Source organism: Manihot esculenta, chromosome 9 (assembly GCF_001659605.2).
Source record: "Manihot esculenta cultivar AM560-2 chromosome 9, M.esculenta_v8, whole genome shotgun sequence".
In the NCBI taxonomy this organism is placed as follows: domain Eukaryota; kingdom Viridiplantae; phylum Streptophyta; class Magnoliopsida; order Malpighiales; family Euphorbiaceae; genus Manihot; species Manihot esculenta.
In genome coordinates this window covers 24,705,091-24,777,179 of record NC_035169.2, presented here as the reverse complement: position 1 = coordinate 24,777,179, position 72,089 = coordinate 24,705,091, and the positions used below count along the sequence as shown (strand labels likewise).

The 72,089-nt window shown below is 39.8% G+C and overlaps 2 protein-coding genes across 14 annotated transcripts; one reads left to right on the top strand and one right to left on the bottom strand.

Moving 5' to 3' along the window:
- Positions 1-28,494: 28,494 nt before the first annotated feature.
- On the top strand, positions 28,495-30,091 carry LOC110622073 (protein CANDIDATE G-PROTEIN COUPLED RECEPTOR 7). Its single transcript, XM_021766444.2, has one exon. The coding sequence runs from the start codon at positions 28,634-28,636 to the stop codon at positions 29,954-29,956; it is 1,323 nt and encodes a 440-aa protein (XP_021622136.1). The 5' UTR covers positions 28,495-28,633; the 3' UTR covers positions 29,957-30,091.
- Positions 30,092-34,037: 3,946 nt separating this feature from the next.
- LOC110622074 (primase homolog protein) lies at positions 34,038-53,432 on the bottom strand. 13 transcript variants are annotated; one of them, XM_043959994.1, is made up of 16 exons: positions 53,124-53,432; positions 52,880-53,007; positions 52,065-52,180; positions 51,647-51,801; positions 51,451-51,554; positions 51,109-51,164; positions 50,953-51,025; positions 50,745-50,855; positions 49,047-49,127; positions 47,529-47,609; positions 37,428-37,493; positions 37,195-37,311; positions 36,787-36,834; positions 36,608-36,693; positions 35,805-35,865; positions 34,038-34,332 (listed from the first exon to the last, which is right to left on the bottom strand). In XM_043959994.1, the coding sequence occupies exons 2-16, from the start codon at positions 52,925-52,927 to the stop codon at positions 34,243-34,245; spliced, it is 1,293 nt and encodes a 430-aa protein (XP_043815929.1). In that variant the 5' UTR covers positions 52,928-53,007; positions 53,124-53,432; the 3' UTR covers positions 34,038-34,242. The 13 variants fall into 13 exon arrangements, 12 of the variants coding, with proteins under 12 accessions (XP_043815929.1, XP_043815935.1, XP_043815937.1 ...); XM_043960000.1 differs by having other exon boundaries at positions 51,647-51,720; positions 53,124-53,431; XM_043960002.1 differs by having other exon boundaries at positions 51,647-51,720; positions 52,113-52,180; positions 53,124-53,430.
- Between the last annotated feature and the right edge of the window lie 18,657 nt (positions 53,433-72,089).

The window sequence follows — 72,089 nt, the reverse complement described above, 5'->3', positions numbered from 1 at the left end:
TGAAGATCGAGAGAGAGACGACCTAAACTCGAAGTTGGGAGAGATTGGGTTCTTGATCCTCCAAGCTCCAAAACTTTGCTCAAAAGCTCAAATCTTCAAAACAAAGTTAAAACAAATGAAAATCTTGAAAGATCTAGAGGAAAAACATCAAAGATTGGTGAGGGACGGTGGAGAGCTCACCTTGGCCGAAAATGGGGAAAAAGCTCGCCCGTTTTCGGCTAAGGGACCCTTTTATAGTGGCTGGCCAGGCCACGTTCGGGGGCCGAACGTGCCTTCGCATGCATGCCATGTTCGGCGGCCGACCTGGACTTCCCTCACTTATGCCTTCGGGGGCCTAAGGCACACCCGAAATGCAAGCATGTTCGGCGGCCGAACCTGAGTTTTCCTCCAAAGTTCTTTTCATGCAAAAACCCATTTTCTTTCATGCTTAAAACATAAAACACATTAAAACATTTTATAAAAACATGGTTCTACCCTTCTAGAGGTCTCCGACACCCGAAATTCCACCGGACGGTAGGAATTCCGATACCGGAGTCTAGCCGGGTATTACATTCTCCCCCCCTTAAGAACATTCATCCCCGAATGTTCCTCAACTAGTACATGCATAGAATCATCACATCATACACATAAAACACATAGAGACTAACCTTAAAAGAGATGAGGATATTGCCGGAGCATAGACTCCCGTGTCTCCCAAGTGCACTCTTCCAGATTGTGGTGGTTCCAAAGGACCTTCACCATCGGGATTTCCTTGTTCCTTAGCTTTCTGATCTGGGTGTCTAGGATCCATACCGGCTGCTCAACATAGGTGAGATCCTCTTGGATCTCCAAATCAAGCTCACTAAGAACCTTGCCCGGATCTGACACGAACTTTCTCAACATAGAAACATGGAAAACCGGATGGATTCTCTCCATTGAAGCAGGTAAATCCAGCTTGTACGATACATTCCCAATCTTTTGCAAGACTTCAAAGGGTCCGATGTACCGCGGAGCCAGCTTACCTTTCTTCCCAAACCGATCCACTCCTTTCATTGGAGACACCTTGAGTGACAGGAGCGGTTGTCGAAGCCGGTCAAAAATAACCTTCTTGGTTACCTACAAATACAACTGTAGATAGTGGTGAAGGATCGTATCCACAGAGAATTGATTACCTATTTATTTATCTTAATCAAGACCAATCAAACCAATTGAAAGCACAAGTGAAAGCAAGTGATTGCAAATACAACAAAAGTAAAGTGCAAGGAAAGTAAAAAGGGGGGTTTTGAGATGATTTGATTAACAACTAATGAAAGTAATTAAAACAGCAAGTAATAAAAATAAAAGAGGAAATCAATAAGAGAAAGGTCTAGTTGAAGATATGGATCCACTTTGGTTGTTCGGGTTGATCATTGAAATATGGAAATCTTGATTAACTCAATAGGTTGGTTACGGGGGTGGAAGACGCTTCTCACCACCATGTCTTTCCTTATGAATAAACTGATTAGGGAACGACCTCTAACCAATTACTAATCAACAAATTGCCAAGGAACGTCCTTGGGCCATAGGCATCAAAACAATTGCCAATTGCATGAAGAACAAGAAAGATCCAAACCCTAACTACTCAAACGCATGAGATGATGTTAGATCATGCAATTTCTTGGGTTTTTACACCAAGTGTTCTAAGATCAGAATATTTCCAGCAATTACGGACTAACAAATATCCTAATCAACAATCAATTAACTTTGCAATCAAGAATCAAGTGGCCAATTTGATCAAAACAACAAAGCAATCTTTATAATTAAGCACAATTGCATGAATATTGAATAAATCAAAAGCAAACACTTTATGTTCAGATCTCACAACCTTTTAAACAACCTTAGTTTCAACCAAACTTCAACTAGAAATAAGGTTTCAGCCACTCATGGCTGAACCAAAACAAAAAATAAAAGAAAAGAAGAAGAAAAGATGAAGAACTAAGGTGGAGGAGCCTTTGGAGAGCCTTGATCAATCCCTTGATGGAAGATTCTGATTCTTGGTCTTCTTGAGGCCTTTAAATAGATCTTGAGAGGCTGCCTTTTTCCTTTTTAGTGTCCATGTATCTTTGAGTGATTGCCCCATAGTGCCCTTGAGTTTTCTTTGTGCATATGTGGAGTTGCAAGCCCTTTTTGGTCTTTTAATTGACATCCAAGGTGTGTCCAAGAAGATTTATGCACTAAAGAGGAAGGTGGAGCCTTGATTTGAATTTTGAATGAGCATGGCACTATGTAGGAAACATGTGATCTTCAAGATTTGGCTGATTAAATAGGGAAGAGCATGTTCGGGGGCAAGTTCGGCCGCCTAAGTTAAGTTTCGGGGGCAGGACTTTCGTCTCTGGAGCCAAGGTTCGGCGGCCGAAGGTGCCTCCGAAGGTGGGTGACTTTCGCCTCTGGACTGGACTTTAGGCCGCCGAAAGTGCCCCCAAAAGTGGGTGACTTTCGGCTTCCGAAAGTGCTTCCGAAGGTGCCCCCGAAAGTGCTTCCGAAGGTGCCCCCGAAAGTGGTTGAGTTTTGGCTTCCGAAAGTGCTTCCGAAGATGCTTCCGAAAGTGGCTGTTTTTGGGCATTCTTTGGCACTTTTAAGAGCATTTTATTCAAATTGTTTCTTCACACCTAATATTTGCAAAACATGATTAAAACTACAAAATTAGGTAGAATAGGTGTAAATAAACATCAATAAGATCATGAAAATATGGACTAAAATATGCTCTATCAAATACCCCCACACTTAAGCTTTTGCTTGTCCTCAAGTAAACAAACATAGTCAAATAAGTTTTCTTTGCTCTAGATCCTTATTTCCACTTAAACTCATACTCTAGACACTTATTTTGAAGCATTGCAGTGAAGAATATATGCATGAAGATTACTTACCCCCTTTCCTTGTTTCCTTTTGCTTACCATGGCTAGGATTTGTTTTCCTCAAGAGAGACATGCACATTAATTTGTTAAGACTTTTTCTAGCTTTTGGATTGACTTGCCCTTACCTTGAAGTACTTTATTCAGGCTTTTGCACTTTAGATCTTGCTTGGAAAGGTCACCAACCTATTTTAGATGTAACACTTTTAAATTTTTCAGTTGGTCCCCTATCCAAGTGGCTACTAGCCTTGTTCATAGTCTTTTGACCATTAGAACAATTTTCAATTTGTGCTTTTGAGGTCTTTGCCTTTGCTGAATTTTCTTTCTCTCAATGATTTGGGCAAATCAACACCAGTTGCTAAATCAAGTCACATTAAGTTCATTCATACAACTTTAATTTATTCTCAATCAATTGAGGGTCATCAATATATTTTTCACCATGTAAAGCTCAAAGATTCAATTCAAAAGGCAATTCTCAAATATGAATATAACTCACTGCAATTGATTCAACATAAGTTTAAAGAGTCATAACATCAATGGGGTCATAGAAAGAAAGACTCATCCAACATGTTCATCAATTTGAGTAGAGCAAAACAAAAAGAAGAAGAAGGTTGTGGTTGTGTGTGTTTTATTGAAAGCATAAATAAATTAAAATTTAACTGTGGCTAATTAACTTAAAGGAACTTAAAACAGAAAGGAAAAATTTTTTTTTTTTTTTTTTTTTTTTTGCGTCTGAAAGCATGAGAAAGAAGAAGGAAGAATGAAGAAAGAGAGAAGAAAAAGAAGCTATATGCACCCCCACACTTAAATCATGCATTGTCCTCAATGTATAAGAAACATAAAAGAACAAAGGAAACTGAGTACTCCCCTGGGTGTGGTGTGCATGGTGCGATCCTCTTAATCAAGGCTCAAGTAATTGGAGAAGGGAAAAGAGTCCCAATTGCATTGAGCAAAAAGTGTAGCGCTACTTTTGATTTGGTCATGAACCATCCTACTTTTTCCATGTACTCATGAAGTAACATGATTAGCTTTTCCTCTTTCAGATGAGGTGTGCCTCTAGCCCTCATGTTTGCATTTTTGAGCACTTCCAACTTCAATTGATATTTCTCCATGGGTGGCTACAATTTGGCATCAAGTTCAAGCAAAACAAATTCTACCTTATCTGGAGGTTTGGGAAGGCATTGATCTACATGCTCCTTTGGTTTTGGCTCTTGGACCTCCACTTGTTCCTTGTGCACATGGGCTGTTTGTATTGGATCTATGGTATAATTGGGTTTAGTATCTTTCTTTTGCATAGGACCTATCTGAAGTGGAAGACTGATCTGTGTTGGAATCTGTGGAACAAGGTTCGGCGGCCGAAAAGTGTCTGAGTTCGGCAGCCCAAGGTCTTCAGTTTGAGGAGTGGACTGCGGTGATGGATTCGACGTCTGAAGATCGCTTGGGTTCGGCGGCCGAAAGATGTTCGGCGGCCAAAGGACGTCTTGCTCAATGTGTTCCTGAGGTGGTGCAACAGAATTTGGTGTTTGAAGGGCAGTAGGGTTCGGCGGCCGAAAGTTGTCCATGTTCGGCTGCCGAATGTCTTCTGTCTGCACAACCTCAATCTGTTGGATGCTGCATGAATCATTGGTTAGAATATCATCTTTTATATCAAAATTATCTTTGCTCAAACAATCAATGATATTTGAATTATGAATGAGTTCTGTTTGATCCGTTTGTTTGGACAAACAGTATTCTGGTTGTGTCTCTTCAGCAACTTGTTCTTGAATTTGCCAACTTTCATCTTCATCCTCCACATCTTGAAGTTCTTGCTTTCTTCTTAACACGAGTGCTTCCATTGAGGTGGCCAATTGTCCTATGTCCTGTCGCAGGCTTTGCATGGAACTTACCATTGTTTCCATCATTGTTTCCATCATCTTTTCAAAGTGTTGATCTGGATTTGAAGGTTCTGGTTGGGCTTGATATCCTTGATAATCTTGGTAGTTGTTAGCCTCAGCATAGCCATAGTTCGGTTGGTCTCCCCAATATGGATTGTATGTGTCATGGTAGGGATCATGTCTTGGCTGTTCATAGAATCCTCCATATGCATAAACTGGTTGGTCTCTTGCATAGCCATAATTCTGAGGGTCTCCCCAATATGGATTGTATGAGCCATGGTGGGGATCATGTCTTTGCTGTTCATAGAATCCTCCATATGGTTGAGATTGCTGAAGTCGTCGAGCCTTATCCATGAATCAGATCTGGTCATGAAAGAAAATAAACAAACAAGTGAAATCAATTCCCCGGCAACGGCGCCAATTTTTGATAGGAGCGGTTGTCGAAGCCGGTCAAAAATAACCTTCTTGGTTACCTACAAATACAACTGTAGACAGTGGTGAAGGATCGTATCCACAGAGAATTGATTACCTATTTATTTATCTTAATCAAGACCAATCAAACCAATTGAAAGCACAAGTGAAAGCAAGTGATTGCAAATACAACAAAAGTAAAGTGCAAGGAAAGTAAAAAGGGGGGTTTTGAGATGATTTGATTAACAACTAATGAAAGTAATTAAAACAGCAAGTAATAAAAATAAAAGAGGAAATCAATAAGAGAAAGGTCTAGTTGAAGATATGGATCCACTTTGGTTGTTCGGGTTGATCATTGAAACATGGAAATCTTGATTAACTCAATAGGTTGGTTATGGGGGTGGAAGACGCTTCTCACCACCATGTCTTTCCTTATGAATAAACTGATTAGGGAACGACCTCTAACCAATTACTAATCAACAAATTGCCAAGGAACGTCCTTGGGCCATAGGCATCAAAACAATTGCCAATTGCATGAAGAACAAGAAAGATCCAAACCCTAACTACTCAAACGCATGAGATGATGTTAGATCATGCAATTTCTTGGGTTTTTACACCAAGTGTTCTAAGATCAGAATATTTTCAGCAATTACGGACTAACAAATATCCTAATCAACAATCAATTAACTTTGCAATCAAGAATCAAGTGGCCAATTTGATCAAAACAACAAAGCAATCTTTATAATTAAGCACAATTGCATGAATATTGAATAAATCAAAAGCAAACACTTTATGTTCAGATCTCACAACCTTTTAAACAACCTTAGTTTCAACCAAACTTCAACTAGAAATAAGGTTTCAGCCACTCATGGCTGAACTAAAACAGAAAATAAAAGAAAAGAAGAAGAAAAGATGAAGAACTAAGGTGGAGGAGCCTTTGGAGAGCCTTGATCAATCCCTTGATGGAAGATTCTGATTCTTGGTCTTCTTGAGGCCTTTAAATAGATCTTGAGAGGCTGCCTTTTTCCTTTTTAGTGTCCATGTATCTTTGAGTGATTGCCCCATAGTGCCCTTGAGTTTTCTTTGTGCATATGTGGAGTTGCAAGCCCTTTTTGGTCTTTTAATTGACATCCAAGGTGTGTCCAAGAAGATTTATGCACTAAAGAGGAAGGTGGAGCCTTGATTTGAATTTTGAATGAGCATGGCACTATGTAGGAAACATGTGATCTTCAAGATTTGGCTCATTAAATAGGGAAGAGCATGTTCGGGGGCAAGTTTGGCCGCCTAAGTTAAGTTTCGGGGGCAGGACTTTCGTCTCTGGAGCCAAGGTTCGGCGGCCGAAGGTGCCTCCGAAGGTGGGTGACTTTCGCCTCTGGACTGGACTTTAGGCCGCCGAAAGTGCCCCAGAAAGTGGGTGACTTTCGGCTTCCGAAAGTGCTTCCGAAGGTGCCCCCGAAAGTGGTTGAGTTTTGGCTTCCGAAAGTGCTTCCGAAGGTGCTTCCGAAAGTGTCTGTTTTTGGGCATTCTTTGGCACTTTTAAGAGCATTTTCTTCAAATTGTTTCTTCACACCTAATATTTGCAAAACATGATTAAAACCACAAAATTAGGTAGAATAGGTGTATATAAACATCAATAAGATCATGAAAATATGGACTAAAATATGCTCTATCATTGAGCAATACCAGATCCCCCTCCTGAAACTCTACTTGCCTTCTGCGGATGTCTGCATAACTCTTCTGTCTGCTTACAGCAGTCTTGATTCTTTCTCTGATTAAGGGTACCACCCTGCTGGTGATCTCTACTAGCTCAGGCCCTGCCAAGGCCTTTTCCCCAACTTCTTCCCAGCAAACAGGTGACCTGCACTTCCTCCCATATAAAGCTTCATATGGAGCCATCCCGATGCTAGCATGATGGCTGTTATTGTAGGCAAACTCCACCAAAGGTAGATGCTGCCTCCAAGAACCGCCAAAGTCCAGCACACACATTCTTAGCATATCTTCTATGGTCTGGATGGTCCTCTCTGACTGTCCGTCTGTCTGTGGATGGAAGGCAGTACTGAAATCCAACCTGGTACCCATGGCATCCTGCAGACTCCGCCAAAACCTGGAGGTGAACTGGGGTCCTCTATCTGACACTATAGAAACAGGAACCCCATGCAGTCTGACTATCTCATCAACATACACCTGCGCCAACTTGTCCACAGAATAGCCACTCCTGACAGGGATGAAGTGAGCAGATTTGGTGAGTCTGTCCACAATCACCCATATGGAGTCCAATCTGTTGGACGTCGCCGGTAATCCCACTACGAAGTCCATAGCTATATTCTCCCATTTCCACTCTGGAATAGGTAGCGGGTTAAGCATTCCAGCCGGCTTCTGATGTTCCAGCTTCACCCTCTGACACACTTCGCAGGCTGACACAAACTGTGCCACTTCTCTCTTCATAGATGGCCACCAATAAACTTTCTTCAAATCTTGATACATCTTGGTGGCTCCGGGATGAATGCTGTATCTTGCATTATGAGCCTCTCTCATAATGTCTCCTTTCAGCCCTATGTCATCTGGTACACACAAACGACTCCCATAGCGGAGGATCCCCTTGTTGTCGAATCTGAACTCGCTGTCTTTGCCTGACTGAACAGTCTTGGCAATCTTCACTAACTCTGGGTCCTCATGCTGTTTCTGAGCCACTTGCTCCAGAAACACAGGTGTCACTCTCATCTGGGCCACTAAAGCACCTGTACCAGACAACTCCAACTGTAGACCTTCCTCAATGAGCTTGTAAAACTCCTTCACCACTGGTCTCCTCTCTGCCGTGATGTGGAATAGACTGCCTAGTGACTTCCGGCTTAGGGCGTCTGCCACGACATTCGCCTTACCCGGATGATACTGAATTTTGCAATCATAGTCACTCAGCAGCTCTACCCATCTCCTCTGTCTCAAGTTCAAATCTCTTTGACTCAGGATGTACTGCAGGCTTTTATGATCTGTGAAGATCTCACATTTTACCCCATAGAGGTAATGCCTCCACATCTTGAGTGCAAAGATTACTGCTGTCATCTCAAGGTCATGTGTGGGGTAATTCAACTCATGCTTCTTTAGCTGTCTAGAAGCATAAGCAATCACCCTCTCATTCTGCATTAGTACACAACCCAGTCCCACACGGGACGCATCACAAAAGACTGTAAAGTCTGCATCACTAGATGGCAGAGCTAACACTGGTGCTGAAGTCAACCTCTTCTTAAGCTCTTCAAAACTCTCTTCGCACTGGTCAGTCCATATGAACTTCTGATTCTTCCTGGTCAGTCTGGTCAGAGGAGCTGCTATTATCGAGAAGTCCTGAACGAACCTCCTATAGTAACCTGCCAAACCCAAGAAACTTCTAATCTCTGTCACTGAAGTGGGTCTAGGCCAGTTAGCCACAGCTTCTACCTTCTTGGGGTCTACCTCTATACCATTTTCTGACACCACATGCCCCAAGAATGAAATGCTCCTCAGCCAGAACTCACACTTGGAGAACTTGGCATACAAGCCATATTCCCTCAAGGTCTGTAGAACCAACCTCAGATGATGGGCATGCTCCTCTGCATTCCTGGAATACACTAAGATATCATCTATGAAGACAATAACGAAGTGATCCAGGTACTGGCTAAACACTCTGTTCATGAGATCCATGAATGCTGCAGGGGCGTTGGTTAACCCGAACGGCATTACAAGGAACTCAAAATGCCCATATCTGGTCCTAAAGGCTGTCTTCGGCACATCTTCTTCCCTGATCCTCAGCTGATGGTACCCCGATCTCAGATCTATTTTGGAGAAACAACCCGCTCCTGCTAGCTGGTCGAATAGATCGTCGATCCTTGGCAATAGGTACTTGTTCTTGGTAGTGACTTTGTTCAACTGCCTGTAGTCGATACAAAGTCTAAGGGATCCATCCTTCTTTCTCACAAACAAAACTGGAGCACCCCAGGGTGAGGTACTCGGTCGGATGAAGCCCTTGTCTACCAGCTCCTGTAACTGCTCCTTCAACTCTTTCAATTCTGCTGGCGCCATCCTGTAGGGAGGGATAGAGATCGGTCGGGTTCAAGGCATCAGTTCTATCTCGAACTCTATCCCCCTAGCAGGTGGTAAACCTGGCAGCTCGTCTGGGAACACATCTAAGAACTCTCTAACCACTGGCACCGAGGCGGGCTCTCTAACCTGACTGCTAAGCTCTCTCACATGAGCCAAATACCCCTGACATCCCCTCCTGAGCAACCTTCGAGCCTGAAGAGCTTATATTAGACCTCTAGGTGTACCCCTCCTGTCTCCTCTGAAGACAACCTCAGACCCATCCTGACCTCTGAACCTGACTACCTTGTCCCTGCAGTCCAAGGTAGCACCATGGGTAGATAACCAGTCCATCCCTAGAATGACGTCAAAATGTGTCAAATCTAGAACCACTAGGTCGGCGGACAAGCATCTTCCCTCAACAAACACAGGACTACACTGGCAGACTGACTCTGCCACTGATGGATCACACTTGGGTCCACTGACCCAGAGAGGACACTCTAACCCAGAAGTCATCAGACCCAACCTTCCCACGACTCTCGGAGCAATAAAAGAATGAGATGCACCAGGGTCCATCAAGGCATACACATCTGAACAACCAATGATTAAGTTACCTGCCACCACGGTGTTAGATGCATCTGCCTCCTGCTGTGTCATTGTGAAGATCCGTGCTGGAGCTGATGGACCTTCACCTCTGAAACCCGCTGAAGAAGAGGCTGCCCCTCTCTCTCTGCCTCTGCCACTGGCCTGAGTCATGGCTGGAGCTGCTGGCTGCGCTACACTGCCTGAGGCTGTCTGCTGGGACTGAGCCATCGGGACTGCTCTTGGACATTCTCGAGCCATATGCCCCTCCTGACCACATCTGAAGCAGGCGTTCATCCCAAACCGACATACTCCCTTGTGTGGCCTACCACACCTCGCACAAACTGCATTATCAACACCAGAGCTTGAGCCACTCCCAAATCCCAGACTGGACTTGACTTTGCTCTAGAACTTATTCTTCTTACCCTTGGGCTTACCCCATCTCTTGCTGCCTGAAGCTGCTGCACTCAGGGTAGAGGGATCTAACCTTCCCCCACCCGGAGTTTTAGAACCAGAAGACTGTGCCACTGTCTGCTTAACTGTCCCCTGAACGATGGCACTGGCCTCCATTTTCCTGGCCATATCTACTATGGCATGGAAGCTCTCCCTGTCCACGGACTGAATCAAGGAGGAATACCTGGAATGAAGTTTCATGACATACCTCCTTGACCTCTTCGAATCTGTATCCAGACTCTGCCCAGCAAAAGGCAACAGCTCCAAGAATTTGTCAGTGTACTCCTCTACACTCATTTCATCCGTCTGCCTCAACTGCTCGAACTCTATCATCTTCAGCTCTCTTGAACTATCGGGAAAAGCCCATCCTGCAAACTCGTTTGCAAACTCCTCCCAAGACATGCTGTCCACTCTCGGGTTCACATAATTCTTGAACCACTCTCGTGCCTTCTTGCACTTAAGCGTGAACCCAGCCATCTGTATGGCTCTACTGTCATCAGCCCCAATCTCATCTGTGATCACCTTAACCCTTTCAAGATACACAAACGGGTCATCCCCTTTTTCATACTGAGGAGCACCCAATTTCATGTAGTCAGTCATCTTAACCGTGCTCCCACTGGCTAAGCTACGTCTAGATGGCTGAGCAACGGGGCTGCTGGTTCTGGAGGTGGTGGAGAGGGTGCAACATTTTCTGAGGTAGGGTTTGCTGGATTTGGATAGTAAGGTAGAGGTGGATACATTGGGTATTGTGAGTATGGTGGGTAGTAAGGTGGGTATGGCATCTGTGTGGGATAAGGGGTGAAGCTAGGGTAATCCGATGTACCTCCCATCGAATACCCGGGATGTTGTGAGAAGTGTGGGTAGTGGGGTGGCTGAACAAATCCCGAGGCCTGAGTGCCTCCTTGGGACTCACCCATACCTTCCTCTGACATGCTAACTCCCAGACTGCCATCCCTCCTCTGCTCTACATCCATATCATCCCCCATGCCCTCTGACATTCCTCCCTGAACTGTTACCCTCACTGATCTGCTTCTACCCAGATCCAGAGACCTTCTAGGGTCTCTTGCTGCTCTTTCTCTGTTAGACCTACTCGACATTGCCCTAGGCAATGTAGGAGGATGGGCGCTTATGCCCTCATCCTCAGGTGGCACTCCAGTCAATCGTGCAGATCGACGAGTTCCTCTCATCCTGTTTTCTGAAAAGCAGTACACATCACAAGCAAACATTAGTATCATATGGTTCATGTGGGCACACATGAACCCGCATCACCTACATCACATATCATAGCATATCATTAATGCACATGCATATTATCATGGCATTTCACATCATCATACAAGACAGGACTCCACATCCTATCCTAGTGGACATGATCTTTCCTATTGTGCTTGACCTTCTATAACATCTATGAGCCCGACACTCTAGGTCCAACCATATGAACCTAGGGCTCTGATAGCACTCTGTAACGACCCGAAAATCGGACCGCTACCGGCGCTAGGATCCAGATCGGCTTAAGGCCGCCGGGACCCATAGCAAGCCTGACATATAACCTGTAAACCTGTATAATCCCATACATGATCAACAACATACATAAAAATTAAAACTTTTCTTTCCAAATACATCAACCAAACTCAACCTGTGCATATACATTAACATAACATTGATCCCTCTGTGGGATCTCATCAGTGTCCCCAATGGGTGACATAACATATGTTGAGTTGGATTACATAACATCATAAAAGCCTCTAAGATCATATAATAAAAGGGATAACAACAATCTATGGTCAAGCACACCTTTAACATCCATAAACATCATCTCATTACATATCTATACTGATTTAGACATTACATTACAAATTGATCATGTCCATTGCTAGCTATTACATAAACATGACTTCTTTACTATATCCGGACTCCTGCTATATCCTGTACCTGCAAGCCTGGGGGTAAAGGGAGAGGGGTGAGCTAAAAGCCCAGTGAGCAAAACTATAAAACATATTAACACTATGCTCTATGAAATGCATCATAACACAGACAATTCACATAAGGGTTGGGTGAACTTGTCACCAATTAGTCCAAGCTAACTCTGTGACAGGCCGTAGCATGGGGTCCTGGTCTTCCTGTCATAACATACATTACTTACCATTGCCCTAGGGCCTCCTCTTGGCTCCTGGTCTTCGAGTCCCATAACCATGCCAGGCCGTAGAATGGGGTCCTGGTCTTTCCTTACTCTGTGCCAGGCCGTAGAATGGGGTCCTGGTCTTCCTGTCATGGACTAATTGGGTCATCCAATATTCACCCACATCAACAACAATCGATGCAATGCGGCATATTCGTGAAAACTAATGCAATCATCCTATTGCATAATCATGATGCATGGAACATGATAAAACATTTAATTTCTCAGTTTAAAGTATTAAGTTTAGTTCCACTCACCTCTGGCTGACTCTGACAACACCGAAGCAGCTAAACTCACTGCTGGGGTCCTCGGTTCCTCGGGTCCGAACCTACACAGGTGGACTCAAATGAGGGACCAAACACACCTGAACATAACTATAAACTACTCCCCAAAAACCCCTAAAACATCATGAAACAACCATAGAAAAACATGCAAAGGAGGCCTGGACAGGGCACTTTCGGCGGCAGGTTCGGCGGCCGAAAGTCCCTCCAGAGTCGAAAGCCAGGCAGGTTCAACGGCACCTTCGGCGGCCGAAACTCCCAGACAGAGATGAAACTCATGCATGTTCGGCGGCACTTTCGGCGGCCGAAACTGCCAGACAGAGACGAAAGTCTCCTTTCGGGGGCAAGCTTCGGCAGCCGAAAGGCTGCCTCCCCAGCCATGTTCGGCGGCCGAAAGTCCTTCGGCTGTCGAACCTGGTTTCTGCCAAAGGGCAGAAACTTGGCTCCTTTTGCACATTTCGCCTCCCAACCTTCCAAACATGCATCAAACCTATTCTACAACATACATACACAAGCATACATGTTCCTAGGGGCCTCAAACCATTATAAACCCCATCTACAACACATCAAGCATCCACATTGTTCATGAACATACATTCATACCCATAAACATAACCATAACCTAAACATGCATTCTAACCCATAGATCTACTTAAAACTTACTTAAAACACGCAATGAGCTTAAGATCGGCTCTTACCTCTTGAAGATCGAGAGAGAGACGACCTAAACTCGAAGTTGGGAGAGATTGGGTTCTTGAACCTCCAAGCTCCAAAACTTTGCTCAAAAGCTCAAATCTTCAAAACAAAGTTAAAACAAATGAAAATCTTGAAAGATCTAGAGGAAAAACATCAAAGATTGGTGAGGGACGGCGGAGAGCTCACCTTGGCCGAAAATGGGGAAAAAGCCCGCCCGTTTTCGGCTAAGGGACCCTTTTATAGTGGCTGGCCAGGCCACGTTCGGGGGCCGAACGTACCTCCGCATGCATGCCATGTTCGGCGGCCGAACTTGAGGTTCGGCGGCCGAACCTGGACTTCCCTCACTTATGCCTTCGGGGGCCTAAGGCACACCCAAAATGCAAGCATGTTCGGCGGCCGAACTTGAGGTTCGGCGGCTGAACCTGAGTTTTCCTCCAAAGTTCTTTTCATGCAAAAACCCATTTTCTTTCATGCTTAAAACATAAAACACATTAAAACATTTTATAAAAACATGGTTCTACCCTTCTAGAGGTCTCCGACACCCGAAATTCCACCGGACGGTAGGAATTTCGATACCGGAGTCTAGCCGGGTATTACATCAAGCTTGGTTTACATTTCTTAATACATTAATAAAAACATTTCACAATGATCATGAACAAAAGGGATTAACCATAAACTCTAGGGTCAAGCACAATACTAATCCTCAATACAATTCTAAACAATATTTTACATTACATTTCAATACATTATCTTTCATGTCCACAACTAACTATTACATACTTAAAACTTTTACTCTTGCTGACTTCCTGATCTATCCCAAACCTGCAAACCTGGGGGTTAAGGGAAAGGGATGAGCTACTAGAGCCCAATGAGCAGAATAGTAAAACAATATATTAAAATTTATGCTTTCATGAAATGCATCACATCACCAACAAATCATATCAAGGATGGACTTGTCACCAATAGCCCTCTACACATTCCAATGGTGCCAGGGGCGTAGAATAGGCCTCACTGGTCTTTCTCTTAACATCGTGCCAGGGGCGTAGAATGAGCCTCACTGGACTTCCATACCGTATCATCGTCATCATATCACATCGAGGACTAATGAGTCATCCAACATCCATCCACATGAACATCATAGTATGCAATGCAACATATTCGTGAATTCTAATGCAAACAACCTAGTATATATCATGGCATTCGTGATGCATGAACATGCTCAAAATTTATTTGCTTTGAAACATAAAGATCCATTCTACACACCTCAGGCTGACTCTGGAAAGATCTGAAGCAGCTATCTCACTGCTGGGGTCCTCGGTTCCTCGGGTCCGAACCTATACAGGTGGACTCAAATGAGGGACCAAACATACACTAACATGACTCTAAACATCTCCCCAAAAACCCCCTAAAGCATCATAAAATAATCATAGAAAACATGCAAAGGAAGGCTAAACAGGGCACTTTGGGCGGCAGGTTCGGCGGCCGAAAGTCCCTCCAGAGCCGAAAGTCATACACTTTCGGGGGCAGGGTTCGGCGGCCGAAAGTCTGTCCAGAGCCAAAAGTCACCAACCTTCGGCGGCAGGTTCGACGGCCGAAACTCCACTCCAGAGCCGAAAGTCCAAACTTTCGGGGGCAAGTTTAGGCAGCCAAACCATGCCACCATAGGCAGGTTCGGCGGCCGAACATGGCTTCGGCAGCCGAACCTGAGTTCTTCCAGAATGGCAGAACTCAGCCTCACATGCACATTTTGCCTCCCAATCCTTCCAAACTCAAACCAAATCATGCAAAAACATGCATAAATACATTCTTAAGCATTTAGAGGCTTAAAACTAGCCTATACCCCAACAACATCACATTTTAACATACAATAACATACATTCCATCATTTAACTCACATAAACCCTAACATTTATAACTAGCCTAATCATGCATTAAAACTCTCTAAAACCCCTCAAAACTTACATAAAGCACAAAAGAAGGATAGGATCCCCACTTACCTCTTGAAAAACGAGAGGAGAGGCGATCCAAACTCGGAGATGGAAGAAATCAAGCTCCGGGGTCTCCAAGCTTCAAAACTTCGTTCTTAGCTCAAAAATCTTCAAAACCAAGTTAAAACTTGTCAAAACTTGAAGGATTTGAGGAGAAAATACAAGATCGACAAAGGGGTGGCGGAGACTCACCTTACCCGAAAATAGAGAGAGAAAACTCGCCCATTTTCGGACAGGGAGCCTTTTATAGGTGGCTGGCCAGACCACCTTCGGAAGCTAAAAGTGCCTCCGCAACTCCACCATGTTCGGCGGCCGAACATGGGGTTCGGCGGCCGAACCTGGGTTTCTCCTCCAAAACATTTTCTTTCAAAACTCAATTTCTTTCTTACTTAAAACCTTAAAATACATGAAAACATTTTAGAAAAATGTATTTTACCCTTCTAGAGGTTTCCGACATCCGAGATTCTGCCGGAAAGCAGGAATTCTGATGCCGAAATCTAGCTGGGTATTACATTACCAATGTCAAAGTTACCTTTTATTATCATGCCAATAATTTTTTTCAAATAATTATATATTTAATAAAAATTGAAAATCGTTGATAAATTGTAAGTTAATATAAATAAAATTAAGATAATTACATTTACATTGATGATTATTTTGATGAAGGGATGATATAAGTACATCAATTTAAAATTAAAATTAAAAAAGTTAAAATTATTTAAATAAATATTTACTGAATAATTTAATAATATATATTTTTCAAATAAAAAACATCAAATAATTGATATAATTTTTTTTGTAACATTTAAAATAACATTATAGTACTTTAATATATGTTATAATCATGAAAGGCAAAATTTAATTTGAATTGGAAAATAGTAATATTATAAAGAAAAATAAATTACATTTTGATTTTTGAGTTTTAGTATAATTAACGAATCGATCCCTGTATTTTTAAAACTGAATACTTAAATTTCTCTTTAATCAACCCGTTCAAATATGAGGTCTTTTCATTCATTTTTATTGTTAAAAATGTGAAAATGTATTTATTACCCTTTTAAATGAGTAAACTATAAGTTAATCATTGAATTTTAATATAATTAATATATTAATCTCATTTTTTTAAAATTAAATATTTAAATCCATTTATGGCAAGTCCGATTAAATTTCATTCTTTTCATTTATTTTTTGTAATTAAAAATATGAAAATATCTTTAGTTCCATTTTTAAATTAAAAATATTAATAAATTAAGATTTTATCTTTTTTTTTATCTATTAAAATTTAAATATTTTGATTCTGTATTTTTTCATTTAAAAAAATATTTAAATTTTTATTAACTTTTATCTAAATTATCATATTCAACTAACTTTAATACTTTCTTTTTCAATTTTTATTCATTAAAACACTTTAGTACTTGAAAATTTCAAAGGTAAATTACACTTTAGTTCCTAAATTATATCATAATTAACGGATCAGTCCCTATATTTTTAAAACCGAACACTTAAATTGTAATACCCGGCTGGAGTCCGGCATCGGAGTTCTACTTTCCGGTGGAGTCCGGGATGTCGGACGTCTCTAGAAGGGTGAAATTTATGTTTTTCGACAAGGTTTTGCTATAGTTTATAGGTTTAAAATATAAGGAAATGAGTTTTTGAAAGAAAAGAACCAAGGCAGAAAAGCCAGGTTCGGCCGCTGAAGGTGACATTCGGTCGCCGAACATGCATGACTTTCGGTTTCACGATAGGCCGCCGAAGGTGGTATGGCCAGCCACCTATAAAAGGCCCTCAGTCGGTTGAAAGGATAAGCTCTGTCGTTTCTTTCACTTTCTAAGGTGGAACCCTGTCCTTCTTCAGTTTTCTTCATGTTTTCATTACATCATGTAAAGATTTGATTGATTTTTATGGTTTTTTGAAGGTTTTGAGCTAAAAACACAAAGTTGTGAAGTTTGGAGAGTTTGAAGGAGAGTTGCTCCAAAACTCCACGTTGGGATCGTTCATCTTCTTGGTTTCAAGAGGTAAGTGAAGATCCTGACCTTGTTTTTTGGTTTTCTGAAGGTTTTATGAGGTTTTGGGAGAGAGTTGCATGAATAGGGTTACAAGAGAGATTTTGGTGAGAAAAGCTTGTATATGTGTTATATGTTTTGTGTTGTTGGGGTTTTTAGGTAGGTTTTGACCCCTTTGAGCATATACTTGGGTGTATGCATGTTGAGGCGTTGAGGTGTTTGAGTTGGAGAAAGATTGGTGTGTTTTGGCGTGAGGCAGAGCAGGTTCTGCCTTCTTGATGAACCCAGCTTCGGCCGCCGAAGAATGGTTTGGCCGCCGAATGTGCTGAGGAGGTGGCTTCGGCTGGCCAAGCTTGCCCCCGAGCCTTTGGACTTTCGGCTCTGGAGGGGAGTTCGGCCGCCGAAGGTGCCGCCGAAGGGTAGAGACTTTCGTCTCTGGAGTGCCTTTCAGCCCCCGAAACTTGCCCCCGAAAGGGTTCGGTTGCCGAAAGTTGAGATTCGGCCGCCGAAGGTGCATGAGTTTCGGCTCTGGAGAGGACTTTCGGCCGCCGAACTTGCCATTGAAAGTGTTCTGTCCAGCCTTCCTTTACATGCTTTGCATGGATGTTTGAGTGAGTTTAAGGGGATTCTTGGGGAGGTTAATAAAGTTGTTCTTGAGTTAGTGTGGTCCTTCATTTGAGTTTATCTGTGCCTACACAGACCAGAGGAACCAGAGTGAGTACTGCTCCAGAGATTACAGAGCCTGCAGAGTCAGTTCAGATAGCCAGAGGTGAGTGGAACTAAACTTAATTCTTTTAATTGAGAAATGGAATGTTTTTAGCATATTTCATGCATCATGGTTATGCAGTAGGTTGATTGCATTAGAATCCACGAATATGTTGCATTGCATAGTTATTTGTTGATGTGGGTAAATGCTGAATGATCCGATAGTCACTGAGATAAGTCCAGGAGCCTCTGACTACGCCCTGGCAGGTATAGTAAAGTCCAGGAACCTTTGACTACGCCCTGGCAATGGTAAGTACAGGTGTTATATACACATATATATACATATATGAGATAGGAAATCCAGGTGCCTTTGACTACGCCCTGGTATGAGATACTGGGACTATTTGGTGACAGGTGTACCCTTGCTGTGGATTGTCTGTGTTCTGATGCATTCCATAAGGTCATGTTTTACTGATATGTTTTACTGTTCTACTCACTGGGCTATAGAGCTCATCCCACTCCCTTAACCCCAGTCTTGCAGGTTCAGTGTACAGTGTACAGGGGAGAACAGCAGAGGACAGGAAGAGAGAAGAGGTTGTAATAGCTTAGAGTGGACATGTCATATTAAAGAGATGTAACAGTTGTGTATAAAGTTAGAATTGTGCTTGACTTAGTGATGTTTGTGTTGTAAATCTTTTGTTATGTACATGATCTGTATATGTATATGTTTTACAGTGGATGTGAAAAACCAGGCTTAACAGGTATGAGGTAACCCATCTAGAGCAAGCTCTAGTCAAGGGTACAGAGTACAGAGTACAGAGTACAGAGTATAGAGTACAGAGATAGTGCATGCACAGGTTAAGCCTTGGTACAGAGAAAAGAGTTTTTATTTTCACAGAAAATGTATGATCATGTATGAGATTTACAGGTACACAGAGAGTATAGCAGGCTTGCTACGGGTTCTGGCGGCCTTAAGCCGATCTGAATCCTAGCGCCGGTGACGGTCCATTTTGGGGTCGTTACAGATTTGGTATCAGAGCCCTAGGTTCACATGATCGGACCTATAGAGAGAGTGTCGGGCTCATAGAGGGTAGAAGTGGTCAAGCACAATAGGGAATCATGTCCACTAGGATAGGATGTTGCGTCCTGTCTATTTGATGCTATGATTTATGCATGTGCTTTATTGTTATATGCGGTACTGATATGTTGTGATATGTGCTGTGGTTTTTCAGAGGTAAGATGCGAGGAACTCGTCGATCAGCTCAATTGACTAGAGTCCCACCAGATAGTGAGAGAATAGATGCTCGTCCTCCTGCATTGCCAAGGGCAAGGTCACAAAGATCTAGCAGGGAAGGTACGTCAATAGACCCTAGAAGGTCTGTAGACGAAAGCAGAAGAGGTACAGTGAGGGAGGCTATGGAGATTGACCAGTCGATAGGTGAAAGCATGAGTGTAGGCAGATCGGGAGAAGGTATGGGAGAGTCTCAGGGAGGCGCTCATGCCTCAGGTTTTGACTATCCATCCTTTCCTCAGGACCCAAGGTATCCGATGGGAGGTATGTCGGAGTACTCTAGTTTTGTCCCATATCCTACTTACATGCCATATATGCCTTATCCTCAGTATTACCCACCATATCCGATGTATCCACCTTCACCTACTCATCTAAGTGCCGCACACCCAGAGCTAAATGAACCAGTACCTCCACCACCACAACCAGAACCAGTAGCTCCTGTTGCCCAAAGACATCAACCTAGCTCATCTGGAGGGAAGGTGCAAATGACAGAGTACTTGAAATTGGATGCTCCGAAGTTCAATCCGGGAGATGATCCATTTGAATACCTCAGATCAGTTAGGATGATAACCATTGAATTGGGAGCAGATGATAGTAGAGCCATAGAAATGGCGGGGTTTACACTTAAGTGTAAGAAAGCCAGAGAATGGTTCAAGAACTATATGGAGCCCAGGATTGACAGTATGTCATGGGGAGAGTTCGCCAATGAGTTTGCAGGGTGGGCTTTTCCTGACAGCTTCAGGGAGATGAAAGTCATTGAATTTGAACGGTTGAGACAGACAGATGAGATGAGTGTTGACGAGTTTATAGATAAGTTCCTGGATTTGCTTCAGTATGTGGGTCAAGCCTATGATACTGATCAGAAGAAGGCAAGGAGATATACTATGAGATTGCATCCTAGGTATTCTTCTTTGATTCTTCCAGCAGAAAAGGAGAGTTTTCACTCGATAGTAGATGCAGCCAGGAAAATGGAAGCAAGTGCCAATATGCAGAAACAGTCAAAAGCACAGGCTTCGGGTTCTAAGGCCCCCAGTGCAGCAACTTCAGGCAGTAAGAGATGGGATAGAGCAAAAGGAACAAAGAGTAAGTTCTGGAATAAAGTCAAGTCAGGTCTGGGAATAGGTAGTGGCTCAAGCTCTGGCACAAGCAGTCCAGTGTGTAGGAGATGTGGGAGACCCCACAGGGGAGCTTGTCAGTTGGGATCTTCAGCCTGTTTTAGGTGTGGACAGGAAGGGCATTTTGCTCGGGATTGTCCTCAGGTGACTTTTGCACCATCCCAGCAGATGAGTTCAGGCAGTGTGGTACAGCCAGCAGCTCCAGCCATGCCTCAGAGTAGTGGCAGAGGTAGAGGGAGAGGGTCAGCCTCTACTTCAGCAGCAAGTTCCCGAGGTGGAAATCCGGTAGCCCCAGCACGGATTTTCACTGTGACACAGGAGGAGGCTAACACGTCGAACACAGTGGTGTCAGGTAATCTCATCATAGGGTGTTCTGATGTGTATGCTTTGATGGACCCTAGTGCTTCTCATTCCTTTATTGCTTCGAGAGCCATAGAGAGATTGGGTTTGATGATTTCTGAGTTAGAGTATCCTCTCTAGGTCAGTGGACCCAAGTGTGACCCATCAGTGGTAGCGTCCGTCTGTCGTTTCAGTCCAGTGTTCATAGAGGATAGATGCCTTCCAGCTGACCTTGTGGTTCTAGACTTGACAGATTTTGATGTCATTCTAGGGATGGATTGGTTATCTACATATAGTGCGACCTTGGACTGTAGAGAGAAGATAGTTCATCTCAGAGACTAGGATGGGTCAGAGTGTGTCTTCAGAGGAGACAGGAGGGATACACCCAGAGGTTTGATTTCAACCCTTCAGGCTCGTCGTTTGCTTAGGAGGGGTTGTCAGGGGTTTTTAGCTCATGTGAGGGAGCTAGATAGTCAGGTTAGGGAACCAGCCACAGTACCAGTAGTCCGAGAGTTTCTCGATGTTTTCCCAGCCGAACTTCCAGGACTACCACCTGGTAGGGAGATAGAGTTTGAAATTGAATTGCTGCCTGAGACTAGACCTATCTCTATTCCTCCCTACAGGATGGCACCAGCAGAGTTAAAGGAGTTGAAAGAACAGTTGCAGGATTTGGTAGATAAGGGTTTCATCTGCCCTAGTACCTCACCTTGGGGTGCTCCAGTGCTTTTTGTCAGAAAGAAGGATGGATCCCTCAGACTTTGTATCGACTACAGACAGTTGAACAAGGTCACTACCAAGAATAGGTATCCCCTACCTAGGATTGATGATCTATTCGACCAGCTAGCTGGAGCGGGTTGTTTCTCTAAAATAGATCTGAGATCCGGGTATCATCAGTTGAGAGTTAGAGAGGCAAATGTGCCAAAGATAGCTTTCAAGACCAGGTATGGGCATTATGAGTTCTTAGTGATGCCGTTCGGGTTGACTAACGCTCCTGCAGCATTCATGGATCTCATGAATAGAGTGTTCAGCGAGTATCTGGATCACTTTGTCATTGTTTTCATCGATGATATCTTAGTGTATTCCAGAGATGCAGAGGAGCATGCCCAGCATCTGAGGATAGTTCTGCAGACACTCAGAGAGCATGGTTTATATGCCAAGTTCTCTAAGTGTGAGTTTTGGTTGAGGAGCATTTCCTTCTTGGGACACGTGGTATCAGCAGAAGGGATTGAGGTAGACCCCAAGAAGATAGAAGCTGTAGCTAATTGGCCCAGACCCACGACAGTGACTGAGATTAAAAGCTTTCTGGGACTGGCAGGTTACTACAGGAGGTTCGTTCAGGACTTCTCAAAGATAGCGGCTCCTATGACCAAACTGACTCAGAAAAACCAGAAGTTTATCTGGTCAGACCAGTGTGAAGAGAGCTTTAAGGAGCTCAAGAGGAGACTGACATCAGCCCTAGTATTAGCTCTGCCTATTAGTAACGAGGATTTCACAGTGTTCTATGATGCGTCTCGAGTGGGATTGGGTTGTGTTTTGATGCAGAGTGATAGGGTGATTGCTTATGCTTCGAGACAGTTAAAGAAGCACGAGTTGAATTACCCCACCCATGACCTTGAGATGGCAGCGGTTATCTTTGCACTCAAGATGTGGAGGCATTACCTCTATGGGGTTAAATGCGAGATCTTCACTGATCACAAGAGTTTACAGTACATCTTGAGCCAAAGAGAGCTGAATTTGAGGCAGAGAAGATGGGTAGAATTGCTCAGTGATTATGATTGTAAGATCCAGTATCATCCGGGTAAGGCGAATGTTGTGGCAGACGCCCTAAGCAGGAAGTCACTAGGCAGTTTATCCCATATAGCAGCAGAGCGGAGACCAGTAGTGATGGAGCTTTATAAGCTCATAGAGGAAGGGTTACAGCTAGAGTTATCTGGTACAGGTGCGTTGATAGCACAGATGAGAGTGACACCAGTGTTTCTGGAGCAGATAGCTCAGAAACAGCACGAGGACCCAGAGTTGATGAAAATTGCCAGGACTATTCAGTCAGGCAACAATGCAGAGTTCAGATTTGATAGCAAAGGGATCCTTCGCTATGGGAGTCGACTTTGTGTACCAGATAGTAGCAGTCTGAAGGAAGACATTATGAGGGAAGCTCATAATGTGCGGTATAGTGTGCACCCAGGAGCCACCAAGATGTATCAAGATTTGAAAAAGGTATATTGGTGGCCAGCCATGAAGAAAGAAGTGGCGCAGTTCGTGACAGCCTGTGAGGTTTGTCAAAGGGTGAAATTAGAACATCAGAAGCCGGCTGACATGCTTAACCCACTGCCGATTCCAGAGTGGAAATGGGAGAACATTGCCATGGATTTTATAGTGGGCTTACCGGCAGCGTCCAACAGGATAGACTCCATATGGGTGATTGTGGACAGACTCACAAAATCTGCTCATTTCATTCCAGTTAGGAGTAACTATTCTGTGGATAAGTTGGCACAAGTATATCTGGATGAGATAGTACGATTACATGGAGTTCCAGTATCTATAGTCTCAGACAGAGGACCTCAGTTCACTTTTCGATTTTGGCGAAGTCTGCAGAGTGCGATGGGCACGAGGTTGGATTTTAGCACTGCTTTCCACCCACAGACTAATGGACAGTCAGAGAGGACCATCCAGACCATAGAGGATATGCTCCGAATGTGTGTGTTAGACTTTGGCGGTTCTTGGAGGCAACATCTACCTCTGGTGGAGTTTGCCTACAATAACAGCCATCATGCGAGCATAGGGATGGCTCCTTATGAAGCATTGTATGGGAGGAAGTGCAGATCACCTGTTTGCTGGGAAGAGGTAGGAGAGAAAGCTCTTGCAGGGCCAGAGTTAGTCGAGATTACCAGTAGAACAGTGCCTATGATCAGAGAGAGGATCAAAACAGCTCAGAGTCGACAGAAAAGCTATGCGGACATTTGCAGGAAACTGTTAGAGTTCCAGGAGGGTAATTGGGTATTGCTAAAAATGTCTCTAATGAAAGGAGTGGTTCATTTTGGAAAGAAGGGTAAATTAGCTCCACGGTACATTAGACCCTTTGAGATTTTACAGAGGATCAGAAATGTGTCGTATAAGCTGGATTTACCTGTGTCTATGGAGAGAATTCACCCGGTATTTCATGTTTCTATGCTACGGTAGTTTGTGTCAGATCCGAGTCAGGTTCTGAGTGAGCCTGATGTAGAGATTCTTGGAGATCTCACCTATATAGAGCAGCCAGTGCGGATTTTTGACACACAGATCAGACAGCTAAGGAACAAGGAGATTCCGATGGTGAAAGTCCTGTGGAACCACCATAATCTTGAAGAGTGTACGTGGGAGACGCGGGAGTCTATGCTCCAGCAGTATCCATATCTGTTTTGAGGTTAGTTTCCTCCTTTTTATATGTTTATATGTTTGTTTCGGAACATCCGAGGATGAATGTTCTTAAGGGAGGGAGAATGTAATACCCGGCTGGAGTCCGGCATCGGAGTTCTACTTTCCGGTGGAGTCCGGGATGTCGGACGTCTCTAGAAGGGTCAAATTTATGTTTTTCAACAAGGTTTTGCTATAGTTTATAGGTTTAAAATATAAGGAAATGAGTTTTTGAAAGAAAAGAACCAAGGCAGAAAAGCCAGGTTCGGCCGCCGAAGGTGACATTCGGCCGCCGAACATGCATGGCTTTCGGTTTCACAATAGGCCGTCGAAGGTGGTCTAGCCAGCCACCTATAAAAGGCCCTCAGTCGGTTGAAAGGATAAGCTCTGCCGTTTCTTTCACTTTCTGAGGTGGAACCCTGTCCTTCTTCAGTTTTCTTCATGTTTTCATTACATCATACAAAGATTTGATTGATTTTTATGGTTTTTTGAAGGTTTTGAGCTAAAAACACAAAGTTGTGAAGTTTGGAGAGTTTGAAGGAGAGTTGCTCCAAAACTCCACGTTGGGATCGTTCATCTTCTTGGTTTCAAGAGGTAAGTGAAGATCCTGACCTTGTTTTTCGGTTTTCTAAAGGTTTTATGAGGTTTTGGGAGAGAGTTGCATGAATAGGGTTACAAGAGAGATTTTGGTGAGAAAAGCTTGTATATGTGTTATATGTTTTGTGTTGTTGGGGTTTTTAGGTAGCTTTTGACCCCTTTGAGCATATACTTGGGTGTATGCATGTTGAGGCGTTGAGGTGTTTGAGTTGGAGAAAGATTGGTGTGTTTTGGCGTGAGGCAGAGCAGGTTCTGCCTTCTTGATGAACCCAGCTTCGGCCGCCGAAGAATGGTTCGGCCGCCGAATGTGCTGAGGAGGTGGCTTCGGCTGGCCAAGCTTACCCCCGAGCCTTTGGACTTTCGGCTCTGGAGGGGAGTTCGGCCGCCGAAGGTGCCGCCGAAGGGTAGAGACTTTCGTCTCTGGAGTGCCTTTCAGCCCCTGAAACTTGCCCCCTAAAGGGTTCGGCTGCCGAAAGTTGAGATTCGGCCGCCGAAGGTGCATGAGTTTCGGCTCTGGAGAGAACTTTCGGCCGCCGAACCTGCCGCCGAAAGTGTTCTGTCCAGCCTTCCTTTACATGCTTTGCATGGATGTTTGAGTGAGTTTAAGGGGATTCTTGGGGAGGTTAATAAAGTTGTTCTTGAGTTAGTGTGGTCCCTCATTTGAGTTTATCTGTGCCTACACAGACCAGAGGAACCAGAGAGAGCAGCAGTGAGTACTGCTCCAGAGATTACAGAGCCTGCAGAGTCAGTTCAGATAGCCAGAGGTGAGTGGAACTAAACTTAATTCTTTTAATTGAGAAATGGAATGTTTTTAGCATATTTCATGCATCATGGTTATGCAGTAGGTTGATTGCATTAGAATCCACGAATATGTTGCATTGCATAGTTATTTGTTGATGTGGGTAAATGCTGAATGATCCAATAGTCACTGAGATAAGTCCAGGAGCCTCTGACTACGCCCTGGCAGGTATAGTAAAGTCCAAGAGCCTTTGACTACGCCCTGACAATGGTAAGTACAGGTGTTATATACACATATATATACATATATGAGACAGGAAATCCAAGTGCCTTTGACTACGCCCTGGTATGAGATACTGGGACTATTTGGTGACAGGTGTACCCTTGCTGTGGATTGTCTGTGTTCTGATGCATTCCATAAGGTCATGTTTTACTGATATGTTTTACTGTTCTACTCACTGGGCTATAGAGCTCATCCCACTCCCTTAACCCCAGTCTTGCAGGTTTAGTGTACAGTGTACAGGGGAGAACAGCAGAGGACAGGAAGAGAGAAGAGGTTGTAATAGCTTAGAGTGGACATGTCATATTAAAGAGATGTAACAGTTGTGTATAAAGTTAGAATTGTGCTTGACTTAGTGATGTTTGTGTTGTAAATCTTTTGTTATGTACATGATCTGTATATGTATATGTTTTACAGCGGATGTGAAAAACCAGGCTTAACAGGTATGAGGTAACCCATCTAGAGCAAGCTCTAGTCAGGGGTACAGAGTACAGAGTACAGAGTATAGAGATAGTGCATGCACAGGTTAAGCCTTGGTACAGAGAAAAGAGTTTTTATTTTCACAGAAAATGTATGATCATGTATGAGATTTACAGGTACACAGAGAGTATAGCAGGCTTGCTACGGGTTCTAGCGGCCTTAAGCCGACCTGAATCTTAGCGCCGGTGACGGTCCATTTTGGGGTCGTTACATAAATATTTCTATTTTCATTACATCCAAATGCACAGTTCTTCTATCTATTTCTCTGTTAATTTAAAGGTAAATAATTGATCAAATCTCTGAAAATTATTTTTTCTTCCCACAATATTCTTATTGCACCATACAACACATATAAAAGAAACTTTTACATCTAAAAACTCAAATCCTCCTTCTTTCTTTCTCATTCTCTCCTTCGAAGGTGAATGACAAGTTGATAGATGTGTATTAGAAAATTTGAAAACTTTATTATTAATTTGTATATTTTTATTATTTGTAATAATAGCAAAAATGATTTAGTTGCATGAGTTGTTTGAATGAATCAAAGTGTTTGTTTTGTAATGTTTGCTTTGACCATTAAAGATGAGAGGAATTGAAAATAATGAAAACTTTGAGAAAATAAGAAATTTTGAATCCAGAGTTTGATCTATTTTAATATATAAAAATTAAAGTAGTTAAGTGTTTATAATTGCTTGAATTTTAAACGCAAAAAATTTATGAAATGGCAGCAAATCAGAAAAATTTTAAATTGTTTTGTGTTTGTGTATGAAAAGGAAATAGTTAATATTATATATGTAGTTTCATTTTATACTAAGAAAATTGAAAATTTTGAAAACTTTGAGAAACCACAGATTTTGAATCCAGGGGCTGATCTGTTTTAATATATGAAAATTGAAGGATTTAAGTATTTATAATTATTTGAATTCTATACCCAGAATATTTGATAAGTGGCAGTAAGTCAGATAATTCTAAATTGTTTTGTGTTTTTGTATAAAAGGAAAGGAGTTAATATTATATATTTAGTTTGATTTGATACAAAAAAAATTGAAAATGATGGAAATTTTAAGAAAATTATAAATTTTGAATTCAATGTTGATATGTTTTAATACATAAAAATTGAAGAATTTAGATATAAAACTGCAAATTTAGAATTCAGAGACTGGTCTGTTTTAATGCATAAAAACTGTATAATAAGAAAGAAAGGAAGATTTGAATTTTTAAATATAAAATTTTTTTTTTATATGTGTTGTATGGTATAGTAAGAATATTAGCAGAATAAAAAATATTTTTTAAAAATTTGATCAGTCATTTACCTTTGAACAAACGGATAAATGGATGAAAGAAGTGTACATTTAAATAAAATGAAAATAAATAGGTTTAAGTATTCAGTTTTAAAAATAAAGGAATTAATTTATTAATTATGATATCACTCAAGAATTAAAATATAATTTATTCTAATTTTAAAATTTTTAAAAAATATTTATAATTTTAATTATATTTAAATTGTGACAAATAATCTATATAATTTTATAAAAATTATTTTAAAAAGAATTATATTTTTAAAAGTATAGTATTTATCGGTTTTAAACTAATATTTATAATAAATAGAAAAATAATAATTTTAAATGAATTAAATATAAAAAATTTAAAAATTTAATTTAAAAAATATAAAAATTAATATGTTAATAACGTTAAAATTTATGAATTAAAATATAATTTATATAATATAAAATATTTAATTATAATAGTAAAAATTTAAGTGTTTATAATGATATTTTAAATATTTGTGATATTTATTATTTTAATAAAATTATAAATAAAAAATATTTTTCATTTAAATGAATTCATTATATAAAATATTTAATTTTAAAAATATAAAAATTAATTTGTTAATTATATTGAAATTTAAAAGTTTAAAATATAATTTATCATAAAATAAAAATTAATATAAAATTGTATAGACAAACGTGTATAAAACGCACGTCAAGAAAAATTTAGTTTTATTTTAAATAAGAAAGCATACAAATTCCATTATAAGAAAACCTCTTCGTAACTTTGTTTCCGTGTCCTCGCCCCCATTGGTCTTCCGTGTGAACCGCTTTTAATTTTTACACGTACACGCGTATGATCGTCAGCCTTTTTTATACGGCGTCGTATCACTGGAGGGTCTCTCGTCGATCTGAACCTGACCCTGGCAAAGACCAGACTCTAGATGAAGTAAAACAAACTCCTCTGTTACCTCCCAATCGTTTCTCTCTGTATTTCTCCTCGCTAAATCTCTCCACCACCACCACCGCCAAAATCTCCCGGGAAAATGACGAGACAACAATTCTTCCTGCCCCTCTCTCTCCTCCTCATCCTCGCCCTGTCCACTCTAACCACGGCCGAGATCAAAACCTTAAAGATTACCAACGACGCACGTCCCATGATCCTCTTTGAGAAATTCGGCTTCACGCACACTGGCCGTGTCACCATCTCCGTCTCCTCCGTCTCAGTCACCTCCTCCGTCAACGCTCCAAATCCTATACCTTCTCGTCTCGGCTTCTTTCTCCTCTCCGAGGAGTCTCTTCTCCAAGTCCTCCTCGAGATCCAGCAAAACCCCAACTTCTGCGTCCTCGAGTCTCACTATACGCTCCATCTCTTCACTTTCCGCGATCTCTCTCCTCCGCCGCTCTCCTCCTTTAAGCAATCTTATCCCGTTACTGCCCCCAATGAATACTCTCTTTTCTTCGCCAATTGCGCTCCGGAGACGCGCGTGTCCATGAATGTTCGGACGGAGGTTTACAATCTCGAGCACGATGGTTCTAAGGATTTCCTTTCTGCTGGCTTAACCCAGCTACCTTCGCTTTTCTTTATCTACTCAATTGCATACCTCGCTTTTCTGGGGTTCTGGATCTACATTTGCGTCACCAATAAACGATCTGTGCATCGGATCCATTTGTTAATGGGTGGATTGCTGCTGATGAAAGCGCTCAACTTGATCTGTGCCGCGGAGGATAAGCATTACGTGAAGGTTACAGGTACTCCTCATGGTTGGGATGTTTTGTTCTACATTTTCCAGTTCATCCGTGTCGTTTTGCTCTTCACGGTGATTGTGTTGATTGGTACCGGTTGGTCGTTTTTGAAGCCATTCCTGCAAGAGAAGGAAAAGAAGGTTTTAATGATTGTGGTTCCCCTTCAGGTCTTGGCTAATGTGGCTTCTGTGGTGATTGGGGAGACAGGGCCCTTTATTAAGGATTGGGTTACCTGGAATCAGGTGTTCTTATTGGTGGATATCATCTGTTGCTGCGCGATTATTTTCCCAATTGTCTGGTCTATTCGATCTCTGAGGGAGACATCGAAGACTGATGGAAAGGCTGCTAGAAATCTGGCCAAATTGCAACTGTTTAGGCAGTTTTACATTGTTGTAATTGGGTACTTGTATTTTACGAGGATTGTAGTGTTTGCACTTAAGACCATTGCAGCATACAAGTACCAGTGGGTAAGTAATGCAGCAGAGGAGACTGCCAGTCTATTGTTTTATGCGGTGATGTTTTATATGTTTAGGCCTGTGGAGAAAAATGAGTACTTTGTTCTTGATGAGGAGGACGAGGAGGCTGCAGAGCTGGCTCTCAAGGACGAAGAATTCGAGCTTTGAGGATACATAGTGGGATTGATATTTTGTTTTCTTTTTTGGTTGCAAGTGTAATGCTCTGCTGGTGTTTTTAGTGGATTATCTGATACAATTACTATGCTCTGTTCTGATATTACAGTTTCTGCTCTGTTTTACTTCTATAGTTTATTTTATTTGAAATTTGGGATTAACTCACTTAAACAACTTTGATATTCATTGTGTAGCGGCTAATGGATTCTTAATGTCATAAGATGTTAGACAGTTCTTTATCATAAGGTTGTGCTAAATCTCATTTCATTGTTGTTGCTATCTTCTGGCTGGGTGCCGCCTGTAGGTTGGGATGCATTGCATTCTATTATAATGGAATTAGTATGAGGTTTTCTTCCAGTTTATCGGTAAGCTGTTATATATCTGTTACCTTTTGCTGTTATTGGGGGCTTGTAGCCTCAAAGCTGTTCCCATTGGGGACTTCTGTTTTTCCTTGTGAGACTGGTTCAAAAGAATTTACCTGTTGACCATTTATTAAGGATGATGAAGATGTATTTATATGCTAGGTTGCCTTTCTTGCTATTAAGGATGATGATGTATTCATATGCTAGGTTGCATTTCTTGCTTGCTACTTTGGAAAATCGCCTTATGGTGCATAGTATTACACAGCGAAGGTATCTCTGTTCTTTATTATCATTAAGCTTACCAAATCTACTTCGGAGACATGCTATTTATAATTTATGCCTGGATGCTATTTTTATGGTAGTGGTTAAGTTCTCTTTACTGCAGTTCTGTTTGTTTTTTCATTTATAATTTTGCTTCAGAACAATGTCTCTGCCTTAAGTATGCTCATATACTAGTTAATGTTGTTAATGTTTGCTGCACTTGGGATTTTAGTTCTTGTTGCATAACTTTAGAGGTAGCGAGTAGGCGGCCTGTAAATGGCTTCTTTAGTGTTGCATTGTATTTGCTGATGTTTGCTATTTGAAAGGTAGATCATTCATTACATGTGAGCTTGGTGTTCATGTTGAGATATAGAGCCCAATGATAATACTATATTATGGACGTTAAATCATAACTCACTGTAGCGGATTTGAATCTGTGCTGAGTTAGTCGGGTGTGGGGGACGGGAGCTACCCGCCCGAAGGCAGAGGCTCGAAGGTGGAGCCTCTGATTCTAATTTTTTTAGAATTATTTTATCTTTTTTAAAATTTTCTCTGGACATATAAATATATAATATTCTTTTAATATATTTAGTTTGAAAATTTACATAGAAATAAGAAAATTTTAACTGGTATAGACAATCATATTGGTGAATTACATCAAATTTGTGTGTTTATTTTTTCTTTTTTCGTGTTTATTCTTTGATTGTGTGATTGATTAATTCTTAACGGTTCAGTCTCTTTCTTTTTTTTCTTCCTTTAACTTTCTTTTTCTTGGATGCACGCACCTGACCTCTTTGGTTATTTTTTCTTTTTGTTGAAGATCTTTGGTTAATTGACCACATACATGATTAGGAGTAGAATTTTGGATGACGCCTGTTTATAATGGCCATATTTTCACATTTTGTGTTCAATATTCTTCTTCAAGGCAAGTTCACGCTAAATATGAATCACCTATTAGTTTCCTTTTATTAGCAGTTTGATGTGGTCCGAAACCGAACCTTTCATTTGCACAGACCTAGAATTACATATTATAACAATCATTACAGCACCTCTCGGTTGTGGACCCTCAAAATAGAGACAAGATTTGGTCCATGCTACCCTAAAATATATACATCCTTTAGTGCAGCCAGCCACTTAAAATTATCTATTTTCCATGCTTATCTCTGGAATTCTCGGTACTTTCAATGTAATCTTTGTGGGGAAATGAAAGTTCCAATCATTTTGAGGTGCAAAACAACTTATAATCTATATAAAATGAGTTAATATTTAATATTCTTAGCACTTCAAATCTGAAAAAAAAAAAAAAAAAAACACCACCTCTACATTGCCAAGAAAATCAAACAACGGGCACATGCCACTTTTTATGTATGTCTCTCTGTCCTTCTAACATCAGCAGCAACCAACCTTCACAGCAAGCTCAATATAACTTGTCTGCTCCTATTCGACGCTGAAGGACCAATCCCAAAAAAAAATAAGAGTTATTTACTGCCTGTGAAACCAAAATCGGAACGTAGACACATTACCATTTTCATTCTGGGAAATTTTTGCTGGTGGGGTTAAAATGCAAACATTTTTTCACTTAATATAAATAAGTTTCAGCATGTAATAATTTATTATGGACATGTCTAAGTAATTTTTTTTAATAATTTTATAGCTAGAATGCCTAGATTATACCTAATTTATGTAGTTTTATTTTTGGCGAAAGATAATTAAAATCTTAAAAGGCTGGGATTATGACAATGTGAACCAGCTCATCATAGTAAAAACCTAGCTAAGGAAACCAAAAACCAAGTCCATACAAGAGAAAAGTCCAGGGATACTTGCGCTAAACTGGATATGCCACTCCAAAAACACAACCCCACATCTCAAGCAAGAACTATGCAGACGTTGCCACCAAGGAGATCAGATACCTTCATGTCGCAGGTAGCGCTGCAAAATATAATCTCTAGAAGAATACAATTCGTAAACGACAGAGAATTCTCTCTCCAGGTCCCAGAGATCCTTAGCTAGTCCTAATTAAAGTAAGGACTCTCTAGCTTCATGTAGTCCTTATCATGCATCTTCATGGCATTTACATAACGATGACCTAGTCATAAGATTGAATTATGACATTAAGAAATAAATTAATAAAAAAAATATCAATTTACCCTGAACTATACGGCAGCTTAAGAATATTAAAAAAAATATTATTTTTTAATTTAAATTTACTTCTAAACTTTCACAGGTCAAATAAATTAAATATTCCATAACTCACAGTTTAAAATAATGAGAAGTGATGACTTTATTTAGTCTTTCAAAAAATTGCTATTTAGTCGCTATGAAAAAATTCATTGATTAATTTTTTCATTTTTAAAAATATATTAAAATAATTCTAATAATTTTAAAAATATACTAATTAGTTCTTTCATTAATTTTAATTATTAAATATTTTACTATTTAATTCTTATAATTTTAAAAAAATTTATTAATTAATCTTTTAAGTTTTTAAACATTTATTAAATAGATCCTTCATATGATTTAGGCTTTTTAATAATATTTAACGATTAAAATTAACAGAATGGCTGACTAATAAATTTTTTAAAATGTATAAATGTTTAAATGTAATTTTCAAATTATATAAATCAATTTTTTTTGATACTATAAAAACTATATAATAATTTTTTTCTTAGTTTTTGGTAGTCAAAATTAAATCTTCTTTGCGTCTTCATCACGCTAAAAGGAGTGCTCAATTCTTCTTCGAACAATGTCCGGCATTTAAAAGAAAGGGAGTTTAACTCAACTTTCATTATCTTACGATTTAATTAATTTTATCGTAAATTATAAAAACCAAATAATTGTGATTTTGAAAGTGCATGTTTTAAAATTGCAATTAAATGGCATGTTTTGAAGTTACAAGGACTCTAATTAGTGATAAGCATATGTTAGTCATTTCACTAAAATGATATTTATTGTTGTGATTGTGAAATTGAAATCTTAATTAATTCTTTTCATTCATTTCACGAGAAAAAAAAATTCAAATAAATTTAAATAAAATTATATATGATATATTTTAAAAAAAATGAAAATATTATGAATTAAAAAGAAATAAATTCTTTAATTTTAAAAAAGAAATGAATTCAATTAAATACTTATACAATCTTTACTTCTGGAAATTCGTCATAGTGAATATCATTTGGTAAACATGTTAAATATAGTTGTGAATTCTTGAAAGGATCCAAAGCAAGCCTAAAAGATATTTACAAATCGGAGATGGAAATATACCCTTAATTGAAAAACTAGAAACACTTCTTTTATTACTCAAGCTAATTATTTTAGGGCAACTTTATCTTTACAAGCTAATTATTTTTTTAATAAAGTCTTATGATGCTTTAAGCACAGGGTTGTGAGGTTTCGAGTTTAAAGTCCTAGTCAATCTAAGTTGGGAGAAAAAAAATTCCAGCAACTCCCTTTCATGTCCAAAATTGGATAAACTACATTAGATTAATAATAATACAATTCTTTTCATTACAAAGAAGTGCCACAAACATTCCTACTTAAATCCACAATGGGTTACACATATGGGTTTCATGGTCCCCACCAATGGCTGTTGTCCAAAATTTTCTATAAAATTTAACTGGCTCATAGTATAAAGCACTTACACTGTTAAAACCACATACCTTAAATCACCTGATTCATAGTGCATACTTCATATGATTCTGCTGTTTCAATTACTTCCTTCAGAGCACTTGGTCCTAAACACTTGAGAACCTGTGGCCATGAGCCATATAAGGAATAAGCACATAGTTTAAATTAGGGGTGATAATTTTAAATTCCCCCTGTGAATATAGCATGAAAATTTAAGGAACAATTTACTTGCCTATCCTAAACCAACACAAAATTTAACACACCCTCTTCACGTCCAAAATCAAACACCTAGAGCGCTATACTTATGAGAGGCATGACACTTAATGAAATTTAACACGCCCTCTTCACGTCCAGAATCAAACACCTGAAGCGTTATACTTACGAGAGGCATGACACTTAATAGAACCAACATTAAGTAAGGAAACTCTGATACCATCATGAGAAATGGGCCAAGCCTAACTCGCCTTCAAAAGGTTACGTTAAAGGTCCAAGGCTTTATAAGAGTATAGTAATCCTATTCCAAATCAATGTGAAATTCTAACAATGTTGATTATGTTATCAATGGCAGTTCTAAGCTTGAGGTTGAGATAGTAGGAAAAGAAGTTCCATTGGTTAGAAACAGCTAGAAAACAAAAAAAAAAAAAACAATATTAAAAATAAATTTTGGATGTTTTCCACATTGGAATAAATTTGGAAAAAAAAAAAAAAAAAAACCTTGATCCACCTGAAGTTTGAACACTCAATGACTCGATCTATTACTATTACTTGGAGAAGGCCTTGTTACCAAATTTGGAGGACTCCACTTCTTCAAATGGTAACATTATACAACCAAGATGAATCACTGCTAACATGCACCTGCATGAGCTGCTTAATGATAACAGAATGAACGTGGAAGATTTTAAATACTAGCTTATGGACATCGTCTATCTTCCCATGGGTTTCAGAAAAGATGGGTTTGTAAGCAAAACAGCTTTTTTCTGTCTACTCTCTAGTCTCTTCCCACACTGGAGGAGAAAATCAAGGAAAGCATCTCTAAAAGGAGTTCACAGTGCAAGGCCTAGGATGAGGAAGATGCATGCCTGGCAGCAGAACAAGGCTACACTCAGAGGGGCTAAATATGTAAAAGGATGATTATAAGTTCAATTGAATATATATTCTTTTGCTTTTCTCTTTCTTCATTTATTTGATGTATTCCTAAACAACGATTCCCAACTCTAGCTGTGTGGCTGGAATATATCAAACTATTGTCTACATTATGCTTTTGTTCTTCACTCATCTGCTTTGAATTTGTTTTATGACTCATACAAGCTGTTCCTCAAATGTTTCCATGGTCCAACAGTGAAAAATGCTTAAAATATGGAAGCTAATTTATTTTAGTCTTTCTGCACCTTTCCTGCTTTGTCAATCCTAAACGAAATTTTGCATGGCGAAACTTCTTGTTTGTCGTGTGAGATTGATGTAAACTACAGCCTGATAATTTACAATACTGCCCTTTATATTTGATTTTTCATTTCTATCACCTCTCATCAGTTAAATCTTACTCTTCAGAAACATCCTCAGCTACATATCTTAAATGTCAAAGGTAAGAAACAGACCTCATTTGCATCTTTGAAGCAACAGGAGTGATCTTTCTTGGGCCATCTTACAAGCCAACATCTAGAACAAAGAAGGAAAAAAAAAAAGAAAAGGACATAACAACAAATGAATTTTTAGTATTTTGGCATAAACCATATTGGTGGAATGGAAAATGAAATAAGCATTTTTGGCCTTTGAAACTGAAAGAAACACATGGCCATAGTATACAGCATGACGCAGTAGTATAAATCTAGAAAGAGTTATTACTGAAGACACTCATAATAATTTTCATGTCATTATTGTTCCGATTCAACTAATTTGACAAGAAAATACATCAAGATTTCTAGCCGTTAAAGTACAAGAAAAAAATGAGTTAAGAACTTTAATATGCTTGAAGGTGCAATTAAAATTTGGTCCCTGACTGATCATTAGATTTTCAGTCAGCAAGACGTGTCACATGAGATATGATTATGAAGATTCAATGACAAAACAAAGGAAAAGGAAGAAAATGCTAAAACAGAAGATGAAACAAATCCATAGACTGATTAAGAGGAAGTAATAGCCCTAGAAATTCTGAAAGCCAAATAATCTCAAAACCTTAAATGCATTAATTGTCTCTTAATATGGACTTCCATATCGGAACAAATCTAAGCTTATTATGTTAATAAAACATTGTAAACATAATAACTCCTTTAACCAAACAGCCCCAACTCCAATACTTTAATCATGTTGGCCCCTTCATGCAATAGAACTCCAGTTTCTGCATATATCATAAATTTTTCATACAGAAGTAAGAAAAATTAAACCATGAGATCCTTGTTACCTTTCTTTTCCCAGCCGGCGTGCTAACTCTTCAGCCAAGGCTTGCCCACTTGCATCGCCATCAGTTGCCAGGATAATGCGAGACACCTCAAAGATTTAGATAAAAAATTAAAGATAGGAAGAATAAATTCAATAGATCTCTGCATTGCGAGCCCAAGTTCTGCACAAAAAGGTGCCCACCTTATCCAAGTACTCTTTGCAATTCCATAGATACTGATATGCTTTGTCCTAGCATCACATATGCACACACAAAAAGAAAGAAAAGAAGAATTAGGAGTTAGCTGGGATAAGTGGTATACCATGTATCCTCTTCCTCATAACCAAGTAAAATTTCATGTTTGTTAAATAGAAACTTATACAAAGTTATGAACCTTTGATGCAGACACTTGTTGATGATAAAAGGTAATTTCTAATGCACCACACATGTTTTAGCGGCAAATTACAACATCAGCTAAACGTGAACGATAATTGTTCACTTAAAATACATACATATGCAAATTTTCAAGCCACATACACACATGCGACATACATCTGAATAAATTGCTAAATAAAGACATTACTCAGAAAGCTTTTGGTCATGGTTCATACCTTTTCCAGTGATGGTATATCTTTAGTAGAAACAGTTTGTGGGGCACCTCCAGGAACACTAACACAATTAAAGAAGCCAGCTTCCTCCACTGAAAGCTTATCAATTTCGCCTTCAACCTTTAATAGCACCAAAGCACTAAATAACAACTGGGGAAAACAGGGAAGAACAGAGAAAGTGCAAGAGAGATTTGAATATATGCTTGAAAAATTAGAAAAGAGGTAATGAAATTTACAATAACAATTTCAGTCACTTCTTTAATGTCATCCAGCCCATATAACCATTTTTCTGTGCCCTTATCCTGAAAGAAAAAAAAAAAAAGCAGAATTATTAAGTATGATATAAGTCAGCATATGTTAATTCTAACCCATTGGTACTAGAGTCATCTCCAAGGCCATAAGTTCTCAAGATTGAGTCCAGTTGAAGTCAATTGTTAAAAAAAAAAAAAAATGAAGATGTTAATTCCTTATTTATAAAAAAATAGGAAGGATGATGAAATTTAATTGTCCAATTCAGTATAGCTAAATAATAATAATAATAATAACCGGTAGAAAATAGGTTTCTCTTTTTTCTTTTTCTCATTTTTCATCATTTTCCATTTTTCCAATTAGATATAAATACAAAGGTTATTTTTGAATTTGACAAACAACGTACTTAAAACAGAAATAAAGCACTAAAATTGATGCCCACGAACCCACCAACTCAAACCATTCTTTGTTTGAATCTCAAATGCAAAGAATACCTACAAGGAATTTGTCATTCACCAACAATGAATTTCTCTACTTGGTCATCTCTTAAATAATGGGCATCCTTAAGAAAAGGTGTTTGAATATTGTTATAGGTTATGGGAAGTAAATATTGATAGATGTGTAAGTTGCTTAATTTTAAGGAATTGCATGATCATAGTTTGATTTCCTTTCCTTTCTAGATACGGTTTCTCATGTATAAATATGTTGTAATCTATATTGTAAGTAATACAACAAATTACCTTTCTACATGGCATCAGAGCCTCTCACGTGAGATTTGAATTTTTGTTTTCTTGTTTTGTTTGGAGACTCAAACCTCCTGTTCTTTTAGGTTACCCATATAGGATAATATTTATCTCTTACTACCCACCCAGGAAGGACGCTAGAGCGCCGACGAAGCTTCCTTGAAGACTCTACGGTTGTCCGGCCAGCGAGTGAGCTTCACACGCTGCGACAAGGTTTCTGATGCCGTCCCACTCGCTGGCACATGGAGGCCCATCGCATGTCCGTTACTGCTCCAGTCACCCTCGCCGGAGTCGCCTCGAAGCCCCCTTGTTAGTTCTGTGATATGTTTGCTGATTGGGTGTTGGGTAGAGGTGTTTTTGGGTTTGGATCACATTCTGGTACTGTTTACCTCCATTTTCTGGTACTGTTCACATCCTGTTTCTTTTGATTGCCATTGCTTTGGGTTGGTTGTTCTCATGGCTGAAGTTTAAAATACCATAGCTGAGGTGATTCCGATGATGACTAAAATCACGAAACACATATTAAATGGATCTAATTTTTTGGATTGAAGTAAGACTATCTGTATTTATTTACGAAGTATCGGAATGGATGATCATCTTACCAAGAATTCTCCCATTGATGAAACTAGGAGAGATTGGATGAGGAATGATACTCGATTATTTTTGCAGATCTAAAATTCTATTCATAGTGAGGTAATTAGCCTTATTAAGAATATTTCTCGTATTTATGATGTGTGTAAGGCGTTTTATCGAGCTGAGAAACATGATAGAAATCTGAACTTCTATTTTATGGATTTTAAAAGGGTGTACGAGGAACTTAATGTCTTGATGCCTTTTAGTACAAATGTGAGAACTCAACAAGCTCAACGAGGGCAAATGGATGTTATGAGTTTCCTTGCAGGTCTCCCTCTAGAGTTTGAGACAGCTAAATCTTAAATTCTTTCTGACTCTGAAATATCATCGTGACATGATGTTTTCACTAGGGTGTTGCGTACAGAACCTCCAATTCCTTCACACACCACTAGTGCTCTTATTAGTCACAATGACAGTAGCAAACAGAATAACAGAAGTTGGCGTAGGGGAGGTTTTAGTGGTGGTAGAGGATCTTAGCGTCCTGGGAAAGCAGTTCCTACTTCTAACTCCGATGGAATCATTTGTTATTACTGCCGTGAACCTGGGCATTCTAAGAAGACATGCCTGAAACTTTAGAATAAGAATCAGCACTTACAAATGGCGCATATAGTAGTTAAGGCCTCTTTTGATCAGGAAAATTTAATATCTGCAAATGAGTATACATAATTCACTCAATACCAAGCATCTCTAAAATCATCTAACTCCTCTATCGCTGCAATTGCTGAGTTAGGTAACTCTACTACATCTCTTGTGTTTTCATCCTCTAAATGGATTATTGGTTCTGGTGCTACCAATCATATGTCAGGTAATTCTACCCTTTTATCTAATCTTAAGTCTTATACATTGTTTTCTTATATTACTCTTATTGATGGCATTAAATCTTGTCATGGGTTCTAGACATGTCAACTTAACCCTTTCTCTTTTTATATCCTCTATGTTATATCTTCCTAAGTTCTTCTTTAATTTGCTTTCTGTTAGTAAACTCACTTGTGTACTGGATTGTTGTGTCTCATTCTTTCCTGATCATTGTGTTTTTCAGGATCTTTCAATAAAGCAGATTATTGGTAGAGAGCGTGAGTCAGAAGGTCTTTACTTCTTGGACTAGCAACTACCTAGATCTCTTACATGTTCTACGAGTTTAACGCCTTTTGATGTTTATTGTCGTTTGGAGCACTCTTCTCTCTCGGCTTTGAAGAAGTTATGTTCATAGTTTCACTATTTGTCTGTTTTAGATTGTGAGTTTTGTCAAAATGCCAAACATCACCGTTTACCTACAGCTTCTCGAGTCAATAAACGGGTTTTTTTCCCCTTTAAATTAGTATATTCAGATGTTTGGGGTCCTTATCCTATTGTGTCTAAGTTTGACTTACTTTTGTTGATGATTTCTCTCGCATTACTTGGTTATTTTTAATGAAGAGTCATTCATAATTATTATCTATTTTTTGTGCTTTTTATACTGAAATACAAACTCAATTCAATATTTCCATTCGAATATTACAAAGTGATAATGCTAAAGAGTATCTTCCTGAGGAATTTCAATCTTATTTGTTATAAAAATGGATCCTTCATCAATCTACCTGTGTTGATACTCCTTCATAGAATGGAGTTGCCGAAAGAAAAAATCGACATTTTCTTGAAGTAGCTAGCGCCCTCCAAATGAAAGTACCTAAATACTTTTGGGCTGATGCTGTATCCACTGCTTGTTTTTTTATCAATCGCATGCCCTCCTCCATCCTTCATGATGATATCTCTTATAACATTTTATTTCCCACGAAATCTTTGTTTCCTATTGAGCCATGTATCTTTGGTTGTACTTATTTTGTTCGTGATGTTCATCCACAGGTTACTAAATTGGATCCCAAATCACTCAAATGTGTCTTTCTTGGCTACTCTCGACTTCAAAAAAGTATCATTATTTTTCTCCTAATCTTAATCGGTACCTTGTGTCTGTTGATGTAACATTTTTTGAGTCCACTCTATTCTTTCCACCATCAATCTGTTTATGATAAACAAGGGGAGGAAGATGACCTCTTGTTATACACTGTTCACTCTCTGTCTCCTCAGACTCTTCCTACACTTTCCGCTCATGTGTCAGGTCGTCCTCCCATTTTTCATGTTTATTCTAGACGCTTAGAGGACTCTAACTCCGCTCGCTACCAGCTTCTTCGTTGACAGATCCTACTCCCACCGATCCTTCACCGTCTGATTTGGATTTGCCCTTTACTCTTTGCAAAGGTAAACGTACTTGCACTCATCCTATTTCGTCTTTTGTCTCTTATCGTCAATTATCCTCTTCTTCTCGTTGTTTTGCCACTGCTTTAGATTCTATTTTAGTTCCCAACAACTGTTATTGAGACTTTATCCCATCCTGATTGGCGTGCTGCAATAAAAAAAGAAATGATAGCCTTAGACACTAATGGTACTTGGGAGTTGATGTTCTTGCCCCAAGAAAGTGGGCTATTGGGTGTAAATGGGTGTTTGCAGTGAAAATAAACCTTGATAAATTTGTTGCTCGCTTCAAGGCCCGTTTAGTGGCCAAAGGTTATGCTCAAACTCATGATGGCTATTCTGATATATTCTCTCCAGTTGCCAAACTCGCATCTGTGCGATTGTTTATTTCCTTGGCAGTTACACATGATTGGCCTTTGCATCAATTGGATATTAAAAATGCTTTTCTCTATGGTGACCTTTATGAGGAGGTTTATATTGAGCAAGCACCTGGTTTTGTTGCTCAAGGGGAGTTAGATAAGGTTTGTAGACTTCGAAAATCCTTCTATGGCTTAAAACAGAGTCCTCAGGGATGGTTTGGCAGGTTTAGTGAGGTGGTCCAACAGTTTGGAATGAAAATGAGTAAGTGTGATCACTCAGTGTTTTATAGAAATTCTGATAGTAGAGTAATTCTACTTTAATATATGTGGATGATATTGTTATTACAGAAAATGACGTTGCTAGCATTACATCCCTAAAAGAATTTCTCAAAGCACAGTTTCCTACAAAGGATTTGGGCTCCTTGAAATATCTTTTGGGCATTAAAATTATACGGTGTAAGAAAGACATTTTCTTATCTAAAAAAAAAATATGTTCTTGATTTGTTAGCAGAAATAGGAAAATTGGGTGCTAAGTCTTGTAGTATACTAATGACCCCTAATTTTCAACTTACTACAGAAGACAGTGAACCATTTGCAGATTCTGAAATATATAGAAGATTAGTTGGCAAGCTGAATTATTTGACGGTAACTCGTCCTAATATTGCATATTCAGTGAGTGTGGTAAGTCAGTTTATGTCCTCTCCTACTGTTGCTCAATAGGATGCTCTGAGACAAATTCTTTGCTACTTAAAAGAGACTCCAGGGCGAGGCCTCTTCTATAGTAACCATGGACACTCAAATGTTAAATGTTTTTCTGATTCTAATTGAGCAGGTTCAAAAGTTAATAGGAGGTCAAGCACTGGATATTGTGTTTTTGTGGGAGGTAACCTGATCTTATGGAGAAGTAAGAAGCAAAATATGGTCTCTTGTTCTAGTACTGAATCTGAATATTGAGTCATGGTACAAGCCGTATGTGAAGTCTTGTGGGTGCGTCAACTGTTAGAAGAGGTTAGGTTCACAAATTTGGTGCCTGCTAAGCTGTAATGTGATAATTGTTATAAGTTATAGAAAGTAAATATGTTAATATAGGAAGTAAATATTGATAGATGGGTCAGTTGCTTAATTTTAGGGATTGTATAATCATAGACTTGATTTTCCTTCCTGTTTAGATACCGTCTCTCATGTATAAATAGGTTGTAATCTCTATTGTGAAATAAAACAAATATTATCCTTCTACATGGTATCAGAGCCATTCTCATAGAGATTTTTTTTTTTTTTCTCCCTCGTCAAGTTTTAAAAAAATAAAATAAAATTTGGAGACTTAGGGCTCTGTTCATTTGGGTTACCCATAAAGGGTAACATTTGGATCTCACCATCGCTGGAGTCGCCACATCGTTCTCTTGTCAGATCTGAGATTTGTTTGCCGTTCGGGTTTTGGGTGGAGGTGTTTTTTTAGTACTGTTCACGGGTACTGTTCACGGGTACTGTTCATCGGTACTGTTTACGGGTACTGTTCACACCGGTACTGTTTTCTGATTCTGTGTTTCTTTTGTTACTATCGTTTTGGGTTAGTTGTCCTTATGGCTGAAGTTAAAACCTCCACCGTAACTGATGTGATTTCTATGATGATTAAAATCACGAAACACAAATTGAATGGATCTTCCGATCAGTGAATTTTGATATCTGCAGATGAGCATGCACAATTCATCCAATAACATGCATCTCTAAAATCCTCTAATTCCTCCTCTATCACTGCAATTGCTGACTCAGGTAACTCTACTGCATGTCTTGTGTCTTCATCCTCCAAATGGGTTATTCATTCTGGTGGTACCGATTATATGTCAGGTAATTCTACTCTTTTGTCAAATTTTGAGTCTCATACATCGCCTTCTTATGTTACTCTTGCTGATGGCACTAAATCTTCTGTCATGGGTTCTGGTCATGTCAATTTAACCCCTTCTCTTTCTGTATCCTCTGTGTTATGTCTCCCTAAGTTCGCATTTAATTTGCTTTTCGTTAGTAAACTCACTCGTGCATTGAATTGTTGTGTCTCATTCTTTCCTGATCACTGCGTTTTTCAGGATTTTTCGACGAAGCAGATTATTGATAGAGGGAGTGAGTCAGAGGGTCTTTACGTCTTGGATCAGCAACTACTTCGATCTCCTCAATCTTTGGTATGCTACACGCGTTTAACACCTTTTGATGTTCATTGTCGTTTGGGGCATCCTTCTCTCTCGGTTTTGAAGAAGTTATATCCACAGTTTCATTCTTTGTCTATTCTAAATTGTGAGTATTGTCAATTTGTCAAATATCATCGTTTACCTACACCGTCTCGAGTCAATAAACGGGCTTCGTCCCCCTTTGAGTTAGTCCATTCAGATGTTTGGAGTCCTTGTCCGGTTGTATCTAAGTCTGGCTTTAAGTATTTTGTTACTTTTGTTGATGATTTCTCTCGTACTACTTGGTTATTTTTAATGAAGAGTCGTTCAGAATTATTTTCTATTTTTTGTGCATTTTATGCTGAAATCCAAACCCAATTCAATACTTCCATCCGTATATTGCGAAGTGCTAATGCTAAAGAGTATCTCTCTGGGGAATTTCAATCTTATTTGTTACAAAAAGGGATTTTTCATTAGTCCTCTTGTGTTGCCACTCTTTCACAAAATGGAGTTGCTGAAAGAAAAAATCGACATTTTCTTGAAGTAGCCAGAGCCCTCTTATTCCAAATGAAGGTACCTAAATGTTTTTGGGCTGATGCTGTATCTACTGCTTGTTTTTTGATCAATCGCATGCCTTCCTCCATCCTTCATGGTGATATCCCTTATAACATTTTGTTTCCCACTAAATCTTTGTTTCCTATTGAGCCACGTATCTTTAGTTGTACTTGTTTTGTTCGTGATGTTCGTCCACAGGTTACTAAATTGGATTCCAAATCACTCAAATGTGTCTTTCTTGGCTACTCTCGACGTCAGAAAGGGTATCGTTGTTTTTCTCTTGATCTGAATCGGTATCTTGTGTCTGCGGATGTAACATTCTTTGAGTCCACTCCGTTTTTTCCGCCATCATCTGTTTATAACACCCAGGAGGAGGAAGATGACATCTTCTTATACACTGTTCGCTCTTTGTCTCCTCAGACTACTCCTACACCTTTTGCTCATGTGCCAGGTTGCCCTCCCATCTTTCATGTGTATTCCAAACGCTTAGAGGACTCTGACTCTGTTCTGCTATCTGCTTCTTCGTCGACAGATTCTACTCCCACTGATCCTTCACTGTCTGATTTGGATTTGCCCATTGCTCTTCGCAAAGGTAAACGTACTTGCACTTATCCTATTTCATCTTGTGTCTCTTATGATCAATTATCCTCCTCTTCTTGTTGTTTTGTCACTGCTTTAGATTCTATTTCAATTCTCAAAACTGTTATTGAGCCTTTGTCCCATCCTAGTTGGCGTGCTGCAATGGAAGAGGAAATGATGGCCCTTGACACTAATGGTACTTAGGAGTTGATGTCCTTGCCCCCAGGAAAGCGGGCTATTGGGTGCAAATGGGTGTTTGTAGTGAAAGTAAACCCTGATGGATCTATTGCTCGCCTCAAGGCCCGTTTAGTAGCTAAAGGTTATGCACAAACTTATGGAGTTGACTATTCTGATACATTCTCCCCAGTTGCCAAGCTCGCATCTGTCCGATTGTTTATTTCCTTGCCGGCTACTCATGATTGGCCTTTGCATCAACTGGATATTAAAAATGCTTTTCTTCATGGTGATCTTCAGGAGGAGGTTTATATTGGACAACCACCTAGTTTTGTTGCTCAGGGGGAGTCAGGTAAGGTTTGTAGACTTCGAAAATCCCTTTATGGCTTGAAACAGAGTCCTCGAGCATGGTTTGGCAGGTTTAGTGAGGTGGTCCAACAGTTTGGAATGAAGATGAGTAAGTGTGATCACTCAGTGTTTTATAGAAATTTTGATAGTGGAGTAATTCTGCTTGTAGTATATGTGGATGATATCGTTATTACAGGAAGTGACATTGCTAGCATCACATCCCTAAAAGAATTTCTTAAAACACAGTTTCATACAAAGAATTTGGGTTCCTTGAAATATTTCTTGGGAATCGAAGTTATGCGGTGTAAGAAAGGCATCTTCTTATCTCAAAGAAAATATGTTCTTGATTTGTTGGCAGAAACAAGAAAATTGGGTGCTAAGCCTTGTAGTGCCCCAATGACCCCTAACCTTCAACTTACCACAGAAGACAGTGAGCCATTTGCAGATCTTGGAAGGTATAGAAGATTAGTTGGCAAGCTGAATTATTTGACAGTGACTCGTCCTGATATTGCATATTCAGTGAGTGTGGTAAGTCAGTTTATGTCCTCTCCTACTGTTGCCCAGTGGGATGCTCTGAGATAGATTCTTTGTTACCTTAAAAGGGCCCCAGGGCGAGGCCTATTCTATGGTAACCATGGGCACTCAAATATTGAATGCTTTTCTGATACTGATTGGGCAGGCTCGAAAGTTGGTAGGAGATCAACTACTAGGTATTGTGTTTTTATGGGAGGTAACTTGGTCTCATGGAAAAATAAGAAGCAAAATGTGGTCTCCCGTTCTAGTGCTGAATCTGAATATCGAATCATGGCACAAGCCGTTTATGAAATCTTGTGGGTATGTCAACTGTTGAAAGAAGTTGGGTTCACAAATTCGGTGTCTGCTAAGTTGTAGTGTGATAATCAAGCAGCTATCCACATTGCCTCCAATCCAGTATTTCACAAGAGGACTAAACACATCGAGATTGATTGTCATTTTGTTCGAGAAAAGGTCCAACAAAAGATAATATCAATAGGACATATCCGAACTGGAGAACAATTAGAAGATATTTTCACTAAAACTCTAAATGGGACTCGAGTTGATTATATATGTAACAAGTTGGACATGATTAACATTTATGATCCAATTGAGGGAGAGTGTTATAAGTTATAGAAAGTAAATATGTTAATATAGAAAGTAAATATTGATAGATGGGTCAGTTGCTTAATTTTAGGGATTGTATAATCATAGGCTTGATTTTCCTTCCTGTTTAGATACCGTCTCTCATGTATAAATAGGTTGTAATCTCTATTGTGAAATACAACAAATATTATCCTTCTACAATAATCAAGCAGCTATCCACATTGCCTCTAATCTAGTATTTCATGAGAGGACTAAACATATTGAGATTGAATGTCATTTTGTTCGTGAGAAGGTCCAACAAAATATAATCTCAACCGGACATATCAGAACTGGAGAACAATTAGGAGATATCTTCACTAAACCTCTAAATGGGACTCGAGTTGATTATATATGTAGCAAGTTGGGCATAATTAACATTTATGCTCCAACTTGAGAGGGAATGTTATAGGTTATAGGAAGTAAATATGTTACTATAGAAAGTAAATATTGATAGATGTGTTAGTTGCTTAATCTTATGGATTGCATGATCATAGGTTTGATTTCCTTTCCTTTCTAGATACAATTTCTCATGTATAAATATATTGTAATCTATATTGTTAAGTAATACAACAAATTACCTTTCTACAAACATATTCAAGATATCCTTTTTTAGACACATCAGATTATTAATCAAAAAAATTGTGGATGTTGAGCCTCATATTTCAGAGCAAATATAATAAAAAAAAAGTTTCTTATAACAACATCATTTTGTATGGATCTTTCTTGAATCCTTACTGCAATTAGAACGCTACAAGCTGCAAAATTGGTGAGCTGCACATATGAGGTTTAAGGAACTAACCTCACCAAGAGTTTTGGAGAACAACATATTACTAATCTATAGTATTGACTTGATTCTTAGTACTCTCTTTTGAATCTGATACACAATTGTTAGTATTGAATTGTTAGGAAGAATTCATTGTTTGGTGATAGGATCCATTATGCATAAAGGTCAATTTCAGAACCTTGAAGGTTGCAGTTCCATGTTTCTCTACAGCCTTCTCCTTTGAAAGTAATATATATATATATATACACACACATATATACATATATAGTTTTTCTGTTCTTTTTATCTTTATACTTGGACAAAGGTTTGGGTTTGTCACAGCATATCACCGCATTTCAACCACTAGGGCAAAGATTAGCACAAATACCTGCCAAAAATTTTTCTCAATAGTTCGATACTTGCAACCAATGAGCACTCCTTTTTGTCTATAAGTAAATGCAATAATACCCTGTAAGCAGTAATAACTAGAAACAATCAGACTCCTAGCATTCAAGTGTTTGAGGCAGATAATCAAGATGAAAATGAACTGTATTCGCAAAAAAAGCTTTGCTGTATGGAGCAACTATATTTGGGGTAGAAGAATCTGATTGAGAATGTGAATGTGAATGTATAACATAATTAACCTAAGACCAACTAATTAGAACTATCTCCCATGATATGGGACCTAAATCATTTTTGCATCAGTGTCAAAGCAGAAAGTAGATAATGCTTAATGGACAAATGATTAGATATAGAAAATTCAAGTGATAACATAAGCAACTATCTTGACCTCTAAGCCAAAACAATAAAAGGAAATTTCAGAGTGGCAAGCATAAGGTAATTGGATGCACAATTTAAAGTAAAAATAAACACACAGATCAACAAAACCAGCTTAAGGCCTTTAGCCCAAATTTCCTAGATCATAAAATCCTCCTTCAAATAATTGCAAGTTATTGCTTTGATTTTCTACAAACAGAGTTGGGACATCTATCTTAGAAATTGTTTGACATTGATGCAACCAATTAGCACCATGATTCTTAGAGAAGATTCATTTGTTCCTAACTTTTCTGAAATTAGTAACAACACACGCACACACAGGTAATGGGTAATACTGTAAAGACCATTAGAGGTTCATTTTATCTTGGTTAACAATACAGATAAATCTGACTATTTATAGATGATCTTGTCACTCTTCACCTTCATGATATGAAGCTTATACCTTAATCACTGCCAGATCTTCAGTCTTAGGTGGTAACAGAATAGGAAGAGGAACTAAAAGCCTTCAATTTAAATCTTTCTCAGTGCAATATGCACTTTAGGAGCTTGGCAAGGCAAGATTTAGCAAAAAGACATGAAGATGGGAAGAATTAACAGGGATGTAGCTAGGTCAAAGCAATGGACACGTGATCGTCTTTTATCAACCCCACATGCAAAAATATTTTGAGGGTTCCATGAAGACAAGAGACAAAATGTCTTGCTCAAAGTTTAGAAACAAATGTTGGTAAACCCAAATAACAAGCAAAATTCAAATTGTCCGACTCCAGTTGCCACTAACTTAACACAAACAAATAGTCCACTTGGCTACTTCAATTTGAGTGAACACATCATACTTCTCAAATTAATTTCCTCAAATGAATGCTATAAGATATTTTTATTCCTAGCAGACTATGATGGACAACATTTATGAACATGAGTGGCCCAAGAATAAAATGGAATATATTATATATGACAATGGTTTACTGTGTTTTCACATTTAGCATAGAAGCATGACCTCTAAGAATTTGACCTTTCCCTTGACAATGCAAATTACAGTTAAGCATCCATTATATGACAAACTTTATCTACAATCACATGCCAAAGCAAATTATAAGAAATACAGATGATGAAGTTGATGAACTTCAGGCACCTGATCACCAGCCATCTGCATAACAGAATTTCTCCTGAGGGTTTCTTCAGATATCATTCTATCACCAAAGTATGCAATTAGCTGAAAAGGAAAATTAGTCATTCTGAATGTCAATTACACACCAAAAGTTCTATCAGGACTTCAAAAAGAAACATTAAACAGAATAAAGATAGTGATTATGATTATCTGTATCTTAATTTTGGCAATGTCCATGCTTTATTAATAATGATTTCAGAACTTCATTTTGCTAGTTAAGATATGCGATAACATGATGAAATCTCATGTTTTCATTTATATGCATCCCAACCATCTTCTCACACATGTAGGCATGGCCAATCATACTTAATGCAGAAAATTAAAGGATGGATGGAAGTATCTAGCCCATGCTTTGATACCAATTTGATGAGGAAATTTAAAGGATAGATGGATTTATCCAGCGTGTACTTTGATACCAAACTGATTCGGAACTCAATATCAACTTGTGATAAAAAAAGCTTCATTATACAATTTGACAAAGAACGAGGCTAAGATAATTTTTGAGAATTGCTCTACCCCGCCTCTAGTCAAACAATGTGACTAGAAAACGAAAATAATCAAGCGATAATTTCAGCTTGAAAACGCTACAAGAAATTCTTAATTAGTTGACAAAGCATGGAGAAATATAAAGAATAATCATCTTTGCAAAGTATAGTAAAAGAACATATGTTCATCCATAAAAATTCACAATTTTTAGCTTATTTAACTTATGTACAGAATAAATATTATTTATAGAAAAACTTTGTAGGAAAAGAAATCTTAGTTAAAATAAAAATCCTATTAAAACTGGAAAAACTAATTATAATTCTACAAGTATAAGGATAATGATACTAATCCTAGTTAAAATAGGAAAATAAAACATATTCTAGTTAAAATAAGAATACATAAAGTAATCCTACTTAAATAAGAAAATCCTAATTGAACTAAGTAATTCTACTTGAACTAAGAAATCTTATTCCAATTAGGAAATCTTACTTCAATTATAAAATCCTACTTAAACTAAAAAACCCTAATAAATTGGGCCGACTCAAAATGAATTAATTGGACATAAATAAATCCTAAATAAAGCCTAAAATGAAGTACAAAATTATTCAAAGTCCAAAATTACAACAGTAAAAAATATGGACTAGCATAAGAAAACACAGAAAAACCAGAGTCATATGCCTCCGGCTGTGTTTTTGCTATCTTCCTTGATTCTTTTTCTACCACAGATCCAATTTAGCTCATGTTCAAATCCTTTGGTGGATCCCCATGTGTTCCAAGGCTAATTGTTCCATCGTTCATCAAGTCGCAATGTGCCATAAACAAGCTCCCTTGCACGTTTCCTTGTTTTTCAAGCATGATATTTAGTATGAATGACTCAAATTATCCTTGATTTCTCATAATTCAAAGCTTTCCAGGTGAATTTTTGAAAAATACGAAGATTTCGATGCACAACTTGTTGAAGAATCTTGTCAATCTCATGCTCGCATCAACACTGGTTTAACTTGCTACCATTTGTGAAGATCAAAAAGAAATTTATGATTCCAGCAGACCTTTGACATTATTGTATGCATGTGAACACTTAAAAGAGTTGGGAAAAATAAAAGGGACACGCTTAAGCCTAACTTTACTATATATAATAACCTCATTGAAAGAGAAGAAAACAGAGGTACTCAGTACCTTCTCACCTAGTGGTTCTAGTACCATGCCTTCAGCTGTTATTTGCCTAGGGGAACTGACTTTGAAAATTATGTTCATTCCCTCATTTGTCACTCTACCATTTGCAAAGGCCTGAAATCAAAAGTTATTTGACATTTGAAGTTTTCTCATTTTCTATTTTTTCTAAAATCTAAACAGAAACAGAATACACAAACACGCATTGTGTCACCTGTCCTGTCCATCCACAGCAAGTACGGTAACACCGCCACATTGCAAGATCCCTGCGCAAATCCCATTGCCAACTTCAAACATAGTTCAATTATACACATTAATACAATCAGATACATCTGTATGCACTAGATAAAAAATTGTATGAAAAACTTACGCATCTCGGTTAATATGTACAGATAAACTCTTCTCCATTGATCTTCCACCTTCACACTACATTACCAAAGCCATAGATTAATCTAATAAACATAACAAACCATCTGGAAAAATGAGTTTAATGTGGATGAATTGGTTAGTGAAACTTATATTAATTTTGAACATCTATAAACCCAAGTTCTTGCAGTAAATGCAAAAAAAAAAATACCACTTTGAGGGTAACTAAGTCATGAACTTTTAGAAAAAATATATGTAAAGAATCCATAAACATAAATAGTTGCAGCAGCAAAGTAACACATTGCGAAGCAAAAACATTTAGAATAGAATTGATGAAGTGATTTACCTTGGGACAAAGCAAGTGACCATAATTTCCAGGTATGCAAGAATCATCACAGTTAATCCCCAGAAGTTCCATTTTCTGCTTCAAGACCCTCACTTCATGCTTTTCTAATCCATTTCCGTTAGCTTCAAATATCAACTGAACTTTATCAATCTTAAAAAAAAATGATGCTATAAAAGTAAAGACAAAGGTTAGATACCTGATTGCGGATTTAGGAACTTGGAGTTGCCATAGCAAGAGCGAACACGAGACCCCACAGGCCCCAGTCTTCTCCTGGTTAATATTGGTGCCCAGCAATTATTGTTTGAGAGGATGTGTTTGGAAGGGACAGGCCACTTGCAACTAATCAAAAGTCTTGTTATCGCATTCATACAAATTGAAGTTTTATTACCAATTACCAAAATAAAAATTAGTGCAGAGAATAGTGATTAATAATCAGTGGTGCAACTACCTAATAGATTAACAAATTATAGCTAGAGTGTCAGAAATTAAGAAATCCTATTATGATCTACAAAACCATGGTAAAGGTGTTAGCATGCTAGAATCAGATATCAAAAAATGTGAACTAAATTGTTAAATGCCAATAATATATTTTGAACCCAGGAGGGATTTCTCACTTGTGAGATATGGATATGCACACCACAGCAGTAGTGAGTTCTTCATACCTATTATAGGAGAAGAAGGCATTGCTTACTGCTACAACAACCTTATTTTGCATCATTGGAACACAAACCTGCAACTTATAGAACACATAAATTGACTTGCATCTAATAAGAATGGCAAATTACAAGACCAAGAAAAAAATGAAAGTGTCATAAACAGAAAAAAGAAGCTTATTTTCTCTATTTCTCTCTGTGTATAAAATGTTGTGTGTTTGCCTGATAATAACAATCAGGTAGGTAAGATATGTTCACCTGCTTGTGTGTTTCTGTATATGTGTGAATATGTTTACATGGAATCAAACTTCCAATGACAAAGAGAAGTGACTAAAAAAGGTATTCTACCCATTTACAGAATCATTTTACACTTAATTTGATTACTACAATTATATCAATGTTTGCAAATAACAATATCTTTGGACACTAATATTTTAACATATGAAAACAACTCAGTTTTTTGAAGAATGAATGAAGAACGCGAGAGAGAGAGAGAGAGAGAGAGAGAGAGAGAGAGAGGAAATCATAATCATTGAATGGGAATGCAAACACTTAACATTATATTTGAAAATTACAAATATATCTTGAGCACCTATACCGTGTATCAGGTCATAGGGATAATTTTTCTCAATAAATTTTTGAAAATAATTAAAAGATTTAAAGGAAAACTGCTTCTATGAAAATTTATATAAAGTATGAAACTTTTTTTTTGCCTTACTGGACCAAGGACTGGTTATTTGAAAAAAAAAAAAAAAAAGAAGAAGAAGAAGCTTTACCTTTGGACAAAGGAAGTGATTAATTTTCCCAGGAGTAAAGGTATCCATTTCAATACCCAACTCTTCCAATTTGCGCCGGGGAATCTTCAAATTCCGTTAACTCTTCACTTCCAAATTCCCACTATAAACTGAAAGTTAAACAAAAATTCCACAGCTAAGGCTTTAAATATGCATCTTCTTGCCTTCTAGCCTTCCAAGAAAAACCCAAAACCAATGAAGCAAAGATATAAAGAGAAAGCATTACCTGGAATTGGACAGTGGCTTTGAAGTTAAAACTGTGAGTTTTAAGGAAAATAAGAGCAGATTTTAGGGAATGGTTCAGAACAATTGAGTAGAGTGTCAGCTTGAAGAAAAAGGATGACGTGCAGAAAGTGAAGGCGGAGTGACAGAAGAGAGACCAATGTTTGAGGAGAAGAAGAGAAGCCTTCCTCAGCCTACGATGGGCTTGCGGATTGTTTACCTGGGCTTAAGGTTTGCAGACACTCGACAGGGCGCCAGGTGGGGCTGTGCACGGTTATGGATTCCAAACAGAACTAAAGAATCTATGGAATCTAATTGAAACTGAAAAAAAAACCAATAGCGAAGAAATCGAACCTCGAATTTATTTAAATATTTAATTTAATTTTAATTTTTTATTAAAAAATATATTAAAATTAAATTAAGATCATATTAGATTTATATTAAAGCGGAGGGAGTATCGAATAATTAATTTTTATATATATTTTTAAATAATTGATAATGATATTATAATTTTAATAATATATTTTATATTGTAATACCCTGCTAGACCCCGGTATTAGAATTCCTACTTTCCGGTGGAAGCTCCATTGGAATCCGGGATTCAAGAATGTCAGAGTTTTCCCTAAGGATATAACAAAGGTTTTTTCAAAATGTTTTTATATGTTTTAAGGTTTCGTTTTAAGAAAAATGAGTTTTGAAAAGGAAAAGACCAAGGGAACTTTTGCCAGGTTCGGCCGCCGAAGGTGGAGGTACGGTCGCCGAACGTTGCATGGTTTCGCATGCAGTTTTGGCCGCCGAAGAAGAGGCGGTTGGCCACCTATAAAAGCCTTTTGACCGCTAAAGGTGTATCCAATGAAAGGGGTGGTTTGTTTAGGAGGAAGGTAAACTAGCTCCCCAGTACGTTGGACCTTTCGAGATCTTGCAAAAGGTGGGGAGAGTGTCGTACAAGCTAGATTTACCTGCTCCTATGGAAAGAATCCATCCGGTTTTCCTTATTTTCATATTACGGAAGTTTGTGTCAGATCCGGGTAGGGTTCTCAATGAACCAGATGTAGAGATCCTAGGGGATCTCACCTATATAGAGAAGCCAGTGCGGATCATAGACACTCAGATCAGGAAGTTGAGGAACAAGGAGATCCCGATGGTAAAGGTCCTTTGGAAACCACCAAGGTATAGAAGAGTGTACCCAGGAGACACGGGAAAGTATGTTCCAGCAATACCCCTACCTCTTTTAAGGATTAGAGTTTGAGTTTTTATCAGTTTTATGTTATGTTTATAGTATGCATGTGACAGAGAGGAACATTCGGGGACGAATGTTCTTAAGGGGGAGAGAATGTATTAGAATTCCTACTTTTCGGTGGAATCTCCATTGGAATCCGGGATTCAAGGATGTCAGAGTTTTCCCTAAGGGTATAACAAAGGTTTTTTCAAAATGTTTTTACATGTTTTAAGGTTTCGTTTTAAGAAAAATGAGTTTTGAAAAGGAAAAGACCAAGGGAACTTTTGCCAGGTTCGGCCGCCGAAGGTGGAGGTACGGCCGCCGAACGTTGCATGGTTTCGCATGCAGTTTTGGCCGCCGAAGGAGAGGCGGTTGGCCACCTATAAAAGCCCTTTGACCGGAAATGGAGGGTGTTGGAAGCTCTCTTTTTAGTCAGAGGTAGGGTTCTTGCTCTCCTTGTTATGTTTTTATGTTTTCCTTTAAATCTTGCATGTTTTTACATGTTTTGAACTTGGTTCTAGAAGTCTTGAGCAAAGAAGGCTTAGTTGAGGAACTTGGACGCTTTGGATTGTTTTTCCACCACATCTCCAAGTTAGGACCATTGATCCTCTCGTTCTTCAAGAGGTAAGCATGGATCCTCACCTCCCCTTATGGTTAAAGCATGTTTTAAAGAGTTTAAGTAAGTTTTATGGCATGTTAAAGGGTGGATCTAAGGGTTGAGCATATGTTGATCATATGCTATGTGATGATGTTTGATGTTGTTTGTGGGGCTTGAGCTAGTTTTTAGGCCCCTATATGCGTGAGATATGTTATGTATATGTTGTTGGGAGTTGGTATGCGTGTTTTGGGTGTTTTATAGGTTTTTGGGAGGCTGTATATGCATGTGTGACCGAGTTTTGCCATCTTGGAGAACTCAGGTTCGGCTGCCGAAGCAAGGTTCGGCCACCGAACCCCTTAAGGAGGCTGTTTTGGCCGCCTAAACTCGCCCCCGAAGGTTTGGACTTTCGGCTTTGGAGGGAGTTTCGGCCGCCAAACATGCCGCCGAAGGTTTGGACTTTCGGCTCTGGAGTGTCCTTCAGCCCCAGAACCTCGCCCCTGAAAGTTGGACTTTCGGACCAGAAAGGGACTTTCGGCCGCCGAAAGTAGAGTTCGGCTGTCGAAAGTGCATGAGTTTCGGCTCTGGAGAGAGGGTTCGGCCGCCGAAGGTGCCGCCGAAAGACCCCTGTCCAGCTTTCCTTTGCCCGTTTTTCCATGCATGTTCATGATGTTTTAGAGGGTTTTTGGGGAGATGTTTAAAGTTATGTTAGAGTGTGTTTGGTCCTCATTTCAGTCCACCTGTGTAGGTACGGACCCGAGGAACCAAGGAGGCCCACAGAGTTAGAGTCACAGAGACTACTCAGCAGTTGACAGAGGTGAGTGGAACAGAACTATGTTTTTAAGTTAATGAATGTTTTAGCATGATCCATACATCATAAATGCCATGTTTATGTAGGATGTATTGCATTGCATTAGTACTCACAAAGTTGATGAATTGCATAATTACTTGTTGATGAGGATGGATGTAACGACCCGAAAATCGGACCGCCACCGGCGCTGGGATTCAGGTCGGCTTAAGGCCGCCAGAACCCGTAGCAAGCCTGCTATACTCTCTGTGTAGCTGTAAAATCCCATACATGATCATATATTTTCTGTGAAAATAAAAAAAAAAAAACTTTTCTCTGAACCAAGGCTTAACCTGTGCATGCACTATTTCTGTACTCTGTACCCCTGGCTAGAGCTTGCTCTAGATGGGTTAAACTCATACCTGTTAAGCCTGGTTTTTCACCTGTTCGTAAAACAGCTATATAAACAGACCATGTATACAAAAGGATTTACAGAAAAACTGATTCAAGCACAACTCTGACTCTATACAATTTTTATATCTCTTTACATTATTACATGTCCACACTATTCTATTACAAAGCTCTTTTATTCTTTCTGAACTCTGCTGAACTTCTCCTGTACAACCTGTACACTAAACCTACAAAACTGGGGTTAAGGGAGTGGGATGAGCTCTATAGCCCAGTGAGTAGAACAATAAAACAGGTCATTAAAACATGATCTTATGGAATGCATCATATCACAGACATTTCACATCACGGGTAAACCTGTCACCAAACAGTCTCAGTAACTCTTCCGTGCCAGGGCGTAGAAAAGAGCACCTGGTCTTCCTGTCATGTATATCTATACGTGTATATAACACCTGTACTTACCATTTTGCCAGGGCGTAGTCAAAGGCTCCTGGACTTCTAGATACCTGCCAGGGCGTAGTCAAAGGCTCTTGGACTTCTCAGAGACTCATTTGGATCATTCAGCATCCACCCACATCAGCAAATAAGTATGCGATGCAACATATTCATGGATTCTAATGTAATCAACCTACTGTATAATCATGATGCATGAAATATGCTAAAAGCATTCAATTTCTCATTTAAAAGGATTAAGTTTAGTTCCACCACTCACCTCTGGCTATCTCTGAACTGACTCTGCAGGTTCTGAAGCAGTGCTCACTGCTGATCTCTCTAGTTCCTCTGGTCCGTTCCTACACAGGTGGACTCAAATGAGGGACCAAAATAACACAAGAACATCTCTATAAAACTCCCCAAGAAACCCCTTAGACACTCTAAAACAATCATGCAAAGGAAGGCTGGACAAGGCACTTTCGGTGGCAGGTTCGGCGGCCGAAAGTCCTCTCCAGAGTCGAAACTCATGCACCTTCGGCGGCCGAATCTCTACTTTCGGCGGCGAACCCTTTCGGGGGCAAGTTTCGAGTGCTGAAAGGCATTCCAGAGATGAAAGTCTCTAACCTTTGGCGGCACCTTCGGCGGCCGAAACTCCCCTCCAGAGCTGAAAGTCCAAATGCTCGGGGGCAAGCTTAGGCAGCCGAAGCCACCTCCCCAGCACATTCGGCGGCCGAACCATTCTTCGGCGGCCGAAGCTGGGTTCATCAGCAAGGCAGAACCTTGCTCTGCCTCACGCCAAAATGCACCAAATCTTCCCAAACTCAAACATCTCAACTCTTCAACATACATATACCCAAGTATATGCTCAAAGGGGTCATAAACTACCTTAACACCCCAACAAACAACCAAGCATAACACATAAACATGCTTTTATCAACAAAACATCAAAAACACTCTATATACCCTAACCATGCAACTCTCCCCCAAAACTTCATAAAACCTCCATAAAACATAATAAAACCTTCAGGATCTTCACTTACCTCTTGAATTCAAGAAGATGAACGATCCTAACGTGGAGATATGAAGCAACTCTCCTTCAAAACTCTCCAAACTTCAAAACTTAAGTTTTTAGCTCAAAACCTTCAAAATAACATAAAAACCAATCAAACCTTTGCAAGATTGATGAAAACATGAAGCATATCCAAGGAAAACAGGGTCTCACCTTAGAAATTGAAAGAAAAAGGCAATCCTTATCCTTTCAACCGACTGAGGGCCTTTTATAGGTGGCTGGCCAGACCACCTTCGGCGGCCTATCATGAAACCGAAAGCCATGCATGTTCGGCGGTCGAACTTCCACCTTCGGCGGCCGAACCTGGCTTTTCTGCCTTGGTGCCTTTCTTTCAAAAACTTAGTTCCATTTAACTTTAAAATATTAAAACATACTACATTACTTTAGAAAAACATAAATCTTACCCTTCTAGAAAATTCCGACTTCCTGGATTCCACCGGATGACAGGAATTCCGATGTCAGACTCTAGCCGGGTATTACATTCTCCCCCCTTAAGAACATTAGTCCTCGAATGTTTCTAAAACAAATAAACAAACACATAAAAAGGAGGAAAACTAACCTCAAAACAGATATGGATATTGCTGGAGCATAGACTCCCGCGTCTCCCAAGTGCACTCTTCTAGATTATGGTGGTTCCACAGAACTTTCACCATTGGAATTTCCTTGTTTCTTAGCTGCCTGATCTGTGTGTCAAGAATCCGTACTGATTGTTCTATATAAGTGAGATCCTCAAGAATCTCCACATCGGGCTCACTAAGAATCTGATCCGGATCCGACATAAATTTCCGTAGCATAGAAACATGAAATACCGGGTGAATTCTCTCCATAGAAGCAGGTAAATTCAGCTTATACGACACATTTCCGATCCTCTGTAAGATCTCAAAGTGCCCAATGTACCGTGGAGCTAACTTACCTTTCTTCCCAAAACGAACCACTCCTTTCATTGGAGACACCTTCAGCAATACCCAATCACCCCCTGAAACTCTATCTGTTTCCTGCGAATGTCTGCATAGCTTTTCTGTCTGCTCTGAGCTGTTCTGATTCTCTCTCTGATCACGGGCACCATTCTACTGGTAATCTCCACTAACTCTGGCCCTGCAAGAGCTTTCTCTCCCACTTCTTCCCAGCAAACAGGTGATCTGCACTTCCTTCCATATAAAGCTTCATAAGGAGCCATCCCTATGCTAGCATGATGGCTGTTATTGTAGGCAAACTCCACCAGAGGTAGATGCTGCCTCAAGAACCGCCAAAGTCTAACACACACATTCTGAGCATATCCTCTATGGTCTGGATGGTCCTCTCTGACTGTCCATCAGTCTGTGGATGGAAAGCAGTGCTAAAATCCAACCTCGTGCCCATTGCACTCTGCAGACTCCGCCAAAATCTGGAGGTGAACTGAGGTCCTCTGTCTGAGACTATAGACACTGGAACTCCATGTAATCTTACTATCTCATCCAGATATACCTGTGCTAACTTATCCACAGATTAGTTACTCCTAACTGGAATGAAATGAGCAGATTTCGTGAGTCTGTCCACAATCACCCATATAGAGTCTATCCTGTTGGACGCTGCCGGTAAGCCCACTACGAAATCCATAGCTATGTTTTCCCATTTCCATTTTGGAATCGGCATTGGGTTAAGCATTCCAGCCGGCTTCTGATGTTCTAGTTTCACCCTCTGACAAACCTCACAGGCTGACACACACTGCGCCACTTCTTTCCTCATGGCTGGCCACCAATACACCTTCTTCAGATCCTGATACATCTTGGTGGCTCCTGGGTGAATACTATACCTCGCATTATGAGCTTTCCTCATAATGTCTTCCTTCAGACTGCTATCATCTGGTACACATAGTCGATTCCCATAGCGGAGGATCCCTTTACTGTCAAATCTGAACTCTGCATTGTTGCCTGACTGAACAGTCCTGGCAATCTTCACTAACTCCGGGTCCTCATACTGTTTCTGAGCTACCTGCTCCAGAAACACTGGTATCACTCTCATCTATGCTATCAACGCACCTGTACCAGATAATTCTAACTGTAACCCTTCCTCGATGAGCTTGTAAAACTCCATCACTACTGGTCTTCGCTCTGCTACTATATGGGATAAACTGCCTAGTGATTTCCGGCTTAAGGCGTCTGCCACAATATTTGCCTTACCCGGATGATACTGGATCTTACAATCATAGTCACTGAGCAATTCTACCCATCTTCTCTGCCTCAAGTTCAGCTCTCTCTGGCTCAAGATGTACTGTAAACTCTTGTGATCAGTGAAGATCTCGCATTTAACTCCGTAGAGGTAATGCCTCCACATCTTGAGTGCAAAGATAACTGCTGCCATCTCTAGGTCATGGGTGGGGTAATTCAACTCGTGCTTCTTTAACTGTCTAGAAGCATAAGCAATTACCCTGTCACTCTGCATCAAAACACAACCCAATCCCACTCGAGATGCATCACAGAACACTGTGAAATCCTCGTTACTCACAGGCAGAGCTAACACTGGTGCTGATGTCAATCTCTTCTTTAGCTCTTCGAAACTCTTTTCACACTAGTCTGACCAGACAAACTTTTGTTTCTTCTGAGTCAGTTTGGTCATAGGAGCAGCTATTTTTGAGAAATCCTGAACGAACCTTCTGTAGTAACCTGCCAGTCCCAGAAAGCTTTTAATCTCAGTCACTGTAGTGGGTCTGGGCCAGTTAGCTACAGCCTCTATCTTCTTGGGGTCTACCTCAATCCCCTCTGCTGACACTACATGTCCCAAGAAGGAAATGCTCCTTAACCAAAACTCACACTTAGAGAACTTGGCATATAAACCATGCTCTCTCAGTGTCTGCAGAACTATCCTCAGATGCTGGGCATGTTCCTCTGCATCTCTGGAATACACTAAGATATCATCGATGAAAACAATAACAAAGTGATCCAGATACTCACTGAAAACTCTATTCATGAGATCCATGAATGCTGCAGGGGCATTAGTCAACCCGAACGGCATTACCAGGAACTCATAATGCCCATATCTGGTCCTGAAGGCTGTCTTTGGTACATCTGCTTCTCTAACTCTCAACTGATGATATCCGGACCTCAGATCTATTTTAGAAAAACAACCCGCTCCAGCTAGCTGGTCGAATAGATCATCAATCCTGGGTAAAGGATACTTATTCTTGATAGTGACCTTGTTCAACTGTCTATAGTCAAAGTCTAAGGGATCCATCCTACTTTCTGACAAACAACACTGGAGCACCCCAAGGTGAGGTACTAGGACGGATGAAACCCTTATCTACCAAGTCCTGCAACTGTACTTTCAGCTCTTTTAACTCTGCTGGCGCCATCCTGTAGGGAGGAATAGAGATAGGTCTGGTACCAGGCAGCAATTCTACTTCAAACTCTATCTCCCTATCAGGTGGTAGTCCTGGAAGCTCGTCTGGGAAGACGTCTGGAAATTCTCGGACTACAGGTATGGAAGCTGGTTCCTTAACCTAACTATTTAGCTCTCTCACATGAGCTAAAAACCCCTGACAACCCTTCCTAAGCAAACGACGAGCCTGAAGGGCTGAAATCAAACCTCTGGGTGTACCTCTCCTGTCTCCTCTGAAGACACACTCTGACCCATCCTGGTCTTTGAGACTAACTACCTTGTTTCTACAGTCCAAGGTAGCACCATATACAGATAGCCAATCCATCCCTAGAATGACATCAAAATCTGTCAAATCTAGAACCACAAGGTCAGCTGGAAGGCATCTACCCTCTATAAACACTGGACTGAAACGACAGACTGACACTGCCACTGATGGGTCGCATTTGGGTCCACTGACCCAGAGAGGATACTCTAACTCAGAAATGATCAAACCCAATCTCTCTATGGCTCTCGAAGCAATAAAGGAATGAGAAGCACCGGGGTCCATCAAAGCATACACATCTGAACACCCTATGATGAGATTACCTGACACCACTGTGTTCGACGTGTTAGCCTCCTCCTGAGTCACAGTGAAAATTCGTGCTGGGGCTACCGGATTTCCACCTCGGGAACCTGCCGCTGACGTAGAGGCTGATCCTCTCCCTCTACCTCTGCCACTACTCTGAGGCACGGCTGGAGCTGCTGGTTGTACTATACTGCTTGAACTCATCTGCTGGGATGGTGCCACAAAAGTCACCTGAGGACAATCCCGAGCAAAATGCCCTTCCTGTCCACACTTATAACAAGCTGAAGATCCCAACTGACAAGCTCCCCTGTGTGGTCTCCCACATCTCCTACATACTGGATTAGCTGTGCCAGGACTTGAGCCACTACCCATTCCCAGACTAGATTTGACTTTATTCCAGAACTTATTCTTTGTTCCTTTTGCTCTCTCCCATCTTTTGTTGCCTGAAGTTGCTGCACTGGGGGCCTTAGAACCCAAAGGCTGTGCCTTTGGCTGTTTTAATGTACTCTAAATATTGGCACTTGCCTTCATTTTCCTAGCGGCATCCACTATAGAGTGGAAACTCTCCTTATCTACTGGAAGAATCAAGGAAGAATACCTAGGATGCAGTCTCATAGTATATCTCCTTGCCTTCTTCTGATCAATATCATAAGCTTGACCCACATACTGAAGCAAATCCAGGAATTTATCTGTAAATTCATCAACACTCATCTCATCTGTTTGTCTCAACTACTCAAATTCTATTACTTTCATCTCCCTGGAACTGTCAGGAAAAGCCCACCCTGCAAACTCATTGGCGAACTCTCCCCATGACATACTATCCATCCTGGGCTCCACATAATTCTTGAACCATTCTCTAGCTTTCTTACACTTCAATGTAAACCCTACCATCTCAATGGCTCTGCTATCATCAGCTCCCAATTTACTGGTTATCATCCTAACTGATCTGAGGTATTCAAATGGATCATCTCCCGTGTTGTATTTAGGAGCATCCAATTTCAAGTACTCTGTCATTTTCACCTTACTTCCCTCAGATGAGCTAGGTTGCTGTGCTTGGACAACAAGGGTTACTGGTTCAGTTGGTGATGGTGGAGATACTGGTTCATTTGACTCTGGGTCTGCTACACTTAAATGAATAGGTGAAGGTGGATACATAGGATATGGTGGATAAAAATGTGGATATGGCATATATGGCATGTATGTAGGATATGTGACAAAACTAGAGTACTCCGACGTACCTCCCATCGGATACCCTGGGTCCTGAGAAAAGGCTGGATAACCAAACCCCGAGGCCTGAGCGCCTCCCTGAGACTCTCCCATACCTTCTTCAGGTCTACCTACACCCATGCTTTCATCTACTGACTGATCAACCTTCATAGCCTCCCTCACTTCCTCTAATCTCCCTCCTCTAGCTGTTCCTCTTCTACTCTCGTCTAAAGACCTTCTAGGGTCCATTGACATACCTTCCCTGCTAGATCTCAGAGACCTTGCCCTTGGCAATGCAGGAGGACGAGCATCTATTCCCTCACTATCTGGTGGGACTCCAGTCAATCGTGCAGATCGACGAGTTCCTCTCATCTTAACTCTGGAAAACAACACATAACATAGCACATTAGCATATAAACATCACGTATCAATAATGCACATGCATAAACCATGGCATTTCACAACATCAAATAGACAGGACTCAACATCCTATTCTAGTGGACATGATTTCCTATTGTGCTTGACCTCTGCTATCCTCTATGAGCCCGACACTCTCTATAGGTCCGATCATCTGAACCTAGGGCTCTGATACCAATCTGTAACGACCCAAAAATCGGACCGCCACCAGCGCTAGGATTCAGGTCGGCTTAAGGCCGCCAGAACCCGTAGCAAGCCTGCTATACTCTCTGTGTAGCTGTAAAATCCCATACATGATCATATATTTTCTGTGAAAATAAAAAAAAAAAACTTTTCTCTGAACCAAGGCTTAACCTGTGCATGCACTATTTCTGTACTCTGTACCCCTGGCTAGAGCTTGCTCTAGATGGGTTAAACTTATATCTGTTAAGCCTGGTTTTTCACCTGTTCGTAAAACAGCTATATAAACAGACCATGTATACAAAAAGATTTACAGAAAAACTGATTCAAGCACAACTCTGACTCTATACAATTTTTATATCTCTTTACATTATTACATGTCCACACTATTCTATTACAAAGCTCTTTTATTCTTTCTGAACTCTGCTGAACTTCTCCTGTACAACCTGTACACTGAACCTGCAAAACTGGGGTTAAGGGAGTGAGATGAGCTCTATAGCCCAGTGAGTAGAACAATAAAACAGGTCATTAAAACATGATCTTATGGAATGCATCATATCACAGACATTTCACATCAAGGGTAAACCTGTCACCAAACAGTCTCAGTAACTCTTCGGTGCCAGGGCGTAGAAAAGAGCACCTGGTCTTCTTGTCATGTATATCTATACGTGTATATAACACCTGTACTTACCATTTTGCCAGGGCGTAGTCAAAAGCTCCTGCACTTCTAGATACCTGCCAGGGCGTAGTCAAAGGCTCCTGGACTTCTCAGAGACTCATTTGGATCATTCAGCATCCACCCACATCAGCAAATAAGTATGCGATGCAACATATTCGTGGATTATAATGCAATCAACCTATTGTATAATCATGATGCATGAAATATGCTAAAAGCATTCAATTTCTCATTTAAAAGGATTAAGTTTAGTTCCACTCACCTCTGGCTATCTCTGAACTGACTCTGTAGGTTCTGAAGCAGTGCTCACTGCTGATCTCTCTGGTTCCTCTGGTCCGTTCCTACACAGGTGGACTCAAATAAGGGACCAAACTAACACAAGAACATCTCTATAAAACTCCCCAAGAAACCCCTTAGACACTCTAAAACAATCATGCAAAGCATGCAAAGGAAGGCTGGACAAGGCACTTTCGGTGGCAGGTTCGGCGGCCGAAAGTCCTCTCCAGAGCTGAAACTCATGCACCTTCGGTGGCCGAATCTCTACTTTCGGCGGCTGAACCCTTTCGGGGGCAAGTTTTGGGGGCTGAAAGGTATTCCAGAGACAAAAGTCTCTAACCTTCGACGGCACCTTCGGTGGCCGAAACTCCCTTCCAGAGCCGAAAGTCCAAATGCTCGGGGGCAAGCTTAGGTAGCCGAAGCCACCTCCCCAGCACATTCGGTGGCCGAACCATTCTTCGGCGGCCGAAGCTGGGTTCATCAGCAAGGCAAAACCTTGCTCTGCCTCACGCCAAAATGCACCAAATCTTCCCAAACTCAAACATCTCAACTCTTCAACATACATATACCCAAGTATATGCTCAAAGGGGTCATAAACTACCTTAACACCCCAACAAACAACCAAGCATAACACATAAACATGCTTTTATCAACAAAACATCAAAAACACTCTATATACCCTAACCATGCAACTCTCCCCCAAAACTTCATAAAACCGCCATAAAACATAATAAAACCTTCAGGATCTTCACTTACCTCTTGAATTCAAGAAGATGAACGATCCTAACGTGGAGATATGAAGCAACTCTCCTTCAAAACTCTCCAAACTTCAAAACTTAAGTTTTTAGCTCAAAACCTTCAAAATAACATAAAAACCAATCAAACCTTTGCAAGATTGATGAAAACATGAAGCATATCCAAGGAAAACAGGGTCTCACCTCAGAAATTGAAAGAAAAAGGCAATCCTTATCCTTTCAACCGACTGAGGGCCTTTTATAGGTGGCTGGCCAGACCACCTTTGGCGGCCTATCGTGAAACCGAAAGCCATGCATGTTCGGCGACCGAACTTCCACCTTCGGCGGCCGAACCTGGATTTTCTGCCTTGGTTCTTTTCTTTCAAAAACTTAGTTCCATTTAACTTTAAAATATTAAAACATACTACATTACTTTAGAAAAACATAAATCTTACCCTTCTAGAAAATTTCGACATCCTGGATTCCACCGGACGACAGGAATTCCGATGTCAGACTCTAGCCGGGTATTACAACGGACACTGAGTAAGGCCCATTAGCCCTCTAAGTCTTAAGTAACAGAGTCTTGTGGTGCTCCTCAGGGGGCCAGGCAACCAGTTTGTATAACAGAGTCCTGTGGTGCCCCTTTTAGGGCCGGGCATACGGCTCATGAGACAGAGTCCTGTGGTGCTCCTTTAGGGGCCAGGCATTGAGCTGAGGGAGTTTGGGTCAGTCCGTCCGTGATGTGAATTGTTTGTGATGTGATACACTTCATGATAGCATGTTTTAAATGTTTTTATGGTTCTACTCACTGGGCTTTAGTGGCTCATCCCTCTCCCTAACCCCATATTTTCAGGGCCTCAGAGAAAAGACAAGAACAACAAGGGTAAAGGCATATGTAATAGTATAGAGTAGTGGACATGATTGTATTGTATAGAGATGATGTAAGGGTTATGTAACAGTTATGTATTGTACAGAGTGATAGTATTGTGCTTGGCCCTTAGTGTACGTTTTATCCCTTTTGTACATGATCAGTTGTATGTATTATGATACTATGATGTTGAGAACTAAGCTTGGTGCAGGATAGTATGACCCATCTAGAGCACATGATGAGGGCTCCAGTAAGGGGGTTTCTATCTTTATAGCTACTGTATGGTACCACAGCAGGTATCACTTTTAGAGTGCATACAGAGCATGTTTAGTCCGAGCTTAGTATATGTAGAAGTTCAAAATTTTTATGGAAAGGTATGATCATGTATGGGATTTATCAGGTACACAGAGTTCACAGTAGGCTTGCTACGGGTCCCGGCGGCCTTACGCCAATCTGAATCCTAGCGCCGGTAGTGGTCCGGTTGCCGGGCTGTTACATATATACCATATAATTTTAATGAAATTGCATATATATAATTATAATATTATTTAATAATTAAATATTGTTTATTATTAATTTAATTTAAATAATTCATTATAATTTTTTTGTTTAAATAAATTATATATGTATAATAGATACTAATAGAATTATATTATTAAAATATAAATTATTAAAATAATTATATATATATAATTATAATAATTATTATTATATATATAATGATAATATAAAATTATTGAAGTAAATTATATTTTAATATCTAAATTTTAATATTAATTTTTATATTTTTAAAATTAAACACTTAAATTCCGTCTAAATTCTTATATTTTTAAAATTAAACAATTAAATTCCGTCTAAATTGAAGATTCTTCTATCCATAATTTCGCTAGTCAACTAATTAAAAAGAGAATAAATATTTTAAATACCTAAAATATCCTCATGAACGTTTAAATCTTTTTCAATATAAATGAGAATTTTATATTGTGTAAACTATATTTTTGTTCATAAGTTTTAGCGTGAATAATGAATTAGTTTTTGTATTTTTAAAATTAAATTTTTAAATACCTCTACATTTAATATGTCTAAAATTATAATTTTTTCATCAATTATAAATATTAGTTCAAAATTAGTAGATAGTCAAATCTCTTTTGAAAGTATAATTTCTTCCTAAAAAAGTCTATATAAAAGTTTACAACTTATTTAAAGGTTACTTGATAGCACTTAAAAAAAACTGAAATTGTAAATATTTTTTAAAAGTTTTGAAACTATAAGTATCGAAGTATTTTAATAAATAAAAATTAAAGAATAAAGTGTTAAAAATAAGTTAAATGAGATATTAAAGATAAAAGTTAATGAAAATTTAAGTGTTCTTTTCAAATAAAAAATGAAGGATAAAATTATTTAAATTATAATAGATAAGAACGGATTGATTATATAGGAATTTAAGTATACAATTTAAAAAATATAGGGGTTGATCCATTAATTATACTAAAATAAAGGATTTAATAATTATACTAAAATAAAGGATTAAAGTGTAATTTATCCATTTAAAAAGGGTAATAAAGACATTTCTACACTTTTAACAGCAAAATAGATGGAGGATCTCAAATTTGGACGAACTAATTATAGAGAAATTTAAGTGTTCGGTTTAAAAAATATAGAAATCGATCTGTTAATTATACTAAAACTAAAAAACCAAAGTGTAATTTACCCAAATTATTGTATATTTTAGTCACTTGTCAATTATTAAACATTTGTAATGGTATAATTTAACTAATTATCATTAGTTAATTAAAGTTCGTCATATCTAAATGGATTATTTATGATAACCGTCGGGCCTCACGCCCCCTTGGGTCGAAACAAAAGCCCATAAAGACAGAATCAGCCTCGAATTCAAGAGGCCCTCCTGGCAGGCCGGCCTGCCAACACCAACTCGGATACCTTTACGAATAGCAGGCCAGGTCGTCCCGAGGCCCAGGCCCGGACAATTGAGATTAGGCTCAATGATCTGACAAGGAGAGAGACGGCAGGCCCAGTCACTTCGTAGCCCTGCCCGTTTGCATGCCCAAGAGCATTAAATGGCCGCCTGACATGGAATGGGCCTCTGACATATCGAGTACGCATGGGCTAATATGACATGACAGATAGTACTATAGCAGAGAGGACCGTTACGCATCCAGGATGTAACGACCCGAAAATCGGACCGCCACCGGCACTAGGATCCAGATAGACTTAAGGTCGCCGGGACCCGTAGCAAGCCTAGCATATAACCTGTACCTATTAAAACCCATATATGATCATACACATACATAAAATTTGTAAATTTTTTCTTTTATTTTACCAAGCTTATCTTGCACATACTCATATACATAAACATAAACCTCACACTGGAACCCTCATCAAATGCTCCAATGGGATAACATAACATACATTAAGCTTGGTTTATCATAAACATTATAGATCATGTATCAAAGGGTTTAACCATACATATTAGGGTCAAGCACAACTCTAAACCTCAATACACATCATTACTTTACATTCCATGCCAAAATATCATGTCCACTACTATGCTATTACATAGACCATAACCTCTTACTCTTGCTGACTTCCTGGCCTATCCCGCACCTGCAAACCTGGGGTTAAGGGAATGGGGTGAGCTACAAGAGCCGGGTGAGCAGAACTATAAAACATTTAAATAAAAGCATGCCATCATGAAATGCATCATATCACAAGTAAGTCACAACAAGGATGGACTTGTCACCAGTAACCCTCTACATAATCCAATCATGCTAGGAGCGTAGTGCAGGCCACACCTAGTCTTTCTCTTACACATAACATACATATCCAATCGTGCCGGGGACGTAGTACAGGCCACATCCGGTCTTTCTCTTACATAGTGCTAGAGGCGTAGTGCAGGCCACACCTGGACTTCCACATCATACATAGCATATCATATCGAGGGCTTTGGGTCATCCAACATCCATCCACAACAACATCATATTATGCAATCCAACACATTCGTGGATTCTAATGCAAACAACCTAATACATCCATGGCATTCGTGATGCATGAACATGCTCAAAAATATGGTTGCTTTAAAATAAAAGAAGTTTTGTTCTACTCACCTCAGGCTGACTCTGAAGCAGCTAGCTCACCGCTGGGGTCCTCGGTTCCTCGGGTCCGAACTTACATAGGTGGACTCAAATGAGGGACCAAACATAAGCAACATGACTCTAAACAGTTTCCAAAAACCCCTAAAACATCATAAAACAATCATAGAAAACATGCAAAGGAAGGCTGATCAGGGCACTTTCGGCGGCAGGTTCGGCGGTCGAAAGTCCCTCCAGAACCGAAAGTCATGCACTTTCGGCGGCACCTTCGGCGGCCGAAAGTGCCAGACAGAGACGAAACTCATGCACGTTCGGCAGCACTTTTGGCGGCCGAAACTGCCCTCCAGAGCCGAAAGTCTAGACTTTCGGAGGCAGGCTTCGGCGGCCTCAAGCGCCACCACAGGCAGGTTCGGCGGCCGAACCTCCCTTCGGCTGCCGAACCTCCCTTCGGCTGCCGAACCTGGGTTCTACCAGAATGGCAGAACTCAGCCCTCAATGCACATTTCAGCCTCCCAAACTTTTCAAAACTCACATCCAACCCTTTCAAAACATGCATACACACATACATAAGTATATAGGGCTCTCAAACTAGCCTAAACCCCAACCAAAACACATCTAACATACATATACAACACACATTCTCCATAAAAGCACATAAACCCTAACAACAAACAACTAACCTAAACATGCATTTCTACCCCATAGATTGCCTAAAACTTTCATAAAACATACAAGAAGGGTAGGATCTAAGCTTACCTCTTGAAGATCGAGAGGAGAAACGATCCTTAACTTGGAGGTAGGAGAAATCTAGCTCCTTGGGTCTCCAAGCTCCACAACTTGATCTTAGCTCCAAAAATCTTCAAAACCAAGTTAAAAACTTGTAAAATTCGTGAGAGACTTGAAGGAAGAACACAAGATCGACAAGGGAGGACGAAAACTCACTTTGGCTGGAAATGGGGAGAGAAAACTCGTCCATTTCGGACAAAGGACCCCTTTATAGGTGGCTGGCCAGGCCACTTTCGAGGGCCTAACGTGCCTCCGCATGCATGCCATGTTCGGCGGCCGAACATAAGGTTCGGCGGCCGAACCTGGATTTTTCCTTCATTCTCTTTTTCATTCAAAACTCAGATTCTTTCTTACTTAAAATATAAAATACATAAAAACATTTTATAAAATCATGATTTTACCCTTCTAGAGGTTTCCGACATCCGAGATTCCACCGGACGGTAGAAATTCCGATACTGGAGTCTAGCCGGGTATTACATTCTTCCCCCTTAAGAACATTCATCCCCGAATGTTCCTCAACTAGCACATGCAAAGCATATAACATAAATATACACATAGAAACACATAACACTCACCTTAGAAGAGATAAGGGTACTGCTGGAGCATAGACTCCCGTGTCTCCCAGGTACATTCCTCTACGTTGTGGTGATTCCAAAGGACTTTCACCATCGGGATTTTCTTGTTCCTCAACTTCCTGATCTTCGTGTCTAGAATCCGTACCGGCTGCTCAACATAGGTGAGATCCCTTAGGATCTCAACATCAGGCTCACTAAGAACCTTGCCCGGATCTGACACGAACTTTTGTAACATGGAGACATGGAAAACCGAATGGATTCTTTCCATGGAAGCAGGCAAATCTAGCTTGTACGACACATTCCCCACCTTCTGCAAAATTTCGAAGGGTCCGATGTACCGTGGAGCTAACTTACCTTTCTTCCCAAAACGAACCACCCCTTTCATAGGAGACACCCTGAGCAATACCAAATCCCCCTCTTGAAACTCTACATGCTTCCTGCGGACATCTGCATAACTCTTCTGTCGACTGACAGCTGTTCTGATCCTTTCTCTGCTGGTAATCTCTACTAACTCTGGACCTGCTAAGGCCCTCTCTCCCCCCTCTTCCCAGCAAACAGGTGATCTGCACTTCCTCCCATACAAAGCTTCATATGGAGCCATCCCTATGCTAGAATGATAGCTATTATTGTAGGCAAACTCCACCAAGGGTGGATGTTGCCTCCAAGAACCGCCAAAATCTAACACACACATTCTGAGCATATCTTCAATCGTCTGGATGGTCCTCTCTGACTGTCCGTCAGTCTGTGGGTGGAAAGCAGTATTGAAATCCAATCTTGTGTCCATGGCATTCTGCAAACTCCTCCAAAACCTGGAGGTGAACTGGGGTCCCCTATCAGACACTATTGATACTGGAGCCCTATGCAGCCTTACAACTTCATCCACAAACACTTGTGCCAATTTGTCCACAGAATAGCCACTCCTGACAGGGATGAAGTGAGCAGATTTGGTGAGTCTGTCCACAATCACCCATATGGAGTCCAATCTGTTGGACGTTGCCGGTAACCTCACCACAAAATCCATAGCTATGTTCTCCCATTTCCACTCTGGAATCGGCAGTGGGTTAAGCATTTCAGCTGGCTTCTGATGTTCTAGCTTCACCCTCTGACATATTTCATAGGCTGACACAAACTGCGCAACATCTCTCTTCATAGCTGGCCACCAATAAACTCTCTTCAGATCTTGGTACATCTTGGTGGCTCTAGGGTGAACACTGTACCTGGCATTATGAGCTTCCCTCATAATGTCTCCTTTCAAACTTATGTCATCTGGTGCACACAACCTGTCCCCATAGCGGAGGATCCCTTTGCTATCAAATCTAAACTCCTCATTCTTGCCTGACTGAACAGTCCTGGCAATTTTCACCAACTCTAGGTCCTCATGCTGTTTCTGAGCCACCTGCTCCAGAAACACTGGTGTAACTCTCATCTGAGCTATTAAAGCACCTGTACCAGACAACTCTAACTGCAACCCCTCATCTATAAGCTTGTAGAACTCTGCTACCACTGGTCTTCTCTCTGCTGTGATGTGGGATAAACTGCGAAGTGATTTTCGGCTTAGGGCATCTGCCACAACATTTGCCTTACCCGGATGGTACTGGATCTTACAATCATAATCACTAAGCAGTTCTACCCATCTCCTCTGCCTCAGATTCAACTCTCTCTGACTCAAGATGTACTGCAAGCTCTTATGATCTGTAAAGATCTCACACTTCA

Excerpts from the sequence above, each read along its gene's own strand:
- LOC110622073 (XM_021766444.2), top strand. The coding sequence starts at position 28,634 with ATGACGAGACAACAATTCTTCCTGCCCCTCTCTCTCCTCCTCATCCTC.
- LOC110622074 (XM_043959992.1), bottom strand. The coding sequence starts at position 52,927 with ATGGATACCTTTACTCCTGGGAAAATTAATCACTTCCTTTGTCCAAAG. Across the intron at positions 51,026-51,108 it reads GTACATATTAACCGAGATGC|TTGGCAATGGGATTTGCGCA; the intron begins GTAAGTTTTTCA and ends CTATGTTTGAAG. Across the intron at positions 37,312-37,427 it reads AAGTGACTGAAATTGTTATT|GTTGAAGGCGAAATTGATAA; the intron begins GTAAATTTCATT and ends GTGCTATTAAAG.